The sequence below is a fragment of the Tenrec ecaudatus genome, chromosome 1 (genome assembly GCF_050624435.1).
Source record: "Tenrec ecaudatus isolate mTenEca1 chromosome 1, mTenEca1.hap1, whole genome shotgun sequence".
Taxonomy (NCBI): domain Eukaryota; kingdom Metazoa; phylum Chordata; class Mammalia; order Afrosoricida; family Tenrecidae; genus Tenrec; species Tenrec ecaudatus.
In genome coordinates this window covers 46,609,501-46,681,589 of record NC_134530.1, presented here as the reverse complement: position 1 = coordinate 46,681,589, position 72,089 = coordinate 46,609,501, and the positions used below count along the sequence as shown (strand labels likewise).

Below are 72,089 nucleotides of genomic sequence, written 5' to 3'. Positions count from 1 at the left end.
ATCATATATGCTCTCATTGTGGAAAGGCCTTCAGTCAGATCTCAGATCTTAATCGGCATCAAAAGACCCACACTGGAGACAGACCGTACAAGTGCTATGAATGTGGAAAGAGCTTCAGTCGGAGCTCACACCTTATTCAACATCAAAGAACACACACGGGGGAGAGGCCCTACGACTGTAATGAGTGTGGGAAAAGCTTTGGAAGAAGCTCTCACCTCATTCAGCATCAGACAATACACACTGGAGAGAAGCCCCACAAATGTCATGAATGTGGGAAAAGTTTCTGCCGGCTCTCTCACCTAATCCAGCATCAAAGGACCCACAGCGGGGAGAAACCCTACGAGTGTGAGGAGTGTGGGAAAAGCTTCAGCCGGAGCTCACACTTGGCTCAGCACCAGAGGACCCACACAGGTGAGAAACCTTATGAATGCAACGAATGCGGACGAGGCTTCAGTGAGCGATCTGACCTCATCAAGCACTATCGAGTGCATACAGGGGAGAGGCCCTACAAATGTGATGAGTGTGGGAAGAATTTCAGCCAAAACTCCGACCTTGTCCGTCATTGTCGAGCCCACACAGGAGAGAAACCCTACCACTGTAATGAGTGCGGGGAGAATTTCAGTCGCATCTCACACTTGGTTCAGCACCAGAGAACCCACACCGGGGAGAAGCCGTACGAGTGCAACGCTTGTGGGAAAAGCTTCAGCCGCAGCTCCCACCTCATCACCCACCAGAAAATTCACACTGGGGAGAAGCCCTACGAATGCACCGAGTGTTGGCGGAGCTTTGGGGAAAGGTCAGACCTGATAAAGCACCAGAGAACCCACACAGGAGAGAAGCCCTATGAGTGTGTGCAGTGTGGAAAAGGCTTCACCCAGAGCTCCAACCTCATCACGCACCAGAGAGTTCATACAGGAGAGAAACCTTACGAATGCACCGAATGCGAGAAGAGTTTCAGCCGTAGCTCCGCGCTTATTAAACATAAGAGAGTACACACTGACTAAGCCCTGAAATTATATGACTGAAAAATTACTCAATTGGAGGTACAATTTTTAAAAATACATTCGTGAGCTGTTTCAACCATATTGAATTTTCTAGTTGTGGGCCACAATTTAAAACTTTTGAGACAAGCCATTTGGAATTTTGACCCACTTCCGAAATGGTGATTTCTATTCGCTCAATGTTAACGAACTACTTCATCAACGTCAGCCTCGCAAAAAGCTGGAAATCTGGAGACCAGGGAATAAAGGCTGGTGAATGCTCAGGCCTGGAAATGGAGTAACTCTTTAAAAGTTGTGTCTCCATCCTTTGGCCCAAAGAGCTATGCTTAGGGAAACTTGGAATTGTAACAGAGTGGCCATGGCTGCTTTGGAAAAAGGCAACAGGGAGTCTACCTGAATCGCCACACCAGTTCACATACCACACTCGTTAGGCACATGCGTTCTTTCCCTGAAAAGGGCTCTTTTTTTGCAAAGGGTTTTTTAATTGAGTTGCTCATGCATTTGTATCTTTCTGTCTTCCTGTGACCAGGAGTCTACAGGATGAAGGCACTGATCATTACTTCTCACTGCTTCCATTTAAACTTCCAAAGACTGGCATCTCTATGAAAGCTCACTGAAGATACAGATTGAAAGGAAAAATAAGACACAGGTTTGGGGACCAAGGACGTGTCAATGGTGGTGACTTTAGCAAGCAGTGCCCACTGTTGTTAGCATTAATCAGCATGTATGACTTTGGGAATCAATGTAGGGGCCATTGTAGGAAATCTATCTACCAGAAAACATAAGCTCGTAGAGTGATGGTAGCGTGTGAGGAACGAGTGGAATTTGACCAAGGAAGGAAGCACAGATTCACTTCCCAAGGAATGCTGGCCATGTCTATAGTCTTTCCCCTCTCTCTATCTGTTGGAGATCAATTCTCCTACTTCTGACACTAGCACTTGATAAAGGCCGCACCCCAGTGTTTATCTTAGCTTGCATAAAGGCATGCGTATGCACAGTGCAGTTTGTATTCGTGTGGTTTTCCAATAGCTGAAACCAGTCACACAGATTTAGCATGTTCTTGGGTGGTACTGATGATGTGACAGAACCACAGACATAACTCCAATGTGACATGTTCTTTTTCCCCACTCTGGAAAAAAAAAAGGTCAATACTAGTGTTGTGTTTCGGTGTGCATATGATCTGTCTGTACGGAACTAAGCACTTGTTTATATGTATCAGTAATCATGGAAGATAATAACCATGCAAATAGACTGATTGTCCGAGTCTCAGATTGAGTTTCCTTCCTTTGCAGTGAGAACTCTGGCCTTTCAGAATGAATGAGTGTGTTTCCACCCTCTCAGCGGACAAGTGTAAGTGGTGAAAATAAGAAGTGCCCTGAAGTCAGCCCAGGCAGTGGCAGCTCTCCTCATCTCAGTCTGAATAGGAATTAAGAAACATCCCACATGGTGAAGTGTCCTCAAGCATTTGGGGTGGGAGTTGGTATCCACAAGCCGGGCCGGGAAGAACATCTTTCCTCTTGCGAGTGCCCCAGGCTCTCTCTGCTGTGCGTTATGGGGACTGTTGGAACTTTTAAAAAGACACTTCTGCCATAGCTCTCTGGGAGTTGGTGTTAAAGGAGCAGGTCCGCTCTCTTGGGTGTTGTGCTATAGTGATTTACTGTGGCCCATGGCTATGTAGGACAGCATGCGCCAATCACATGCCAGTGACAGAAATTTGAAAGTAACAAAAAAAACCCATCCATCGATGGGGTTTCTTTATCTTGCCACTACCAATTGAATACAAACTGGGGCAGGGATCGTGTCTGCTATAAACACTAGCAGACTCTGGATGTTTATGTTTTCATTGTTGGCTGACTTACATGTTCATGATTCTTAAACTTGATTATATCTCCCCCCCCCCCCCATCAGTGTCAGTGATTTGCAGGAATATCCAAGTTCTCTGTTGCTTCTGTGGGCCACTGTTGGCACCAGCTTGAGAGTGGCTAAAGAAGAAAGACCGCATCTCCATGCCCTAGCTGTGTTTTACTCGCCCTCTTTCTCTGCTCTCGTTGCCCCAGACTTGTTCCTGCTGCTGCTCTTGGCTTCTGAGAGATAAAAGGCTCAAGAAAAGGCCATTAAGTGTCCCAGCCATCTCTCCACACATGTACATGCCCTCTGGGAAGTTCAAATGGCAAGGGCAAGATTAACTCTGTCTCCTCTCTCTGCCAACTGCTGCCCCTCTGGCGTGTGGAATGCACTTTGTGTGTGTAGACGTTATGCATCCATCTCTTTGCTGATCCTTTTTGCATGCCCTTCTACTCCCCAGTCCCTGGCTGCTTCTGCACATACCCTGAACACCTTGTGCCTGTTCTATGGTTGTGTGTGGAGGGGGAGTGAACACGTATGTGGAGCAGTCTCCCTTATGGTATTGGTGACACTTACCCTAGTGTTTATCTACATCTGTATTCTAACAGTATCCTAGAATTAAAAGTATACTTTTTAAAATAAAAAAAAAACTTGGACAATCGCTTTAGTAATCTAGCACCGGTATTCCTGTAACAGCTTTCCGTCAGATTTGTTAAATCTGTAAAGATTTTTATGCATTTGTACAGCTGTTCTCAGAATTTGGGAGGACAGGGTCTTCACAAATTGGCAATCCCTCCTCATAGTGCCACTTCTTGGGAAGATGCAAAAACCTGGGTGGCTTCTGGTGAAGGCTCTGCCGGTAGTGAAAGCACATGGAAATGCTTGGTGTTGCAGGCTCATTCACTTTGGAAAGGGAAACACCAGATAGATGGAAAGGGGGGAGGAGGCCTTACTGCTGTAAGAAGGTGTTTTGGGGTAGCCATTAAGAATATTAAAACAATTCCTATTGAACTTGAACTGGGATTCCCTAGAACCAAGATGCTTCATCAAAAATTCTCCACTCAACAGAACTGCATGGCCTGTCTTGGGCAGTGACTGTGCTTTAACAGGTATGGCCACAATTTTCAAATTACAGGTTAACTTTCTTTCAAAACTTTTTTAATGGGGTGGTCAGCCTAAGCTGAGATGAAGAATAGATAGATTTGGAGAAAGACGCACGTATGAAAGATATATTCTACTTAAAGATGAAATTTATTTGAGTTCTGGAAAGGAAAGTGTTAAAAATGCCAGTTTATCTGGAGAACTGTCTAGCAGTGGTTCTCAACCTTCTAATGCCGAACTCTCTAATGCAGTTCATGTGGTGGGGACCCCCAACCATAACATTATTTTCGTTGCTACTTCATAGCTGTCATTTTGCTACTGTGATGAATCAGGTGAGCCCTATCAGCCAAAGGGGTCGTGACCCACAGGTTGAGAACCGCTGGTCTGTAGCCTCCCATCAAAGGGTATTTGATATGTTAATGATTTCACTTCACTGTTGGAGCAAATTTCCTCCTGTGTAAACTTTTCTGGGAGCTTAGAGGAGGAAGGGTAGAGCTGTGCTCCCAGACCATTAGGGCCCCACTGAAATGCTAATTTGCCAAATGACTCCCCAGTGTTTCAAAAGCTAGGCTACTGGCAAAGAAATTCCTATGGTCTGGGAGAAATGAACTTCATTTCCTCTCTGGGTAGCATTCTGTAGATGCCTCCCTCGTCAGTGAAGGGGCTGACTTGGGTCCTGCTTTTTCCACAGAAGACATCAAAGAGGTCAACAATGGTTTAAGGTACCAGGGAAAAACAATTGAGAAAAATGAATATAGGAAAATGAATGACCTAAAGTGGTTGTAACGGCTATTGTATTCTGCTTTCCTAAGTATTTCATTTTCAGTGTATTATTTTTGGCTTCCCAAAAGCTTTGTTTTTATTTTCCCTTTTCCTTCTGGAAGAGATTGGACTGATGAAACCAACAAACAAAAAATCTCACTTTGATTTTCAGAGCAGATCTTGCTCGGACAGCTCAACTTGGAACTTCCCAAGTAATTCAAACCCCAATCTGAATTGGCTGCTTTATTCTACCACTGCCCCTTCTGTGTTTCCTAGCTTAGTTATTAATCGGTTATCCAAGCTGGACAAATCTTGTTCTTTCAGCCACCATCCCAAAATCAGTAACAAATATTAATTAAATAATCTAGTCATCCACTCATTTCCACACCACCTCCAAAATATTTCTCAAATATGCTTACCTCTTTTTCTACTGCCACTTTCTGCAAGACTAGGAAGTTATTTGACTTTTCTTTTGCATGGATGCCGTATCTAAAACGAGAGTAATCATAACAGTCTTACATAATTGCAAAGATAAAGGGGATCAAAATATTAGGTGATTCAGCCCACATCTGGATTCGTGAGACAACCTTGTCAGGACTCTCCATTGATTCTCCTCACTGCAGCTGCACTGATCTTTCTGAAGGGCAGATTCCTCGTGCCGCCCTTCTGTGTAAATCCATCACTGCCAGCAGTGTGCTGGAGAACCAGTGGGCTAGGCAAGAGGTCATCCAGAAGCTGCCCTCTGCTGCCCTCCCCAGTGCCGTTTCTCTCCACTTGCCCTGCCCTGGGCAGCTCCCCCCCCCCCCCCCCGTGGTGCATCTCTTGCTGTTTCTTCATCTCTCTGGGTTCACACTTTTTCTTCTGCCTCTTTCCTCTACCTGCAATATCCCCCCCCCCCATAAGTTTTCTGACCAAAACCTACTCATCTTTCAGGTCTCAAACATGATTTATGAAACTTGACTCCACCAGGCTGGTTCACGTGTTAGTTTTTTATTTCTCAGTCTCCATCAGAGCATTTACCTTGGTCTTACTTGTCTGTTTTTTTTGTGTGTGTATTTTTTCAGTCTCCTCCACTAGACTTTACCATGCTTGAAGAAGTCACTGTGTCTTGCTCAGCATTTTTATCTTCAACCCTTAGTAGATGTTTTACCCACTACCATCAAGCTGATTCCAAACCATAGCGACCCTATAGGACAGAGTAGAACTACTACTTAGTGTTTCTAAGACTACGGGAGTAGACAGCCTCACTTTTCTGTGGAGCAGCTGGTGAGTTTGAACCATGGGGCTTGACGGTTAGCAGCCCAATACTTAACACAATATGCTAACAGGGCTCTCTAAAATAGGCAGGCAATAAGTATTGAATAAGCGAGAGGGAGATCTCAGTGAGCTTCATTGCCTTCAGGAGCATTGATGATTGCATTTCTGACTCATCGTTATAAGTCTCATGAAAGAATGCTAAGGATTCTCTCAGCACACCAGACTAGGACAAATACATGAGGAAAAAGCTTCCAGATGGCTATGTGACACATCTCAGGTCACTCCCAGGTAAAGCTGAGATAAATACACACCTATCCCTGGCTGCTCAAGGACTTAATGCTGAACCGTTGCCATTTTTGTAGGGTATTCTAGGATGAGGCTCTTTCCAGGGCCACTTTGGGGATGTGCTGCAAGACAGGCTCCAGTACAGAGTTTGGCTATTGTGTGAACATTTGGTTCATCTGAATTATTCAAGCCTAGCACAAGTCCAAGAAGCGCTGGTGGCACTGGCTTAAGTGGGGGACACTAACTGTAAGAGCTACAGAGAGTTAAGTCTACCAGTCACTGCTGGGGACAGACGAGGCTTTCTAGATTCTATAGGGTCACTCTGAGTCAGAATCGGCTATAGCAGTGAGGTTGGTTTTATTTTTATTTAATATTTTGGGAAGACCTGAATTCTTTTGAGAATCTCATAAAAGTTTGACTTCTTGTGAGCTTTTTTGCTTTTTGTTTTTAACAGTTCTGAGAGTTCTTGATATAGTGCCTAAACATTGGGCTGCTAACCTCAAGGTTAGTAGTTTGAAACCACTAACCTATCTGTGGGGAGTAGATGAGGCTTTCTATCCCACAAAGAATAGCAATCTCAGAACCCACAGGGACAGATTCTACCCTGTTCCATTGGGTCTTCATGAGCCAGAATTGACTCAGTGGCTGTAAAGTTTGGTTGTTTTTTTAATGTTTTAGATACATGTTTTTTTTATTTGGTATATAACTTACAAATATTTTTTAAGTCTTTGACCTATTTTGTTCTTGAACAGTGTCTCCCACAGAACCAAAGTTTTAAATTTTGATAGAATTTTTACCCAAGGTTTCTTATTTTTCCTATACAAATTTATTTATATGCAACACCACACAGTAAACATCAAATCTCTAAATGAGACAATATTTATAAGTTTTACAATTTTATGTTACATATCTGTGCATAGCACAAAGTTAAGTTGGTAAAGAATTGTGTCTGACTTATTTTTCTGATGTTCTTCACATAGGTTGAAAACATTTCATTCATTTGTGTATATATATGTATATAGTATATATGTAGTATGTATGTATGTATATATACTATTAGCAAAATTTAGGGCATATTAAGACAATTAAAAATCTAAAGTATTAATACATTAATAAACACATTTGAGAAACCCATATTAGTCTATTAAGTCTTGCTAAAAATGGAAAAAGACACCTTTTCTCTTGTTCTGGAGATCCTATATCTGATCTGGTCATGGATTGCCCAAAGAAAAAGAAAGATTTCAAATATGCCAGTCTTCCTAAAGGATCTTTCTTTTTTTCACCTGAATCATCGTTACTACAAAAAAAAACATAGTTTAAAAAAAAAAACATAGTTTTGCCAATGTTCACTTCTGAGAAGAGGATTTGTTGTGCTAGGAATGGAAAAGGCAATGGGATTCAGTCTTTGCAGCCGTATAAAAGCATCAGGAACACTTGTGATTACTCTCTTGCCGTGGTGTCTGGTTGCCTGGGCCATAGACAGCATGACCACCTGATCTGTGTAGTGACCTCTTCACTTCAGCCCACACCTGCCCATCCCTCAGAAGGACGAGAGGCACCAACATTCGTGCTTTTCCCTTCTTCTCAACCCTTGCAGGTGTTTAGTACTTTTTATCATGGTTTTTAGTACAATAAATCCTATCTTTAGAAGCATTACATTATTATTCACTGAGGTGTATATTTCAGAGAATCTTGATTACTCTAAATGTTATTACTTCTGTATGTCACATTTACCCTACTGGCACTTTCTGTAATTTTCTAGCATTTCTTGAATTAGCGGTTTTTCCTTTTTTGTTTTTGAAGCTCTCTCATTTAGAGTTGCATTACCTGTGAAATAATGCCACTGTAAGGTTGGTATCAAAATCCATGCGTTTTTGCAAAAACAGCTTATTACAAAGCTTCATTTTGCAAGGACCAAGTTTCCAAAGATAGGCTTTGAAATACACTTACCTTACCTTTGTTTCTGTTCCGTAGATTTCCTGAGCAATTTTATCACAACCTGACAGTAATTCCAATAGTTTAATGAAAATATCTTGGTCTTCGAGGAAAAAAAAAAGAAAATATCTCAACAGAAAATATCTGAATATACCAGGGGTACCTGGAGTCTAGCACTCCAATATTGGACTTGTTCTCTTTATTGCTAAAAAGCATCACATGCCTTCCATCTCTGTGAACAACATAGCCATTCAAGTTATCAAGCTTGAAACTCCTGGCCATAAATTCCATTTTCCCTTCCTTATCAATCAATTACCAAACCTTTTTAATTCTGTGTGATTCTTTCTAGGAAATGTCACCAGAGTTTCTCTCTCTTCCATTTTACCTCTCTGACTCAGGCCTTTGTCTCTTTTGGGGGAGAATATAATGCTCTACTAGTGTCCCTGTTCTTTGCCTATTACCCTATCCCTTTAATGTAAGACCCTACAAACTCTATATATTTTCCAAATACATTTTCTAAAGTATCTATTTGAAGTTAGGATAAACCATTTAAAACCCTTCACAAGAGCTGTATTGCTTAAAGGGGAAAGACGAACCTAGTCACAGTTTTTACCCACTTTCAGGGTTATCTCCCCCCACTGGGGTCATCTTCAGAGTTCGCCAGCACCACCTCAGTTCCCTTCATTGCACCAGGCAATGTCACTGCAGTGCTGTAACCAACTTTTTCTTCCTCCCTAACGCCTTTTCCATCGTTACAGTATTTTGCTTTATTTAAACAGAGAAATCGTAAGGAGCCACTTACCGATGAACTCTTCTGTAATATCCAGAGACATAATTAACCATTCTCATTTGATTCTAGCACTTTGCATGATCATATTTTGATATATTACACCCTTTATAAGCATTACTTCATTGAATTTTAAAGTTAAAAATGATAACTCTTAGCACAGATAGACTGGTCTTGGCAGTCTTTTAAAAACCTCATAGGTAATAATGCCTTATAATAATCATAGAGAAATAGGATAATTGCTGTTTCTATTGTACAGATGACAGGAGTCCTGGTGACAGGGTTCTGTGTTGCACTGCTAGCCACAAGGTTGACAATTTGAAACCACCAGCCACTCCATGAGAGAAAGATGAGGCTTTCCACTCCCATAAAGAGTTACAGCCCCGGAAACCCACAAGGGCAGTTCTAGCCTGTTCTATAAGGTCACTATGAGTCAGAATTGACTAGATGGCAGGTGAGTATTGTACCAATGAGATTATCTTGCTCCACTTACTAGTCGTCTGAAACTTGGTGTCTTCCTAGGCACGAGACATAAACCCCAAACCAAACCCACTGCCATCAAATTGATTTAGACTCCTAGAGACCCTATATGACAGGATAAAACTGCCCCATAGGATTTCCCAGGCTGTAATGTTTATGGAGAAATTTGCCACTTTTTTATCTGACGGAGTGGCTGGTGGGTTTGAACTGCTGACTCTGGTTAGTAGCCAAGTACTTAACCACCAGAGCTCATCTTGCCCTAGACATAGCCTCACACGGCACATAATGATGGGTTATTCATTATACATTTGCATGAGTTTTAAAGACCAGAGTGTTAAGCAAAAATTGCCACTATGTGAAAATAGGGGATGCCTCCATCATCACAAAGCTCCCAAACCATTGAGAGTCAGCCCAGCCAAGTTGATACATAACCTTAACCATCACAGTTAGAATTTTTACTTTCACCTCACGCTGGCATTTGCCACTGCCAAATGTATGCTGTTATACTAGTACTTTTTATCGTCATAAATGCAAAATAACAAGATAGTTGATCAATGTGGAGGTTAAGAAAAAAATCTTGTATGTATGAGGAGGCTTCCAAGTCATGGAAGTTTTTCTTTGTGTCTTAATTTTTTTAACCATGAACTTTTTGAAGCCCCCCCCTCATACATGCAATATTTCCTTTACTTAATCTCCACATTGATAGCTCTTGAAGTATAAAACTGAAAACTTAAGCTTTTTTGACAAGAGAAGGAAGAAGCATGTTTTCTGGACTTCACTCTTGTTTAGTTAAACCTACCCTTTATTGGAGTTTAGTTTTACCCATTAGACCAGGGCCGCAGGGCTACCTCCCTGGACTCTAATCTTTACAGGGCCTTGATCTGGTCCTCTTCAAGCCATGCCTTTCCATACAGGGTCCAGGAGATGTGTCCACCCAGAGTCCACTCTCTTCCTCTTAAATCACACACTCAGGTATCCAAGACCCTAAAATGATTTGCCCAAACAGCCCACTTCCAGGCCTCTTCCCCAGGTTCTCTTGAAGGAAGACCAAGCTACCTTAGGTCTTAGGTTAGCTGTGGGGGCAGGCTGTGCACAAACCAGGCTGCGGTGGCCATGCATGGGGGCCCATCCTTCTGGCATGACAGCCAGAAAGGGGGGAAAGGGTTGGAGGGGAAGGTTCAAGCCAGCAGTCTCCATTTTGCCCTGATGCTCTGCCCTGGTTCCAGGCATGCTATTGGGCATTCCCATGAATGATTTATGAGAAGTCAGAATATATGAAACCGAGACTTTTAAGGTGAGTGATTTAGCAGATGGATGTATGTACAACGAATTGAACCAGAACACACACAAAGATGATACTTTAGGTGAGTATAAGGATTACATGTTAATTAAACTACTTATCAAAATTTTACCTAGTACAAGAGTGAACAAGCCAAAGATTTAGCCCCATTGAACGTTTACTCTGGAACGAGAGAGGGACAGTAGAGACAAAATATCTGGTGGCAACAAGTTCAAAGAAGGGAAGTTAACCACAGCAAAGGGACTTGTTATTTCAGAGAGGATTGTCAGGGAGAGCTTCTCCAAAGAAGCGGCATTTAAGCATAGGCCTGAGTGAGCAGAGGAGCAAGACAAAGGGTATCTGGAGGGTAGCCCGAAGAGCAAACAAGGAGAAGGGGCAGCAATCTGTGTGCTGGAGCAATGACTACAAAGAGCTGGAGTTCTATGAAGAGGAATTGGCTAGTGGGGGCAGATAAGAATAATCACTAGAGACTATTAGTAGATTTGAGGAACCTGTTAGTTGTAAATGCATATTCCTCCACCCATTCCAGGAAACCAAACTCGCTGCTATCGAGTCAATGCCAACTTAGTGACTATAGCTTAGGGTAGAACTGCCCATACGAATTTCTGAGACTAGCTCTACAGGAATAGATAGCCTCATATGTCTCCCTTGGAGGGGCTGGTGGGTTTGAACTGCTGGTCTTGCAGTTAGCAGCCCAACATGTAACCACTACACTACCAGGGCGCCAACTCCCCAGCAGGCAGTGAGAAATATTAGTCTAAAGTTCAGTGCCAATGATGGGCTACAGAAAATAAATTGGAATTGCTAGAGGTGATGGTGGTGAAAAACTGCAACTGAATGAGCAGATGCTGATAAGAGTATGAGAACAGTGCCGAGGATAAAGTCCTGGGACATAAATAGTTAAAAGGGTGGGCATAGGAGAGATCTAGAGAACTAGAAACAAGTACGTAGGATCTTCAAAGGCTTATGGAAAATACAAAAATATGCCAAAAATTATGTATGGATTAAAAATTTGTAACCAGATAAACTCATACTAACTACTTAAAATATATATGAACAGGATCTAGTTTCAGACATTTAAGATGAGACAGTATAAAAAGAGCTATCAGAGCAACATGAATTCTGCCCAAATTGAAGCAAGAAAAAACATCAAATTTCTGGTATAGCTCTAGTTGAAGAAGGGCAAAATCATTGATGCTTTGCAAAAGCGTTATGGGGTTAATGCACGAAGAAATCAGTTTACAACTGGACACCTTGTTTTAAGAAGGGACATGGCAATGTCGAAGGTGAAATCAGTGGCAGTGGATTATCCATGAGAAAACAATCTTGTTTGTGCTTTAATTAAAGAGGATTAACCATTTACCGCAGCAACAAATGCCAACATCATAGACATCTCAATTAGTTCAGCTTACACAATTGAACATTAAAGTTGAGCAAACTTTCTGCTTGGTGGGTGCCAAAACCTGCTCCCAGATCAGCTGCAGACAAGAGCAGAGATTTCCATGGAAATTTTAAACAATAGATCCTAAAGCATTTTGTGGAAGAATTATAAGTAACAGGAGATAGACTAGACTTTACCAGTAGGTTCCTAAACGCAAAACTATGATTGCCAACAAATGTAGTCGAGTCAAAGCAAAAGCAGACCAGTCGAGCAACAGATTTTGGGGATCTACACAGTATTTTGCTTGTTGACTTTCTAGAGGGCCAAAGAACAATAACACCTGCTGGTTGTGAGAGTATTTTAAGAAAACAAAGCTTATCAGAGAAACACCTGGTAAAGTTCACCAGCGAGTCCTGCACTACAATGCTCCTGCTGGTTGGTCTCATCACACAATTTTGTGAGCATTTCTGTGGGAAGTCATTAGGCATTCATTTTACAGCGCTGATTTGGCTCCTTCTGACTTCTTTTTGTTTCCTAATCTTAAATTTAAAAGGGGCCCATTTTCTTTGTTGATAGTGCAAAAAGACTATAGAAATACTTCGGTAAAGGATTTCTGGCATATAGCCTTTCTACCTTAATTACAAAAGTCAGTGGAACAAATGTTACCTACAGCAGTCTCTCAGAACTGGTTCCTAAAATTTAGGTGGCAGCCCTTGCTCCTGCTGCACCTATCTCTTTAAAAAACAGCTATAGCGTTCAGTGCTGAGAAGCATCAAGTCCTGGCATGTAGTCACCTGGGAATTCTGTTGACAGTGTGTTAAATTCTTCCCCAGTACTAAGTATTCATTCTTAATTTGGATTTAGCAATTCTGATTTTAAAAGTTGATGTTTGTTTTCTCTCTCACTTTTTTCTTATTCTTGCAACAGAACTGAAGGAGAACAGATTCTTGGAAAGTAAATTATGGATAAAAATAATTTCAAAATCAGATTGCCAGCATTGGGTTTGGGATTATGAAAGTTTACCGAGAAAGAAGTTTAACTTGACTGGTTTTGATTCATTTTTTTCTGGCCAGATAGTATAGTAGTTAAGAGAATGGAATTTGTAGCTGGCCTACAAACTCCACAAAAGGTTGAGTCCCACTTTGCCATTTTATTACCTGTGAATTCGGCTGCGGTATTTGCAAAAGGGAGATGGTAACTTTTGGGACTTGCTCACGGATTTTGAGCGTTAAACAAAATCACATGCTAAGTGGCTAACAAATGTTGGCTAGCATTCTGAAATCCACACAGGATGTTTCTGAGACTCTTTTTAACAAACCTAACTAAAGGACTGTGCTATTCCAAACTGAGACCTTGGGTGGCCACCGTGTTGTTCTAGGATAGTCTTGTTTCTCAGAACAATTTGCAAACCATATAAGGAAAACATCCTCTTTAGCTAAATATCATCTGCTTGGCTGATACAGGACTGGGTAGTGTTTTGTGCTCTTGGACATTGGGTTGCTAGGAATCAGAACCAACTTGATGGCATCAAGTAACATGTTTGAATCTTAGTCCAGCTGTGTAGTTTTAGCTACATATATGAGCTTTGGTTTCTGTAAGAAAATGGAATAGGAAAGAGAAATAATAATAAAAAAAGAAAATGGAATAGTATTAACATTTTAGGCTTCATGTAAGCATCAGCAATACCATAAGTAAAACACTTGGTACAAAGTAGGTGTTCAATAAGTAGTAGCAATTACTGTTTAATAATTGAAATTCAAATACACTGTCAACTTTAAAGTGGGTTTGACAAATTTGAGAACCAGAAGAGAATTAACAAGACAGGTCAAGAATAATCATAAAAAGAAAAAAAAGATAAAGCAGGCATGTAATAATTTCTTGGGGTCAGTTGACAACTAAGTCAGCCACATGTTACTTTATTTTGTAAAAACAGCTTAAACCTAGAAGGTAAAAATTAAAGACACTGTCTTTAACTCAGGTGGGTTGCTGGTACAGGACTTGACTGGAATATCACCATCATGGGAAGTACTTTAAAATAATAAAATTATTAATGTTTGATGCAGAAAATAAGTACCGTAGTTACATTTCACAATAGCTCCGTTGAGGCAGAATTGTTACTTTGATGGTCTACGTTTTCAAGTAAAGCTGGGTAGGGATTTGATACCTCCATGTCTATGGGACAGAGAACCAAGTTTGATCTTTTGTATCTGTTTTACCAAAATAGCCAGAACAATTAAGGTACCTTTGTCTTCCTAAAACAGCCATACTTAAACAAAAACCCATTGTGGTCAAGTTGATTGCAGACCTTAAAGGACCTAGAGTTTTCAGGGGTCATCTTCATTGAAGGGACTGCCTGGTTTCTCCTGCAGAGCAGCTGGCAGGTTGGACAGCCAGTTTCAGTTCACAGCCTAGTGCTTACTGGTCCCACCAGGGCTTTTTCAAGTCCTTCATAAACGTGTTTAAATGAGTTGAGAAAGTCTGTCTGCATTGGGCTGCTAGCTACAAGGTTAGCAATTTGAAAGGATTGGCTACTCTGCGGGAGAAAGATGAGGCTTCCTACTTTTGTGAAGATCTACAGTCTCAGACATCCAAAGGGACAGTTCTACTCTATCCTAATAAGGTTGCTTTAAGGCAGAATTGACTTGATGGCAGTGAGGTGTTTTTTTTTGTTTGTTTGTTTTTTGAGGCACACGTCTCAGAAGGTGGCCAGGCAGGATGAGACCACTATCAGTCCTGTCATTCCCCTCCTCCCAGCAATGTCCTCTGAGCTCTAATGCTTGCCCATGTAGCATGGCACATGGGATTTGGGATGTATAAGTTACCAGCTAAGGAACCTGTGGTCTTAGCTGTGGGGAAAGTGGAGTAAGGAGTAGCATTACATTTACAGCCCACTGGGTCAGAGGGAGACCAGCAGAGGATAGGCTCTCATTTTGTCCTTCACCCATGATGCCAGGTGGAGGACTTGTGTGGACGAGTTCTTTCTATCCATTGGGAAACCTTCAAGAAGTCAATGGGGGATAAGTGTGACATCTAACTGCCATTTAAGTTCTTCACCCATCCCCAGAAGAATTTATTTCAGAGGACAACACTGAAGCTGCAGCTCAGGGAGAGGGACATGTCTGATCAGAGCACAAGGGAGCAAATGAAGGGGGAGGAAGAGAGAGTGGAGCACATTATGGCCCACCAAGCCTTGACGACAATATTCCCACTCAGAGCAGGCAATCCACAGAGAAGACCACATGGCCAGCCCCACTATGAGACATGACATCCCTCACTGACCCATAGCCCCACAGGGGACAACACTTGAGACACAGTGTGGGAATTGCACCTGATCTGATCCCACCACACTGAGGCAAAACACTAAGGACTTGCAACTGAACAGCAAGAGGAACTGAGCAATGAAGTCACCAGGGAATACCAAAAATAGATTTTGGGGCTAGGTATTGGCACCTCATCAGACTCGACTGGAAAACACTCTTAAAGGCCAACAAACAGTCTTTGAACTAACTACAAGCTTTTCTTTTTTGTTGTTTTTTGTCATTGGCTTTTTGTTGTTGACATTTTGTTTTTTGTTGCTTGGTTTTGCTCTGCCTTGTTTTTGTGCATGTTATTATCTCCACAGGTCTGTCTAAATAAGATAGGCTGGATCAACAATCTGGAGGAGAAAACAATGGGATCAACAGTTCTGGGAGGACATGGGAGAATGGGAGGTGGGGGGGAAAGGAAGTGGTGTTAAAAAACCCAGGGATAAGGGAACAACAAGTGATTGAAATCGGTGGTGAGGAGGATGTAGGAGGCCTGGTAGGGCGTCACCAAGGGTAATATAACCTAGAGGAATTACTGTAACTCAAATGAAGGTTAAGCATGATAGTGGGACAAGAGGAAAGTAAAAGGAAATAGAGGAAAGAGCTAGGAGGTAAAGAGCATTTATAGAGGTCTAAATAAAGGCATGTACATATGTAAATATATGATGATGGGGAAATAGATCTATGTACATATATTTATAGGTTTAGTATTAAGGTAGCAAATGGACTTTGGGCCTCCACTCAAGCACTCCCTCAAAGCAAGAATACTTTGCTCTGTTAAATTGTCATTCCATGATGCTCACCTTCCTGACATGATCACTGAAGATAGAGTGGGCACATAAGCAAATGTGGTGAATAAAGCTGATGGAGCCTGGCTATCAAAAGATATAGCATCTGGGGTTTTAAAGGCTTGAAGGTAAAGAAGGGGCCATCTAGCTGAGAAGCAACGAAGCACACCAGCCTGTGTGATCACAAGGTGTCGAAGGGATCCGGTATCAGGCATCATCAGAACGAAAAATCATATCATTGTGAATGAGGGGGAGTGCGGGGTGGGAATCCAAAGCCCATGCATAGGCAACTGGACATCCCCTTACAGAAGAGTCTCAGGGAGGAGACGAGCTAGTCAGGGTGCAGTGGAGCAACAATGAAACATACAACTTGCTTGTAGTTCCTAAATGCTTCCTGCCTCCCCACCCCACTATCATGATCCCAATTCTACCTTACAAATCTGGCTACACCAGAGGATGTACACTGGTACAGATAGGAACTGGAAACAGGGAATCCACGGCGGATGATCCCTTCAGCTCCAGAGGTGAGAGTGGCCATACTGGGAGGGTGGAGGGAAGGTGGGGTAGAGAGGGGGAACTTATTACAAGGATCTACATATAGCCTCCTCCCTGGGGGACGGACAACAGAAAAGTGGGTGAAGGGAGATGTCGGACAGTGTAAGATATGACAAAACAATGATTTATAAATTATCAAGGGTTTATTATCAAGGGAGAGGGAAACGGGGAGGGAGGGGGAAAATGAGGAGGTGATGCCAGGGGCTTATATGAGAGCAAATGTCTTGAGAATGATGAGGGTAACAAATGTACAAATGTGCTTTATACAATTTATGTATTATGGATTGTGATAAGAGTTGTATAAGCCCCCAATAAAATGATTTAAAAAAAAGTTCCTCACCCATAATACAGAGTCAGATATAGGGAAGGTTTCTCTCTGCTTCGACTTATTTTGGGCTTGTCTGTTTCCTTTTATAAGAAAGTAATAAATGTTACTTTCCATGTGCTAATGTGTTATGGTTCTGCTCCTACGACTGATGTTTATGGAATGATCCATATTATTAGTTCCCTTTTTCTAAAGGCCTCCAGACTGGTGATTAGGATCCTCTTTGAGTAACTCACCTGCAGCTTTGGCATGGTGTCTGCAACGTCACTAAGGGTTGTTGATTCCCTTCCCACTAACGTCACGGAGACCCATTTCTTCCTATTCCATTACATTTCTCCTTTTCAGTTTTCCTTTTTTTTGAAATATGGCTCAGACGGCTTATCTGTGTTAGTGACATCTTAAAGAGTCCGAATTTATGTAGTCATCTTTGGAATCTGAGACATGGACTTCGTAGTGGTAGCATTATAGAAAGGACAAGCCAGGCAAAATTAATCTAAAGATCCAATAAGGCTTGATCATTGTTATCTAAGGTTTTTGTTTTTTTTTTTTGGCGTCCCTGGGTGGGCGCGTGTTATCTAAGGTTTAAGTAGTAAAAGTCAGTGTTGCAACTTGAATATTCTGCTACCCTGTCATGGTTGTAAGAATAAAACAAAACAAAACAAAAAAAGAATAAAACAAAATAAAAAATATAGTCATTGGCATACCAGTTAAACCCACAGATTTGGTTTGTGACAGTAAAAGTGTTATGGTAGCGCCTAACTGCTATGGAGCCTAATCTCCAAAGATTGGGGAAATATCTGGAGCTTCCCCTAGCAACTTATTTTTATATCCTATCCTGTCAACTAGAATGTAAACTCTTACAGTACCTACTCAATACAAACGTGGCTCAGATGGTTTGTGCTAGATGGCTAACGCAAAAGTTGGCAGTTTGAGCCCATCCAACAGTACTGTGGAAGAACAGGTGTGGCAGTTTGCTTAAGATTTTTACCAATTGCCTTCCAGGTGGTTCTGATTTACAGTGACAGTAACTGCCTTGGAGAAAGATGAGGCTTTCTATTCCCACAAAGATTTACACCCTTGGAAACTCACAAGGGCAGTTCTCTGTTTAGGACTGTTCTCAGTTGGAATCAACTCCACGTCAGTTGAGTGAGTATGCCAAGAAAACTCTTATGGGGCAGGTTTTTATATAACACATGGGAGCACCAAGAGTTGGAATCAGCTGGTGAACAACTAACCATCCTCAACACAATGTTATGAAACATTAAGAAGCACAAACATTAAGAACCCTTGAGCCAGATTTATGTGAAGCTAATAACGTTTAAAAGTGCCCTGGTGGCACAGTGGTTAATCATGAAGCTAACCAAAAGGTCTATTTTGTGCACCAGCTACGCCCTGGGAGAAAAATATAGCAGTCTGCTCCCGTAATGATTATAGCTTTGGAAAGCCTATAGACATCTGCTCTATAGGATTTATGAGATTCAAGGGCAACTGGTAATGAAGCTTAAGCTTTGGAATCTTCACTTTTGCAAACATGTACTTCCAAGACTCCTACAGCTGTCATTTTGGGTTAATTTTCTTCACGGTCCTAACATTGTATAAATTGTATCCCCCATACCAAGAAACCCTCAGCATTTTGCTTGGTACTGAGCACCCAATTAGGTTTTTTGTTAATGTTTGCTTTATGAATTCTGAGACATTTAAATCATCAGGCGATCGTACAGACCACTGCTTAACCTCCTCCACTCCTTAAGGGTGGACATTAGAATTTGGAAGTTGGGATAGGCAAGGTAGAGCTGAGTCTACAGAAGTGAACTTGGAGGGTTTCTGTGGAAGGAGACCTGCTCTCTAGGTGGAGAGAGAGAAGGCAAGGCTCTTTCGGCTTTATAGATGCATAATCTGCCCTATCTCCTTTGAGATTATTAACTAGGCCCAGACTCCGTGGGATTACATGGCTCTATCATTTGTTCTTGACATTGAATTAGTGATTTCCCTCAAATTCTGAGCTCCTACAGATGATGTCGGGAAGGGAGCCAAAGAGGCAAGCATACTGCTTTAGAAGCGCTAATGGGATGATTTTTTTCTATGCGAAAATTTCTAGCAAAAAAATGTGCCAATCACCCTTAAATCGTGTTCTACTTAGGGCTGAAAAAACCTAGCCAGAGGCCCGAACGCGTGGCGATGGGCGTGTCTAGGTCCAGGGCAAACGCAGGCAGCCAAGCGACCGGCACCGGCGAAAGGGCGGGAGCGCCATGGCGGATGGAGGCCCGCGCGGACGGCAGGGGGCGGGGTTTCAGAGATGGCCAAACGGCGCAAGGTCTTAAGTTTTTGGCCTCTCTGAGGCGGCAGACGAAGAAGGAGGAGCCTCCGCCATCCATGGCCAGGTGTCCCGCAGCCTCGGCGACACCGAGGCTTCCACCATAGACCCCTTTGTGTGCCTGCCCCCGCCCCGGAGGCGCCTCAGCCAGCGGCGCTGAGGGCCTTCATTGGTTCGGCCGACGGCTTCACTGATTGGCTCTCGGGTCGCCGGGCTTGGTCAGCTTCTTCTCACTGTGATTGGTCGTCTGAGCTGCTCCTCAGGTCGCCACGCAATGTGATTGCCCAGCACCTCGGAGTCCCTGGAAGCAGTTCCGGGAAACCCCGCGTGCTGCCGGGATCGCATCTCTGTCCATGAGGGGGGGGGTGGGGGTGGCGCGCGCGCCATTTCTAGTCGTTTTCAAAGCGCCTCGCGCTGATTCTCACGGGCCCAGGCTGCCGGCCCCTGCTCTGCCCTGGTGAGTCTCGCGCTGGCCCGCGGGGGAGAGGCCGGGAGCCCCGGTCCGATCCGACTTGGCCCAGCCGGGGCTCGGCGCCGGGTCTTCAGTTTCGTCTTGGCTCCGAGGCCCCGGGGTGGGGGTGGGGGTGGGGATGGGCTGGGGGCGGTCTCGGCCGCGTCCGGCCGCCTTGCTGCGGGCCTAGGCCCGCTGAGGCGCCTACTTGGCTTCTCTCATCCTTCTCCGACCCGCGGCCCGCAGTCCTGCCTGCCGGGCGCCGTCTGGACGGCCTGCCGAGTCGGCCGCGCTTTTCCCGCCTCTGCCCGCCGCCCCACGCGGCCATCTCCCGCGCAGGGCCCGAGGCGTCCGCGGCCTCCCGGCCTGTCCACCCCGGAGCCGTGTGGCTCCGGCCTCGGCGCGTGCGGGCCGAGTGGACAGCCGGGCCGGTGGTGTGGGGTGAGGTGGGTAGCGGGCGGGAGGCAAACCCCGAGGTTACCTGAGGCAGGAGAAAACTTTGGCGAGAGCCCCAGCCGGAAAGGCCGATTTGTGCGGAGCCCCTCTCCCCTCCCCCACCCGCATGCCGGGAGCCGAGATTTGAAGGAAAAAATGACTACTAGGGGCCGTAAAACTTAGGCTGCCAGCGGCGCCCGCGATCCGTAATTCTAGGAATGTCAGAGGCGCGCTCAATTGGAAAGGCCATTTTTTTTTTACCTTGTACGTGTTGCTGAAACTTAACAAATGGAAGCCAAGGGGTTCTTGAAAGGTTCAGCCCTCTCACACTTCTGCTGTCCCTCAGCGGCAGGGTAATGATGTTCTCGCGAGTCAGTCGTAGGACTAGGACTTGACACTTGTCGGCCAGGAGGTAAACCGTTAGTTTCCATTCCGCTGGCTCTTGGGAAGCTGGTCTCTTAACGTGGAGAAGGTGCACAGGGATGTTGAGGCAAAGCGTCGGGATTGGCTAGGGCCGACTGACCCAATCTCCCTGCAGCCCTTTAAAATCTTTGCAGTTCCTCCTTTTTGCAACAATATTTAGATCCACTGACGACGACAGGCACTTTAGTGTATTTGCTGCATCCAGAAATATGGTTTGGCTGTGTGGCATTGTTTTAAATTGAGACAAGCGTTTAAAAGGTTTCATGGTACAAAATCTTTTTTAAATGAGCACGTGTATTTGGCTCGGAGAGGTGTTTCCTTGATCTGAAAGGTTTGATTTTTCTGGAACCTAACTTACACTATTTTTTGGTGTTGTTGTCAAGTTCACAGGCTTTTGGAAAACGCCACCAATTTCAGTATCGACTTGTAGAGCCTTTGTAATTAGTCATAAATATTTCTATCCTGTGCTTAATACACAGCTTTTTTTGCTTTACACATACTTTTAAAACAATACCACCTTAACAAGTGTCCATTGAACTTTTTCTGTTAAAAATTGCTTCCTTTCTGTGACTAAGAGTGTGCCAGAGTGCGATGTGCTAAAGGCCTTGTGATGTTGAGAACTTTTAGTTTTGATGATCTGATGTTATATTTGGGAGTGGGGGGGAAGCATTGGAAAACAATTATATTTTCACTTAAAGATTTTGGACTTAGGATGCATCTGTTTTAATCAGTAATTATTTTCGTCTTCCTCAGTAAGTAGTGAGCAAGTTTCTTCATCAGAAAGTGTGCAGTTTTTAATGTTTTCACTTTTACTCATCAAAATTTAAGGCTTGACTTAAATATTCCGTTTAACTACAAAGTCTGTCAGTATAGGCATTAATGGGCTAACAAGTCTTACACTTTGAAATCATGAGAAGTCATCTCATATTAGAATGGTTATTCCTATGTTTTCCTTTCTGCCTACTCTTACTACCCTCTGCACTCTTCGTCTTTCTTTCATTTAATCAACTAAATGTCAGTGGACTTTGAAAATGAAATTATTTTAAGTCAAAATGGCACTGGTGCTTTTGCACGCACAGTGTTAAGCAGTCTAAGTGGTGGTTATTTTGTGTCTTAGTGCTTTGTATTTCTTTTTAGTTGACTAGCTATCTTGTGTTTCATCAAGAAAAGGAGGCTTTTTCCTGAGATCCACCTTCATGTTCATTTTGTGTTGAAATGTCTTTATTCTGCCTATTTTCATCAAATTATAATTCCCTCAGAGGCAAATGCCCTTTATTTTCCTGTCTTCTGAGGCAGTGTAGAGAGACTGGCCTTGGGTGGTTTTATTATTTTCTCTCTTTAAAGAGTTGGTTCATTTAATGTAGCATTGCTTTAATGGCTGAACACAATATTTTTGATAGGGCTAACCAGAGAAATACAACCTAAGTTTATCCTAATTAGGTGATGTTTGTTGAAACCATTTGTAAGAAGTTAGCTGTCAGTTCATTATATTTTGGAGCTTTATTGTACTGAAATGAAAATTTGATTATGTACTTAAAAACAAAAAGTTACTCTAAACTAGCTTACTTTTTATTTTATGTGGACTTAAAACAATTGTTTAGTTTTTAATCTTGGTCATTTTTTCTTTTAAATCTGTGAATGGGATTAGTAAATTAATTTTAGAAGAAAAATTAATGACAAGTTGTGTTTTGTTTAAGTGAGGTGGAGAAAATCCAAACCACTGCCATGTTGGACTAGAGACAACAGGGCATTTATTAAATTTGAAGCAGAGCTAGGAAATTTTGAAAGCTTTAAAACATTAAGTGGTCCGTGGGTGTTCATTTTGCCTGAAAACCAAACTTTTAAAAATTGTTTACGAATTGAGGGCTTAAGGTACTTTTAGGTTTTTGTGGTGACTTGTTGATATGTTCACCAGGACACAACAGCTGCTTGATCCAATTAGTAAATTCAAGTGTACATGAAGTTTCTTAAGAGATATAATGCTTCCATGTACATTTTCTAAGGGTTCACATGATTATTTTGGCAATTTCAGGCTAGCTACATCACAAAAGGCATAAAGTATTATCTTGATAGAGGTTATTACCAGCATGTATACAAATTAGTTTAGATAAATCGTGCATTGTCCTACAAACTAGTTATTTCTGGCTTAATGTAATTTAGCTCCTGAATTTTTTCCAGCAGCATAATAAAATGGCTAATCAGGTGAATGGTAATGCGGTACAGTTAAAAGAAGAGGAAGAACCAATGGATACTTCCAGTGTAACTCACACAGAACACTACAAGACACTGATAGAGGCAGGCCTCCCACCGAAGGTGGCAGAAAGACTTGATGAAATATTTCAGACAGGTATAATATGCATTTCTTGTTTCTGACTGGTTATGAAAGTGAGGGCAAACCACTTTGAATTTTATAGATTTTTAAGGTTAAATAATACTGTTTTCTGATATGCAGAGCTGAATGTTACCTTCCCTTCATTGAGGGCATAGTGGGTTTGACTTTGTTCCTATTTCACTATTTTGAAACCTTAGTGTTGAAAATGCAGTCTCAGTTGTTTTCAGAACAGAACATCAATTTATTTTAGATTTATCTCCTATTAAAATGTATGTTTCAGCATACCAAATTTTGCATTTTTTTCTAAATCAGTCATCATTTTACTTTTACTTTTCTACTTTTAGCTTCTTAAAAGTGATTGTTAAATCAGTTTAGGTCTGATTAGGTGGCATAGTAGGAATAGTTATGCTGTACTGCCTGTAATGATTAAAAAATGTCAGACTCCTTCAAAGTTTGTGGCCTGTCTAGTTTCTAATAGACAGTAGTCCACATCTTAGTAATTGGGAGGTGTTGTGTAACAGCTGCGTGTTTGTTTGGCTTTTGTTTTTTTAAAAAAAATCCAGAAGTCCTATGGTTAACGGCTTAAGCTTTTTGAACATCTTAATGCGGTTGGTTGTAAGTGGTTTGTAGTTTTTAAGAGGGAGAAAATACTTATATTTAGGAAGTGTTGTTCATAAATAAAGTGTCCTTCACTTTTGGGGCCCTCGATGGTGGAAACTTTCTTCCTTGTGCTTTGTGTGCTTATCCAGATTCTGGGAGAGAGAATTGAATTGTCTCACAAATGTGTCTTTAAGTACAGTAGTAACAAATAGTGTGTATAGCTCCTCCCCCCCCTTAATTTTTTTCCACTTTATCTGAGAAGCTCAGGATAATTGTAGACACTAAAATGACTTCTACAAGTGACTCCTGGGTGATGGTCTTATTTGAAAATCAGTCCTTTGGAACTTTGCTGTGACATTCAGCCATTGAGAATTGGCAGTGATCTGCTTAGAGATGCTCTCTTGTAGAGTGTTTTGTTATTGATACAAGGCTGATTTGAGTGTAGGCCGTGGACTGACACTGGATTGGTGGGTGTCCTGAGTTGTGGCTTTGGGTGATGATATATGGAATATCGGAATAAGGAAACTTCCGACTCTCTAGGCATGCTCATTTTGAACTCTAAACACTTTGAGCTCTAAACAAAGCATGGGCAACATTTTGTAAGTAACTTAGCAAGTGGCATTATATTTATTTGAAATTAATATATGAAATAAAAGTTTTGTTTTTACTTTATCAAAATAGTCACTTTTGATTTTCATACTGACTTAGGGAATTTAATATATGAAATATTTGTGTAGTGTATTAATTCTGAGATATATTCTTATTTCTATATGTAGATATAACAGATTTAGAATGTTACTTATGTTTTAAACTTAAGTACAAGTTCTATGCCATTAAATATACTACATATATAGAATGTAGTGCATGCATTTTCTATATAGTTGACTTGTAAGTCCATAGTCTAGTTCTTAATGCCTTTTGAAAAAGATTTATCATTTTGACACTTCTAAATGCCACATTTTAAAATCTCAGCTTGTTACTTCAAAGGAACAAATAATATCTTAAAATATGACTTTCAGAATTTACTAATCAAGCTGCACTTGCATTTGTAAAAACTTGGTTTTGCCTTTCCACATTCTGATTGCAGCAAAGTAGATGCTTAGATAAACAAAGTACATTTCCATTTATCTTTGGTGCGGAGGAGGGAAAACCTATGATTTTATGTAGAGTGGAAAGATTTATTTAGTAAAAGTGCTTTTTTTTCCCCTCCCCCTACATTTTGTCTGAATAACTAGTTATTCTTCAGATACAGTAAATAGTTCATAATGTAAAGGAATATCTTTGGGAACTATAGTGTATTTGAAGGTAAACCTGAATTTATTATAGTAATGCTCAGTCTAATGCAGCGTGGACTTCACATTTAACTTCTAAGACTTAAAACTTTGGGGAAATGGAAAATGAGGCTAGTTTGCTTTTTTTTTTAGATAAGTTTTTGTTTGGGATATAAGAATTGATATTCTAAAAAAAGAATTGATATTCTTGTGTATAGGTATTTTACCTTTCATTTTCACATTTATATTCTGTCCTGTATATTACTGGTTTAAAGCTGTATTTATGCATAGAGATGGAAGAAAATGCAGTTTATTAGTGATAGTATTGAATTTAATTCTTGATTAAACATTGATAGTACAATTTAGATCACTTTGTTGAAATAATGTTATTTTCAATTTCATTTTTAGGATTGGTAGCTTATGTTGATCTTGATGAAAGAGCAATTGATGCTCTCAGGGAATTTAATGAAGAAGGAGCTCTGTCTGTACTACAACAGTTCAAGGAGAGTGACTTATCACATGTTCAGGTAAGATCATTGCTCAGAAATGTCTTTGAACAGTTAATGATTAGATAATGCTTTATTATTAGTGTTTGCCTGTGGAGAAGTGTTTGCTTGCTACTACCTCTGCTTCTTAAAAAAAAAAATTAAAAAGATATGCTGCTAGCAGAATTGTAAAAGCATAAATGTGAAGCCAACATTCCGTCATCATCTTTAGAGTAAATTACTCTTTTTTAAAAAGGGTTGTTAACCAGTTTTTTACGTGTTTACATTTCTGTCATATATATAGTTATATATATATTTGCATCATCTGATTCTGTTTTATTTTGGCGGGAAATACTATAGATAGGAGGAATAGTTTCAGAGTGTTTGGCAAAAAATAGTCTACATACAGTTAAATATCAATTAATTTGAAGACTGCAATGTAGAAGGTAAGCTATCTGAGGCCTTGATAGTTTACTACTGTGTCTGGTATATAGTAACTACTCAGCAATTGTTGAATGAGTTACATTAAAAAAATTTTTCCTTATGAAATTTAAAGATGTTTTATGTTTTTGACCCTTCTAAATTTCTGGTGATTTTTTTTTTCATTGAATTACTTACCTGTTTTAGAACAAAAGTGCATTTTTATGTGGAGTTATGAAGACCTACAGACAAAGAGAGAAACAGGGGAGCAAGGTGCAAGAGTCCACAAAGGGTCCTGATGAAGCAAAGATCAAGGTGAAACTTTTGGTTAATTGTAATGAAATTAAACTTAGCATCTATACTCGAATATAAGCTGACCTGAATATCAGCTGAGATACCTAATTTTATCACAAAAACTGCATTAAAAATGTGTTTAAAAACTCAGCTTATACACAATTTTATGTGGTAATAATTAATAGCTTTCTAATTATAATTTATAGCTGTGCAAGGTTTTTTGTTGCTGCTATTGTTTAAATATTTAGAAATTTAGGTATTTACCTTGGGGAAAATGCTTTTTAGTTAAAACTCACTGCCATCGAGTTGATTCTGACTCATAGTGACTTTTTATAAGACAGAGTACAGCTATTGAGTTAGTTCCCAAGGTTGTAAATCTTCACAGGAGCAGAAAACCTCATCTTTCTCCCTTGGGCACCTGGTGGGTTGGAACTGCAGGCTTTGTGCTTTGTAGCCTAACAACACTATTTTTATGTCTAGCTCATAGTGTGTAGCAATTCAAATCTTAGGCAAATAATCAAATTGATATCACAAAAACCTAACTTTATTTATTGATTGATAATTATTTTTATTGATGCTTTGAATAAAATTTCTTAGGCTGATCCAGTAATGTCTCTTTTTCAAAAGGCTTTGGGAAAAAAATAATATCTGCAAATAGTGGAAGTTCCACTCCTTTATCAATCTTTTTCAAGAAACTTTCAGTTTTTGTTTCTTTTTTGGGTGGGGGAAAGAAATATAGTTATAACTTCTTTTGAATTTTTGTTCATCTTTGTAATCCTCAGTTTCTTTCGGTTATAAAATGGATATAGTCCATCAAGCCTTAGAAAATACAGATCATAATTTCTGTCTGAAACATAATCCACTTTAATGGAGACATTAAGTAACTATTTCAAATTAAAAAGTATCACTAAGTAAGTCTAATTATAATTACTACCTAGCTATTAATTACTTTTTGTTTATGTGTATATGCAACATATGGAAAGTATTAAGTATTCTATAGTAGACCTTCAGTGTGAGAATTCATTTGAAAGTCTTCATTGCTAAAACTAAAAAAAAAATCTAAACCATGTTTCTGATGGCTTATATATAATATTTCTGTATGCATATATATAATATGATATGTATTGTGCTATAAAAATAGAAGTTTTGTTTGTGTCAAAGGTAATAATGAAGAGGATCCTAAGGTATACCTGTGGAATCCCAGGGTTCTTCCAAGTGCATTTTTGAAAACTGTTGAAATTGATAATCTAAAATTTCTTGAGGCTCTGATATGCAATTTAAAAAGACTTCAACTGTAAATTACCTCCCTTTCTAGGTATATTACACATTTTTGTAATTTAAAAAATTATCTTTTGTCTTTTTAGACCTTTCAGAAATTAAAATATTACTTCAATTATAATAAAAACTCGCTGAGTGCAGGACATGGATTTTTTTTTACAATTTTGTATTTATAATGTAATGTTATGAGGAGAGTTGGTAATCAGAAAAGTTTTTGTTCTTTTGATTACACACACACACACACACACACACACACTCATTTGGTGATTGCCAATGATTTTGAGTCTGTACTATGTGAGAAATAGTTCTGTTCTTCCAGAACTTAGGGCGTAGCATGAAACAAGGCTTGATCAAAGATTAAATTAAACTTCAAGTACAATAGCACTAGTAGGAAGAGGTGTATTTATAGGTGACAGTACATGGTGAAAGCTGTGCAAAGGAGTTTCGCTTTTGCAATGGTTTTTGAAGGGTAGCGAATATCTGAAAAGAATCACTGGTAGAAATAAGTATGGCTTGTTAAAGAGAGTAAGCAAGGAGAGCTCTAATTGAAGTTGTGGGCACTGTCCAGTTGATTCCAACCCAAACATAAGCCATATAGCCCTATAGCAACCGGAGGATTGTTAGGCTGGATATTTTTCAGGAGCAGGATTTCAGGTCTTCTGTGGAGCTGCTGGTAGCTCTGTTCACCGTTAGGTTAGCAAATGAGTGTTTTTAAACTATTGTGCCATCAGGACTCGGAATTGAAATAGAACCAGAACCAAACCCATTGTCTTTGAGTTACTTCCAACTCATGGTGATCATACAGGACAGAGTAGAACTGCCCGTAGAGCTGAACTGCAAAGGCTGCAAAATGAAGTAAGGCAGCACATGAGTATAAACAGGAAATGTGTAGAACTTTTAATAATTCTTGCCGAGTTTTCTGTTTTTAACGCATAACAAAAAAGTGTTATATGTTGGGAGAATGGTTTATGTATAACTTAAAATATGGAAAGGAGCAGTGCAAATAAAGTGAGAGGGACATATGTGAGTGTTCATCTTAACATTTTTCACTATTAAATACTTAGCCTAAGATGTTGGGAGACCTTTCGGGAAAGATTATATGCCCTTGTGATTTAATATTTTAGTATAATCAGATGTAATTATCTCTAGGCCTTGCTTGAGAGGACTGGTTATACTCTGGATGTAACCACAGGACAGAGGAAGTATGGTGGTCCTCCACCAGATAGTGTGTACTCTGGTGTGCAACCTGGAATTGGAACAGAGGTAAGTGTTTTTCAGCTGTTTGGCAAATTCTTATAGTTTATGAAGGGAAGATACTTGGTTTCTGACATAGTTTAGCTGTTAATATTATTTTGGATCCCCATCTGTATTTTGCTGCTGTCATGAGCAAGGATAAGCATATCATGTCTGACAGATGCCCAAACATCTTATAAAGGAGTGAAGGGTTCTTGGAACTGATAGCTAAATTCCCATATTAATAACACCATTTTAGATGCTTGATAAAAGCTAGAGAGAAGTAATTGCTTTATTCTGTCTTTAAATTTAAAGATTGGTTATCTGCTCTCCATTTCCTATCCCCTTCTCCCCAGAAAAATACATAGAAGGTACTCATTATTTACTGGAAGACATTATTGATGGGGTTGGGTTGTACAGAAGACAGAAGTGGAATCTGATAAAGATTGAGTATATTGCTCTATAAATAAAGAAGCAACTCTTCCATCCCTGCTTTCATAAGGATTTCTCCATATGCCTTTATGTTAACTTATAATCCTTTACATTGAGGAAATTGAGTGCCAAAATCTTGGCTGCTAATGACTATTAGTGAAAGATGGCAATTCACCTAGCCGCTAGGTGTGAGAAAGATCTAGGGGAACTATTTGTAAACATAGTGTAGATAACCCAATGCAATAGTTTTTTTTCTCTGTCTTATGGGTTTGTTGTAAGTCAAAACATTGAAATCTATCTCACCTAACAGAAATGTGTGCCACAATATAAGTTAACTACAGAAATTTTCTTGGTGTCTCCATTATGTATCTTAATTTCCTAGCAAATGCCAGAAACATAGGCAGATAAATTTAATGAACACTTATTTGTGATCTTTAAATGCTGAAACCATAACCTGTGTCTTACTATGTAAACTGTTGAATGCAGTCTTACAGAATTTTGTTTTAAACAAAGTGATATGGGGTAGTTTTCCTTAGATGATGGTACCATTTAAATATTTAGATAGTACTATTATGTAGTTTTAATTTTGATCAGCACCCTAAGGAATTGTAAACATAAATTTAAAAGTAATCAAGACTTTTCAAATAACCATAAGCAAAGATTAGTTTGTGAGTAGACAAAGTCTCCATTTAGCATACCTTTAGATCTGTGACAGGACAAAACATTCTAATTTCATGTTCTTGTTGTTTGGGTATAATTTCTATTCATTGGTTTTTGTTTTCTGAATTTTCATTCTAATTATTACATTCAATATTCTATATCTGTTTCTTAATACCCGACATTATTTTTCATGATACCCAAATCAGATAAGCATAATTATTTTGAGTTTGTTAAAACTCAGTCCAAATGATTTTTTTTTAAATCATTTCATTGGGGGCTCGTACAATGCTTATCCATAAACACATCCGTTGTGTCTAGCACATTTGCACATTTGTTGCTGTCATCATTCTCAAAACATTTGCTTTCCACTTGAGTCCCTGGTATCGGCTAGTTTTTCCCCCTCCCTTCCTGTTCCCCTCTCCCTCACGAACCCTTGATAATTTACAAATCATTATTTTGTCATATATTACACTGTCAAATGGCTCCCTTCACCCACGTTTCTATTGACCGACCTCCAGAGAGGAGGTTATATGTAGATCCTTGTAATCAGTTCCCGCTTTCTACTTCACCTTCCCTCCACCCTACCAGTGTCACCACTCTCATCACTGGTCCTGAATGGACCATCTGCCCTGGATTCTCTGTGTTTCCAGTTCCCATCTATACCAGTGTACATCAACCGTTCCAGCTGAATTTGTAAGGTAGAATTGGGATTATTATAGTTGGGAGGAAGCATTTAAGAACTAGAGGAAAGTTGTACGTTTCATCATTGCTACACTGCCCCCTGACTGGCTTGTCTCCTGCCCTTGACTCTTCCGTAAGGGGATGTCCAGTTGCCCACAGATGGTCTTTGGGTCCCCCCTCTGCAGTCCCCCTCATTCACAGTGATGTGATTTTTGTTCCTTGATGCTTGATACCTGATCCCTTCAACACCTTGTGATCACGCAGGCTGGTGTGCTTCCATGTGGGCTTTGATGCTTCTGTGCTAGATGGCCGCTTGTTTGCCTTCAAACCTTTAAGACCCCAGGTGCTTTATCTTTTGATGGCTGGACACCATCAACTTGCTTCACCACACTTGCTTATGCCGAGCACGGTATAATTATTGATAGAATTGGAAATAGGATGGTGAACCAGCTAAGGTAAAGAAACTTCATCTACAAGTGATTAATATAGCTCTCTTGTTTTACTTTTGTCTTCTCATTAACTTCTCCCCACAACCCTCATCTTTGATGTTCTATATGTTTAGTATTATCCTTTTTTATTATACTTATATTTCATTTAGTTTTTAATACAGATAGTTCAGTGTTCTGGGTTGTTTTTTTTTTTTGGTTATAGCATGTGAATTTCTTTCCTAGAGGTGTAAGATTTTTACCTTTGGCATTAGGATTAATTTTTAACCCCACATATAAAATGAATAAAGAAAACTGGAACTGCACCTTTGACTCTTATTATGAGGTAGTATCTGAAACATCTTCATGACAGAAACATAGTGTGAAAACCATTAACAACATACCATTTATTTTAGTTTTGTTTTTCCAATCATTACAAAATCCTAGGAATAAGAATTAAGCCTGTATAACTTTTTTTTCACAAAGCTAGTGCAAAAGTGTAGTTGGCTTTATCGATTTTGTTGGACTCCCCGAGTGGTACATATAACATGTTGATTAACTAGCCAAAAGGTTGGCAGTTTGAACTCAACAGTGGTAAGTTGGAAGACAGACCTACTAATCTGTTGCTGCAAGGTTATAGCCTTGTGAATCCTGTGTGGAGCAGTTGAGCTCATTAATGGGAGACTTGTTTCATCTTTATATAGATAAGAAATGAGCTTGCTAGTCCTATAAATATTTCACTAGAAATATTTGAACGGAATCCAGGAGTATGATCCCTTCAGGACCAGTGGTGTGAGTGGCCATACTGGGAGAGTAGAGGGAGGGTAGATTGGAAAGGGGGAACTGATTACAAGGATTTACATATAACCTCCTCCCTGGGGGACGGACAACAGAAAGTGGGTAAAGGGAGACATCGGCCAGTGCAAGATATGACAAAATAATAATTTATACATTATCAAGGGCTCATGAGGGAGGGTAGAGAGGGGAGGGATGGGGGAAAATGAGCTGATGCCAAGGGCTTAGGTGGAGAGCAAATGTTTTGAGAATGATGAGGGCAATGAATGTACAAATGTGCTTTACACAATTGATGTATGTATGAAGTGTGATAACAGTTGTATGAGCCTCTAATAAAATGATTAAAAATATTAGAACGGTATGACTTATAAATATCCAATTAAAAACAAATGGTATGCTAAGTCCAATGTGGACCCTGGTGGAATAGTGGGTAACAATTGGGCTGTTAGCCCCAAGGTTGGTGATTCAAGTCCACTAGGTGTTCCATAGGAGAATGCGGCTTTCTCATCCCATAAACATTTTTACAGCCTTTAAGAATCCAAAGTAGCTACTATAATCCGTTTTCATTGGCATCAACTCAGTGACAGTGGGTTAATCATAAAGTTTAGGTACGTTTTCTTAGACTGCTTTGCCTTTTTGGGAGAAAGTCACATTTTCCTGAATTATGTAGTAAATGTTATTACATATAGTAGATAAGGGTGCAGTACAATTCCTATAACGTAATCACCAACTTAAGCCATTCCTATCACGTCACTCGTTATAGCAAAAACTTTGGATTCCTCCTACACTTGAAATTAAAATTTTGAAATGGCAAAAATAATAGGTTTTTTAATGTACTATAATACTGAATGATTTACTAAATTTGTTTTCATTGGTATCTTTTTATGTGAGTTTGTTTTGTATTTTTAGTCATAAGAGGCTATTTGTTTTTAAAAATCATTTTATTAGGGGCTCATACAACTCTTTTCACAATCCGTACGTACATCATTTGTGTCCAGCACATTTTTACATATGTTGCCCATCATCATTCTGAAAACACCCACTCTCCACCTGAGCCCCTGGCATCAGCTCCTCATTTTCTCCTCCCTCCCTGCTTCCCTCTCCCCGCTCTCCCTTTATAATTTATAATTATTATTTTATCATATCTTACACCGTCCGACGTCTTCCTCACCCAGTTCTCTGCTGTCTGTCCTCCAGGGAGGAGGTTACATGTAGACCTTGTCATTTGTTTTCCGTTTCTCCCTCACCCTCCCTCCACCTTCCCGATACTGCCACTCTCACCACTGATCCTGAGGGGTTCATCTGTCCTGGATTCCATGTATTTCCAGTTCCTATCCATGCCAGTGTACATCTCCCGGCCGATCCAGTTATGTAAGGTAGAATTGGGATCATGATAGTGGGGGGGCGGAGGAAGCATTCAAGAACTAGAGGATAATTGTATGTTTCATTGTTGCTACACTACACTGACTGGCTCGTCACCTCTGCACAACCCTTCTGCAAGGTGATGTCCAATTTCCCCAGATGGGCTCAGGATCCCTACTCTGCACTCCCCCTCATTCACAATGCTATGATTTTTTTTAAATAAAAGGCTATTGTTTGAGGACATGGAAATCAAGATCCTTGCCTATGACTGACTGAGGTTTTTTCTTTGGAAAAAAACCTGTAAATTAATCTTGTAAATGAACACTTAATAATATGCATTGCTCCTAAAATTCCTAAATTGAGAAGTATATACAAATTTATAAAGAATATAAAAACCCATTGTCATTGAGTCAATTCTGATTCTAATGACCACATAGAATCGAACTACTCTAGAGTTTCCAAGGTTGTAATCCTAACTGAAGCTGATTACCACATTTTTCTTTTGCAAATACCATGTATGGTATATACCCGAGTATACTTGAGTATAAGCTGACCCGGATATCAGCCGAGACACCTAATTTTACCACAGAAACTACATTAAAAATATGCTGCAAAACTTGGCTTATACCCAAGTATATATCGTACTTAACCACTGTGCTACCTGGGTGCCATATACATTATATCCTACCGTTACTTCAATTATTTTTATAGGTAGTATTTAGTGACTGATTATATTATATATTTAGCCTACTTTTTTACCCTCCTTTTCCTGATGTTTCTTAACTGTTTCCATAAATTCGGGAGCCCTTAGTAGTCCTGTAGGTTTGGATTGCAAGATGGTGGTGGTTCCAATCTAGCTGGCAATCCCTGGGAAAGATGACATCATCTGCACCTGTGAAGAGTTTGCCATCTTGAGAAGTTCTGTAGAGTAGTGCTACCCCATTCTATAGGGTCACTATGCATTGGAATCAACTAAATTCCAGTGGATTTGGTTTGGATTAATCTTAAGTTCAGTGCCTTGTAAGTGTTTTATCTAAACTTTGGGTTGCAATTACTAATTTGATCCCCTGTAGCAATGCATCCTCATGCCAGACCCTTTCATACAGTTCCTCATGTTGTGGTGACCCCCCCCAACCAATCCCCCAACCATAAAATTACTTTCGTTGTTACTTCATAATTGTCATTTTGCTACTGTTAAGAATTGGGTGACCCCTGTGAAAGGGTCGTTTGACCCCAGGTTGAGAACCACTGCCCCATAGATATTTCTTAAAAGTATACAATGCTCAAGACACACTTTCTTTACTAATTCAGCTGAACTATTGTTTGTTTATAGGAAAACTTAAAGGGGGATACTTTTGATTTAAGGTGAAAGTTATTTTATTTCCATTAACAGCTGTAATATTTATAGTAGTCATAACTGCAAATTTGTTTGCAGAACAACACTGATGTTTTTTTGTTAAATTATGTGCCCTAGGCATGAAACAGCTCTGGCCACGATCTAGGCATCAAGCTAGGATGAACAAAGGGCTGCCAGTCTGCTCTGCCCCTGACTGATATAAGAGCACCACCACCAATCAGGTGTCTCTTTGCCCACAGCCGGGGGTTAACACTGATGTTTTGTGGAGAAATTAAAAGGAAATGATTGTGATCTAATTTTTTGGTTTATTACTGGGTAGAACCAGTATATTTTAGAGACAATTATTATGATTTTGTAGCATTTTTAAATTGAATTATTAGAGGGAGAAGCTGATGTTTTCAAAATAGTGAATTTGAGAAGCACTTGGATAATTGAAGACCTTTCGATAGCTTGAGAGACTATTGTGCAGCCAGGTTACATTTGTTGATCCAATGTTCTCTCCTTTGCAACTATGAGCAGTTACTTGAAGCTATTATGAAGTGATTGGCTGATAGATAGCCAAGCCTTTTAAAACCAAACCTTGATGGTTAGTGAGAAAAGAAAAATAATGTTGTTAGGGTGGCCACTAGATTCTGTTGATTCTGTAGGGAGATGCTAACTAGCTCATAGGCAGCCAGAATGACGCAGGGTTCAAAAAGTTAATAAAAGGAATTTTTAAAATTTTGTTTTTGTTATTTTAAAAGTAGCTTAAAAACTTAGTAAAAGGAGTGATGCTCATTAATTTGTGTTTGACTATTGTATCTTTTTAGCCTTATTAAATTTTAAAAATTAAATTATGTTTCTAAGTCATAATTGAAATTGATCTTGAAATGAAATTGCCATCCATTCCTCATATAAAATAGGTATTTTTCTCCATGGATATCTTCCATAGATTTGTTAGTGTTTCTTTTGACGTTTTCTATAATGTGATTAATTAATCTTTAACTTACCTGAAAAGCCTGAGGGAGAAAGATGAGGTTTCTAAAGCCCATACAGAGTTGCAGTCTTAGAAATCCACAGGGGAAATTTCTGCCCTGTTCTATTGCATTGCCGTGAGGCAGAACTGACTTGATGGCTGTAAGGTGGTTTATTTTTTTGTTCCTGAAAATACAGATTTTTCATTTGAACGTGCTTTATAGTGAGGCAATCGTGTGCCCAAGTGTTGTGTAAATAGTGGTTCAATATGTTTCCATTATGTTCACTTTCTTTGTTTTACATTGCTGTAATGGGTAGGGAGAAAATATAGATGATGAAAACGGTAGTTATTAAGTAGCACTGAAACATGTTAATTGAAACAATATAAGCAGAACTTATTTCCCCAAAAGTTTTAAAATACTGAAATGCACTTATACTCAAATAAAAAAAGTCACCAGATTTAACCAGTGTTTATTTTCTACTCCTAAAAATACATTTTAAAATTAGTGCCAGTTAATGTTGTATCTTTCTTGTTGTACATTTTGTATGACTAGCTTTCTCTTAGCTTTCCTTTGTGAATGAATGCTGACAAGGCTGATAATATAGAGTGCTGTAATTAAAGCTGATGAGGGGTGGTCATATTCTTGATAATTTGAAAGCAGATCTAATAGGATTTGTTGACAGATTTGAATAGGTTAAGAGAGGTCAAGGCTGACTTAAATGGTTGGGATGATGAAGTTTTCATTTATTGAAATGGAGATGGGGGAACAAGTTAGCATGGTTGAAAAAACAGTTGATGCGCTGTTCGTAACCTGTTACCAGATTTACTGCTGATGGGTTCCATTCCAGTGCTACAGAAATTCCCAGAATAATATAAGACTGACAACGTGTCTGTCTGATTTTATATTTGGGAGACAAGGGGGGAAAATAACAATTCAGTTCTGGACATGTTTTGAATTAGACTTTCCAGTTGAGCTATTGAGTAAGCAGATGCTTATAGTGAGCCTGGAATTAGGGGGAGAGTTCTTGTTGGAAATTATATATGTGGAGGCATTAGTTCCTAGATGCTATTTTAAAACAGGATTTATATGTTCACCAAGGGAACTTGTGCAGATAGAGTAAAAGTCTAGGCTCTGAGCCTCATATTCCTCATTTAGCGATTGGAGAGCTGATGAGAAAATAATAAAGGAAACTTCTAAAAAAAGGAGCCAGTAAAGTGGGAGAAAAACCAAGAGTGGTATCCTAGAAGTCGATTGAAGAAAATTTTTACAGAAAGATGAGAGTTGGTTAATTGTGTCAAACTTTAAAAGAGGAGAGTTAAATCTTAGATGTGACAACATGGTAGTATTTACTACTGATAAGACAAATAATGAAGGTCAGATTTGGAAGATTAATAGGGCAGGGAAAAAGGGACTTCAAACGGTAAGTTTATTTAGCTTTTTTGAGGTATTTTGCTACAAAGGGTAGAGAAATGGAACAAGAGCTGTAGGAGGTTGTACAAAAAGGTATACCCTTTTAATTGAAATGAGAGAAATTAGAATGTATATAGCTTACATGGTAATGGCCTAGTTCAAAGGGGAAGTAGAGTTGTTACTAGAGCAAATATCCTTGAGTAAGTGAGGAAGGATAGGCTCTAGTGTACAAATGAACAGTAAGTTGTTAATCCATTCTTTCATACACGTATTTTAGAGAAACAGCTATTTTGTCTTAGGTTCTGCTCATTGCTGTGGGGGGTGGGTGATGAGGAATATGGAATTGTACCCTCTTGCTGTTGATATTCCCAAGAAAAAAACAAATTCACTGCCATCCAGTTGATGCCACACATGGTGACCATAGGACAGGGTAGAACTGCCCCTTGGTGTGTTCAAGACTAACTGTTAGGGGAATAGAAAGCTCCCCCTTTCTCCCAAGGAATAGCTGATCATTTTGTGCATCACAGCCCAACTGCCCACCTTGTGCATCGCAGCCCACCACATCTTTGGGCACCTTTGATATTCCCAGGTGAAATTGAGTTGCACAGATTAAGAAATTTGTTCAAGGTAACTAAAAAGAGGTGAATCCAGCATAACCTGAAATGCATTTTGTCTTACCTTCTCCCCACTTCTATAGCTATCATCCTATACCAAGCCATCATATCCTGCCTAGATTATTCTGTTAACCTGACTGATCAATTTGTTCGTTATACAATCCCTTTTTCTATCTTTTGTTTTAAATCATTTATTTTATTAGGGACTCATACAACTCTTATCACAATCCATGCATACATCAATTGTATAAAGCACATTTGTACATTCACTGCCCTCATCATTCTCAAAACGTTTGCTCTCCACGTAAGCCCCTGGCATCAGCTCCTCATATTTTCCCCTCCACCCACTTTTGTGTTGTCTATGCCCCAGGAAGTAGGTTATATGTAGATCCTTTTAATCGGTTACCCCATTCCACCCCACCCTCCCTCACCCTTCAGTATCGCCACTCTCACCACTGGTCCGGAAGGGATCATCCGCCCTGGATTCCCTGTGTTTCCAGTTCCTGTCTGTCCCAGTGTACATGCTCTGGTCTAGCCAGATTTGTAAGGTAGAATTGGGATCATGATAGTGGGTTGGGGAGGAAGCATTTAGGAACCAGAGAAAAGTTGTATGTTTCATTTTTGTTATACTGCACCATGACTGGCTCGTCTCCTCCCCATGGCCCTTTTGTAAGGGGATGTCCAATTGCCCACAGATGGGCTTTGAGTCTCAACTCTGCCCTTCCCCTCATTCACAATGATAGGATCTTGACTGTCTGGTCTCCTCCCCGTGACCCTTCTGTAAGGGGATGTCCAGTTGCCTACAGATGGGATTTGGGTCTCTTCTCCCTCCCCCTCATTCACAATGATACGATTTTTTTGTTCTGATGATGCCTGATCCCTGATCAAAAAAGGGAACTTTTATCATGTGAATTATCTTTAAAAAAGAACAAAACCTCCCACCAATCTTGCTTTATTCTGTACACTTGTCCTACCTACACCTGTACTAGCAATGTCTACCTAATTACCAACAACTTCACCAAACTCCAAATTCACTGCCATCAAGTCAACTCTTATTCATAGGAACCCTAGAGGACAGAGTAGAACTGCCTTGAAAGAGGTTTTTAAGGCAAAGAAGAAAGATTATGAGTAAATCAGTAAATGAGGATTGGGAATTTCCAGAGGTAGGAAAGAATGGAAATAACTTGGGTGAAAATCATGCTAGGGGTTTGAAAACTGGCAAAAGTTTTGCCAGGAAGTAGTGTGGAGAATCAGATTCTTTTCAGAATATTGTTTCTATTTATTCTGCTCTGAGGACATTAAATTTTAAGCTATTAAACATTTCCTCATTTGAAGAATTTTTTGGCTTTAATTATAAAATTACATAAATAGAATTTAAAGTCTACTCCAAAATAATAAGCTTGCTGATTTAAGTAGTAAAGATTTTAGAGTTGAAAAAAACTTGAGAAGATAAACAAGTGGCCATCTAGCTCAGAAGCAACAAAGTCCACATGGAAGAACACACCAGAATGTGTGATCGAGTGGTCCCGAAGGGATTAGTTATCAGGCATCAAAGAACAAAAAATCATATCATTGACCGCACACCTCCATGATAGGATCGCTGAAGAAATATGGGTGCATAAGCAAATGTGGTGAAGAAAGCTGATAGTGCCTGGCTATCAAAAGAGATAGTGTCTGGGGTCTTAAAGGCTTGAAGGTGAACAAGTGGCCATCTAGCTCAGAAGCAAAAAAGCCTGCATGGAAGAAGCACACCAGTCAGTGCGATCACGAGGTGCCAAAGGGACCAGGTATAAGGCATCATGCAAAAAAAAAAAAAAAGGATATATGTGTGTGTATGTATATGTGTATGTATGTGTGTGTTTGTGTGTGTGTGTTTATATATATATATATATATACACACACACACACCATATTGAATGAAGGGGGAAGTGCAGAGTGGAGACCCAAGGCCCAAGTGTCGGCCAGTGGAGATCCCCTCATAGAGGGGTTTAGGAGAGGAGATGGGTCAGTCAGGGTGCAAGGTAGTACCGATGAAGAGCACAGCTTTCCCCCAGATCCTGGATGCTTCCTCCCCCCAACTACCATGATCTGAATTCTACCTTGCAGGGCTGGATAGGACAGAGGCTGTACACTGGTACATATGAGGGCTGGAGGCACAGGAAATCCAGGGTGGATGATACCTTCAGGACCAAGGGTATGAGGGACGATGCTAGGAGAGTGGAGGGTGAGTGGGTTGGAAAGGGGGAACTGATTACAAGGATCCACATGTGACCTCCTCCCTGGGAGATGGACGGCAGAGAAGGGGGGGAAGGGAGACTCGGATAGGGCAAGATATGACAAAATAACAATCTATAAATTACCAAGGGCACATGAGGGAGGGGGGAGCGGGGAGGGAGGGGGAAAAAAAGAGGACCCTGATGCAAAGGGCTTAAGTGGAGAGCAAATGCTTTGAGAATGATTGGGGCAGGGAATGTATGGATGTGCTTTATACAATTGATGTATGTATATGTATGGATTGTGATGAGTTGCATGAGTCCCTAATAAAATGTAAAAAAAGAAAATGATTAGGGCAAAGAATGTACGGATGTGCTTTATACAATTGATGTATGTATAATGTATGGGCTGTGATAAGAGTTGTATGAGCCCCTAATTGTTTAAAAAAAGAAAGAAAAAAAACTTGAGAAGGCCACGTCAATCATACATTCAGTTGTGTTTGTAAAAAGGCAGATGTCCTATTTCTGAAAAGCTATGTCCTTTTCTATTTTTATCAAAAGACACTTATGTGTAACAATTTAACATTTAGAGTTGCTATCCTGAGGGAACTTCAAAAGTTAATGGAAAAATCCTGTAATCCTTTCATTTTTTTCTCGCACAAACTTTTCGAAACTCTTATTTAATAGTTTCACACTTTAATTAGTTTAGGGATATAGAGTACTATTTATATTGATTGCCCTGGGATTGTTTTAATAAAAACTTAGTGTCCTGAGTCCTTTGTAAGATTTAACTAACTAACCAAATTGCCCCTATTATCCAGGTATATGTAAACATTTCTTCCATACTTACCCTCACCCCCAGCAAAAAAGGCAGCTAGAATTTACAGTTTTAAAATCAAATGCTTATGTTGGAATTCTGATACAGAGCTATTATTTCAGGTATTTGTAGGTAAGATACCAAGAGATTTATACGAGGATGAGTTGGTGCCCCTGTTTGAGAAGGCTGGTCCCATTTGGGATCTTCGTCTTATGATGGATCCACTCTCTGGTCAGAACAGAGGGTATGCCTTTATCACCTTCTGCGGAAAGGAAGCTGCACAGGAAGCTGTTAAACTGGTATGCGATAAATATCCATTATTTCAGGAAATACGTACCTCAGTATAAGAATATTTGATGCTAATGATACTTTATTTTCTGCTTTTAATGTTTTTATATAGAATGCTTTGGTTTGAGCTTTCTGATTTTCTGTATATATAATGAAAGTAAAGCTATCCGAGAACGTATTACATAGAAAGTGTCTCATAATTTGTAAGGCCTTATCCACTAGTAGTTATTAATTTCTTTCTATGGGGCCATTCGTCCTTTGTCCTCACGTTAGAGTGGTAGTAACAATAAAGGTCTGCAAGTTAAGTATATCTTTTACGGTTACAGGATACAACTACCTCCGTAACCAAAAAAATAGCACTATCATGGCTTTGGGGGCATATGTCTTAGGGCCTTACTTAGTTGAGTACTAGACCTTCTACAATGGGTAATCTTTTCCACTAAGGTAATCTAGTATGATTAGTTTTCTCTGAATTAGTTCCATTCCCAGCTTGATCAAGATTTTAGTTTTTATTAAGAATTTTTTCTGGTACATCTCCTCAATATTGAGATTTTCAAAGTTTTAGTGTATGGATTTTTTGCTTTATAATCATATATCTTTTAGGAAACTAATAAGGAATCACAGTTATTTAAGTCAAGCTTTTTAATTTGCATCATGTCACATAACTTTAAAACTACTGTTTGGTATGTAATTTAAAATTATTTAGACTTTTGTTTTTATATGGAATATAAAATTCTAAATATCTTTTGCAATGATAAAATGTAGCTGCTGTTCTTTATTATTTTGCTTATCTATACATACTTAATAGCTAGCTTTATCCCCAAGAACTCTGAATGATTCTTAAATATTTTATTTGAGATTATTTTGGGGGAGAAATCAAGATAGATAAAATTGAAATATCAAATTTTTGAGAAAAAAAACAAAGCAAATAACTTTTAGTCATCTGTATGGGGAAGCCTTGAATATTGCCAAAGCCAAATTAAAATGAGATCATAACAATGACATTAAAAAGAAAAGCATTTACTTTGTGATAAGCAGGAGAGAATTCTGCAAGTTCTTGAAACAGTCCTTAAATTGTTGCCTTTTTAAGATAAGATCAATCACTTGTCCTGAGTTTGGGGTGGTTGTGGGGTGTTTTTGTTTTCTTCTTGTTACAGTGTGACAGCTATGAAATTCGCCCTGGGAAACACCTTGGAGTGTGTATATCTGTAGCAAATAATAGGCTTTTTGTTGGATCAATTCCAAAGAATAAGACTAAAGAAAACATTCTGGAAGAATTCAGTAAAGTCACAGGTAAAACAAAATTGTATTTATATACTAGTTTGGGGGCTCTGTTGTACTAATTCCTAAGTGCATAAAAGGGGAGGGTGCTAGTAACCTAATTCAAATCTTCTTTGTCTGAATTACCTGCCTTTTGCTTTTTAGTGGTTTGAACTTTCATGTCCTCAATTTCTTGGAGTGTCTTTGGAATTTACCTCTTTTCTTTTGTGGAACCCCAGCTTTTGCCAGAATCTTTGCTCTGTCGCCCTTAAGTTAATGTCTCTGCCCTTCCTAACCACCTACTTTTCAGTGTCCTTTAGAACCAAAGGGAATGAAGATTTTTATCCTCTTTATAATACAAAAGACCGTATTTTTTAAACCCCTGGAATTGAAAAATACATGGTATATCTCAACTATCTTGATTGTAACTCATCTTTGCTTTTTGTTTTTTCTCTGACTCACCTTCTTTCTCATGGGCTGATGATTGCTTCTGGCTCACTTTTTTTTCAGCCTTTGATAGACTTTAGTTAGTGCCTCTAGCATCAATATGAAACATCTGCTACTATCATAATTGGCACAGTTCTTTGACCTCATCACTTTATTACTCATCAGCTCTCTTTTGTATGAGATCCATTCATTTCTTCAGGAAATATTTCTTCACATGCCTATTAAACCCTAGACATTGTGCTATGTGCTAGGGTATAGTGGTGACTAAGAATATGTGTTCTTAATATACAATTACTCTTTGATATAAAGCTCTCTTACACACAAATATATTTTCTTTAACCTTAAAGAGCCTTTATTTTTAGAAAATTATAGAAATACTTAAAACATTAGTAAAGACTATGAGGGAGAAGGATTTAGCTAGAGAATAGCTATTATCTCTGTTTTATTATGATTACGAAAAGGCTTTACTGAGAGATGACATTTAATCCAAAACTCGAAGATTGAAGATGTAGCCATTCAAAATGCAAGAAGTACTTTCCAAGAGAGCAGCACATGCTAAGGCTCTGACACAGTGAAACTCTGTATGAAAGTGAAAGAAGAGCAGTGCTGTTAAGTTCGAATTTGGCATGTAGTTCTATGAAATGAGGACCTAAGGGTTGGCAGACGTTCTTTGCAGGTCTTCCAAGGAATTTTATATTTTATTCTAGGTATGAAATATTCTTAAAGAATAACATCTGATTCATGCTTACAGGACATTATTCCTATGTAGATAATGGCGTAGAGAGGGGAACCAGAGGGTAAGCTCATGTGTTAGTTGAGGCTGTCATAATAAATGACATAGAAGAAGATTGGACTCTACTGGTAGCAGTAGAGATTGAAAGAAGTAGATAGGTTTGGAATTTGATAGGGGATACGCAAAGGAAGAAATCAGGAATACGCCTCAATTTCTGGGTGAGTGATACTATTTATTAGGGAGGGAATTCTGGGGGAAGATAGGTTTGGGGACAGAATGGTGATGCAGTTTCGCACATGTTAAAATTGGAAAGTGTAAGAGACAGGTTGAGGTGAGCAGTTAAACATCTAGAGCTCAGGTGTCTGAGCTAGAAATAAAATCTGTGCATCCATAAGACTACAGATGGTAGTTAAAAGTAGACACCAGAAAAAAAAAAAAAGTAGACACCAGGTCATCTTACCCAAGAAGGCATAGGACCAAGATCAGAGAGGCACCAGTATTTAGTAATCAACTTCACTCTTGGTAAAGAGTTATTTTTTAAAAAGTTATAATTTACACGCAACATTTTATCAATTTCTTTCAGCTATGCACTCATTTTCATTCTATTTTCAACTTTTCCACCATACTTGAAAGCAAGAATTCTTAAGTTGGATCTAAAGCCCAAGATACTGTTTGTTACTTGTTCTCCCAGAGTCATAATAATACAGGATTATAGTATAATTTCATCAATCACATTATAAATATATTAATCTTGTAGAATGTTGCATGCCAGAATATAGTAAGACTTTCTCTTGGTTGTCCCTTCAGAACTCCTAAACTTTTAAAGAGCCATAAAACACTGTTCTACACCCATATCTAATAATGCCAATCTACTTATCTACTAGGTAATAATGAGTCATTTCGAGACCTCTTCAGTTTTTATTCTTCGGGAACTGGCTTTATGTCTGCCTAATCTCTGTATGTGTGGTGGATGCTTTTGGCTTATATATCTGGCTGTTGGTTTAACAGAGGGTTTGGTGGACGTTATTCTCTATCATCAACCCGATGACAAAAAGAAGAATCGGGGGTTCTGCTTCCTTGAATATGAGGATCATAAGTCAGCAGCACAAGCCAGACGCCGGCTGATGAGTGGAAAAGTAAAAGTTTGGGGCAATGTAGTTACAGTTGAATGGGCTGACCCTGTGGAAGAACCAGATCCGGAAGTCATGGCTAAGGTAAAAACAATTGCTTGCGGGGGTGGGTGGGGGTAGGGTTATTTAAATTCTGTGCTAAAAATAAAACTCACTTTCTCCACGTTATAAGTAAAAATTACAGTTCTTCGCCTGTTTAGGTGAAGAGTTGCTTTAATACTAAAGTTTATAGCCTGCTTTGGTATCCAGGAATTTTTATGAACCATCACTTTTTTTTACACTTTAAATATATAAAAGAACTGAAATGAAATCCCTTCAATTACCTATTCTTCCACTGTTTAATTTTAGGCACTATGAAAGGTACAAAGGTAAAAAAGATAGAGGTCTTGCTGTGTGAAGCGAGAAGTAATGTTTACTTCCCTATTGACTGAAAGAAATGATCTTCTTAGAACTTGAATCAGAATGTAGACTTAACCTTCTCCCCCCACCCATGTCTACCTATATGATAACTTATTATATGGCTGTGAATGATTTTATTTTTATAACATATTTCTCTAGTGACCTTTTTTCTTCAGTCAAATTTCTTAGAATATTATTGGGAATATTTACCATGTTGGTTATTTGTGGCAAAATATTCAAGGTTATTCGTGTAGGGGACCCTTAATTTCTTTCTGAACCCTGTTCTGGAATTGATGGAATGTTTGCCTGGCAAATGGTGGTACCTTTAGCTCTAGTTTTTGCCTTTTCCTTGAGTGACTCCCCCATAAGTTAGAATTGACTTGACACCAATGCTTTTGGCTTTTTTTCAGTGACTCAGAGTTGAAGAGACAGGCTAGAATTGTATTTCTGCTACCTTTATTGAGTTTATTGAACGTTTTATTGTATGTCTCTGCTATTGCCAGGAAGGTAGTCCCTAACTCTGTGGATGACTTTGAACTGATGGTTAGATTCTTCTTGACAGAACTCTTTTCCTCAAGCTTTCTCTTCCAGGTGGCTGTCTTCACCCTAACTATTTTGGATGAGAGCTTCAATTTATACTAGTGTGGTAAAGGTTTTATAGGCCAAGACATCTTTGGGTTAAGCAGAGAAGATCCAGTACACACAAACCCAGAGAAGCCCTCAGAAGTGATGCTCAGTATCTTTTTTCCTCTTCCTCGAGTAAATGGGAAGGGTCTGCGACTCTTAATATGCCAATTTAAAAATTCTTGTAAGCCCTATTTAATTCTAGCTCTTCTAATATAATTATGATTTTAGACAAACTACTAAACTTGGAAAGTCATTGATTTTATTGAGGTTGGTGAGTTCTCTTATGATCCTTTACAACTTGATTCTGCATGCAGAAACTGAGCATAACCTGTTGTTTTTCTATAAAAACATTGTAAAATAGAATTACAAGAGCATAGCTTAAATATAAAAATTTTAGGAAACTGTAAATGTAAGTGTAGCTAGCAATATACTTATCAATCACTTTCATATACATCTCTTAAACTGTCAGACTGAAGTCATAAAGTTCATTAAATCTTTTTTTAGGGTTAGAAAACCTTCAGATTTTCTTCCAGTAACCATTCTTCTACTGGACCAAAACCAAGTTTCAGAATGAAAAGGAGGCTTCTACAAACTTGGGATCTAATAATATTTACTCTTTTGTTAAACATAAATATTTAGTAGTGTAAAGCTTTGTCTCACTCTAGCAGTGTTTTAATTCATTGAAGATTATTTGTCAAGTTGGGTCAGTTTTATAATTGACTAAAAGCTCAGAACCTAAGTGTCTTTTTTTTTAATTAAATAATTTTATTGGGCCTTGTACAACTCTGATCATAATCCACACATACATCCATTGTGTCATTCACATATGTGCATTTGTTTCCCTCATTATGCTCAAAACATTTGTTTTCTACTTGAGCCCCTGGTTTCTGCTCCTCATTTTATCCCATCCCTCCCTGCTCCCGCTCTCCTGTGAACCCTCGATAATTTATAAATAATTACTATTTTGTCATAATGTGTATCTTTCTTAAAGGGACGTTTTTCCTATTGGATTTTATACACAATTTCAACATTTTAATTTTTATTTATTTATTTTGTCACAAGAAATTTTTCAGCATTTAAAAAATAAAGAATGCTATCACAAAATGCTATCATATAGAGAAACTCACAAAAAGAAAATATATGTATAAAATTATTCACACAAATGATCATATAGATGAACTAGTAGATGGTTTTCTAATGTAGATACTAAAGTTTAGAAAACATAGAAGAAAATAAGGGAATAGGAATTAGAGGTGAAAATAATAAGTTTTCTTTCCTTTGAATTAATATCTTTTCCTGAATTCCTTTTTACTCACATAACCTTATCAGAGATATAAGTGTGCTCAGTTGGGTGAAAAATTTATTGAATAGGTAATGCATTTCCTTAGTTTCAAAAGACACAGAAAGGTACAAAGCCCTATTTCTCGCCCTATCCCCATCTGTTATTCTCCCTTGTTTCTGCTAGGCATCTTTTTAGTGTATTTTTAGGCAAATACAAATGTAGATTCTATTTTCTACTCACACAAATGATTTTCAGTAGCATGATGTATTTACTGATCTGTATTTGCTTTATTCACCATCTTATCAGCTGTAAGGAAATGCATCGTTATTATATGTATCACTAAGAAAGAAATGCTGCTTATTAAGCTATGGTACAGTGCTTGCTTATCCAATGGACTGTAAGTTGTACCCCTATTTTCGAGATGTAAAGTGGGGGAGGGGATTGTGTCTTACTAACAATGTATGCTGGTAGTTTAGTCTGTCAGTTCAGGTATCTTACTTTTCAATGGCTGTGTATAACATTCCATTTTGTGGATCCACCATAATGTACCTCTACCACCTGGCCATTGCATTGTCTTTAATCTTTTTATTGCAATGCTGTAATGAATAAGCTTGTTTCTGTGTTGGTTGGTACAAGAGCAGATAGGTCTTCAGTATAAATTTTCATGGGTAGAATTGTGGACCAAAAAGTATAAATAACAGCAAAAGCTGTTTTAAGAGTTTGCCATTTTTATTTCCTACTTGGAAAATATATGAAGCCTATTTTCCCCATCATTGACAAAATAGTGAATGGTCAAGTTTTTGTATTGTATCAATCTGATAACAAATGACACATCAATACCAATATAATTTGGTGATTTTATGTATGAATTTGAGCGTGTAATAAGTTGAAGGACCATATCTGTTTTTTTTTGTATGAACCATTTCATGAATTTTGCCTTCTTTCTAATCTGTTACTGCCTTTAGGATAATTCTGGCATCTATGTTTCTTTGTTTGATTTAAATTACTTTTTTGTCTTTGCTTATGACATTTTTTGCCATGTAGAAGTTATTTTAGTAGATGAATTTATCACTCTTAGATAACTTCTGGATTTTAAGTTACAAAGCCGTCCATATTTCTAAGGTTGAAAGAAATCACCCTTACTGTGTTCTAATTTTTTTCATGGTTTTCCCCTTGCTTTTAAAAATTAATTTAAAAAATAATTTGGAGTGTAGTATGTAGCATGAGATAGGAATTCAACTCTCTTCCCTTCCCCCGAGAATTCAGCTTTATCTTTTTCTTAACGGTTATGTAGTTCTCCCAACATCATTTATTAAAATGTTGGCCTTATGGCACTGACTTAAGAATCACTTTTATCACAACTAAATTATTGATTATGAGTTTTATTTCTGGGAACATTGCACTGACTCACTTATTTAAGGATTATAGTTCACTTATATTTGGTAGGACTAATTTCTAATTCTTTTAGCTTAGTTTTCCTTGGTCATTTTTGCTTGTTTTTTATATGACCTTTAGAGTTGTGTTATCTATGGGGTTGGGAGTGGGAGGAAGTCTTGTCTTTAGAAGGGGTCATGTTAAGTTTGTAAATTAACTGCATGAAAATGAATGTGCTAATTCCTTGAAGGTCTTATTACGTGTTAGGTTACTTAACTGACAGGGCAGAAGAAGGCAAGAACCAAGAATTTATATGAATGGGTGACTAACATTAGGACCATTTCCTTGGCAGCTTCTCGTAGTATCTATAACAGCACTTGTAAAAGCACTTGATGCTGTAGAGCAGGAAAAAACTTAATGTGTTGAAGATTAAAAATAATCTTAAGACTTAATTAAGTTAATTTAAGTAGCCAATACCAATTTTGTATATTTCTTGTTATTAGGTAAAAGTTTTATTTGTGAGAAACTTGGCTACTACTGTTACAGAAGAAATACTGGAGAAGTCATTTTCTGAATTTGGAAAGCTTGAAAGAGTGAAGAAATTGAAAGATTATGCATTTGTTCATTTTGAAGACAGAGGAGCAGCTGTCAAGGTAGATATTTTGGAAGTTTACTTTCTTGACATGAATTTTAAGTCCCTAGTGAGGACTTGCTTCTTGGCAGAGCTAAGCTTTATAGAGTTACTTACTTGGATTTAGGAGCAGTAATAGGCAGCATAAAAGCAGAGCATCAGCTTTGTTTTTAATGGAAGTTCTTGAGAAATGGGTACTTTTTAGTTTCCTTTGTGGCTAAATGCATCTTTTGCAAATTAAAATAACTGAAATAGTTTACTAAATATGTAAGTTGTGTTTTTGTAGTTATGTTTTAAAATAATCACTTTTTATAAGATAAAATAATTATTTATAAACTATTAAGGGGGAAGGGGGGAGCTGGGAGGGAAGGGGAGGGAGAAAAGGAATACGAGCTGATTCCAGGAACCCAAGTGGAAGGCGAATTTTGAGAATGACGAGGGCAACGAATGTATAAGGGTGCTTTACTCAATTGATGTATGTATGGATTGTGATAAGAGTTGTAAGAGCCCCAATAAAATATTTATTAAATTAAAAAGTATAACACTTTTTAAAAATAAAACCTTTCCAATTTTCTATAGGCTATGGATGAAATGAATGGCAAAGAAATAGAAGGGGAAGAAATTGAAATAGTCTTAGCCAAGCCACCAGACAAGAAAAGGAAAGAGCGTCAAGCTGCTAGACAGGCCTCCAGAAGCACTGCGTGAGTCTGCATTTCAGTAGATAACTCTTTGGATATGAAGTTACTTGATAATGGAGATCTGGCTAATAAACCCAAATTAGGAAGAACCTTGAAGTAAACTAATCCCATTTTCCTTTTCTCCCTTCCCTCTATTGCTTAGGTATGAAGATTATTACTATCACCCTCCTCCTCGCATGCCACCTCCAATTAGAGGTCGGGGTCGTGGTGGGGGGAGAGGTGGATATGGCTACCCTCCAGATTACTATGGCTATGAAGATTACTATGATGATTATTATGGTTATGATTATCACGACTATCGTGGAGGCTATGAAGATCCCTACTACGGCTATGATGATGGCTATGCAGTAAGAGGAAGAGGAGGAGGAAGGGGAGGGCGAGGTGCTCCACCACCGCCAAGAGGGCGGGGAGCACCACCTCCAAGAGGTAGAGCTGGCTATTCACAGAGGGGGGCACCTTTGGGACCACCAAGAGGCTCTAGGGGTGGCAGAGGGGGTCCTGCACAACAGCAGAGAGGCCGTGGTTCCCGTGGAGCTCGGGGCAATCGTGGGGGCAATGTAGGAGGCAAGAGAAAGGCAGATGGGTACAACCAACCTGATTCCAAGCGACGTCAGACCAACAACCAACAGAACTGGGGTTCCCAACCCATTGCTCAGCAGCCGCTTCAGCAAGGTGGTGACTATTCTGGTAACTATGGTTACAATAATGACAACCAAGAATTTTATCAGGATACTTATGGGCAACAGTGGAAATAGACAAGTGAGGGCTTGGAAATGATACTGGCAAGATACGATTGGCTCTAGATCTACATTCTTCAAAAAAATTGGCTTAACTGTTTCATCTTTAAGTAGCAATTTGCTGCCATTTGTATTGGGCTGAAGATTCACTATTGTGTATATATTCAAGTCTTTTTATTTTTCCTCTTTTCATAAATGCTCTCGGACATTATTGGGCTTGCAGAGTTCCCTTATCCTGGGGGTTACAGTGCTTTTATCGTTTCAGGCTTCATTTCAGCTTCAAAACAAGCTGGGCACACTGTTAAATCATGATTTTGCAGAGCTGTTGGCTTTTAACAGTTTGATTTTTTTTTTTTAATTTGGGATAGATTACATAGGCGTATGGAGTATGCTGTAAATAAAAATACAAGCTAGTGCTTTGTCTTAGTAGTTTTAAGAAATGAAAGCAAACAAATTTAAGTTTTCTTGTATTGAAAATAACCTATGATTGTATGTTTTGCATTCCTAGAAGTAGGTTAACTGTGTTTTTAAATTGTTATAACTTCACACCTTTTTGAAATCTGCCCTTCAAAATTTGTTTGGCTTAAACGTCAAAGCCGTGACAATTTGTTCTTTGATGTGATTGTATTTCCAATTTCTTGTTCATGTAAGATTTCAATAAAACTCAAAAATCTATTCAAAACATTACCTATTTCAAATTCAATTGTGTCCTAAAATAATTACTTTATTCGTAATCCTTGCAAGGAATATTGTTTTCAAAGTATAACTGCCTATGTGAGTGATCAAATTCATGCAAAAATTTCTTGTCTATTCTAACATGTATTGTGGGCATCAGGATGAGAATTAGTCTAAATTGAAGTATTCTAAATGTCACATTGATTGGTGTTCTATCATAGTTGCTTTTAATTTTAAAATTCTATCCTTTATTTTTAAAAACCAATTCAAAGCTTTTGCACATTCTTGCAGACATTGCATAATTTGCAGTTAAAATGGGTTTGGGGAAGCCGACTGCAGTTTATTTTGACCCATATTCTTTCTATAAAACATAATTTGTGATTGAAGTCCCTTATGCTGGATAAGTGAATGTATATAACAGGGAAAACTTAATATTGGGCTAAGCTTCAATTTTAGGATATATGATCATGACTACCTTTTCAGTTACTGGCTTATGAATATAATTTCCTGTTATGCAAATTTTCTCGAGAAACACTCATGCTTTGTAAGAGAGGCTTAAGAATATCTAGTGATCATGTCTATGATTATTAATATTAATAATTATTAATACCCCATTTAATTTTTTGTTGACCCAGTCATAACATCATTCATGTTTAGCTTTTAGAAATCTGATTTAATTCCAAAGTCTTTTTATGTGACTGAGAGTAAGAAAGGATCTAAGCTTAAAGAAAAATCCGGATCACTTTAAGATTCCTCAAATTTTCTTTCCATTTTAGATTTTAGGGTTTTGAAAAGTTTTTATAATGGTAAAAATATGCCTTTGGGAAATAGTTAAAATAGACATTTTATATTGTGCTTTGTTCCTTTTGTGACAGCAATATTAAATTTTGAAATCCTAAACCACCAAATTACACGTGAGCTTCATTAGGAACTATTTTGGATTTCTCTTGATTTTGAATAAGTAATAGCTGGTGAGAGTCCCTGTTTCTCAATTCTCTTCGAAAATGCACTCATTTCATAGGATCGTATTTTAACAGACCTTATTAGTATAAGGTCCTTTAGGTTTTTGAAAACTGATAAAGGAAGTATGTAATCTGTTTTATAGTTTCATCAACATGGGTAACTGTTTAGTACGGCTTAGAACCAGAATTTTTTTTATTGTTCATGTATGTGAGCAGATAACAAACATTCACTAAATTATGATTTAAACTTTGAAAGTACAAATTGACGGTATAACTATTAATCAAAATTATATCATACTTTGATATTTTCTTGAAAAGAACAAAACCTATATGTGAAATTTGAGTTACTTTTTTTAAGAGATAGACCTTTATACCTAGAGTCGTCATGAATTAGCACTGGAAATAGAAGAAATATTTTTTTACTCTGTTGCCAATGTTAAAATATAAACCCTGATTCCCCAAAAAGTAGAAATACAATTGGATTCCATGTCAAAATCTTATTTAATTGAAAATTATATTTTAGTCACTTGAATTTTAGAATAGCCGCCTTCTCCTTTGTCCATCTCATCAAATGGAAATATATCTGGAGAGGTGTCTCACTAATATTGCTGTATAGTTTTGTCGCTATTTTACTTACAAAACACAAATTTACAAACATTAAGTCTTTAGAGCTCCTCGATGTGTTAAATGATCATTGTAGAAATATTAGAGTAGATTCATGGCTCAATTTTTCACAGAAAATCTAACAATGTGATACGTAAGCCTGGAAAAGGTCCATTGAAGAAGGTGTCAGTTTTAGGGTTTGTTTTTTTTTAATAAGGTGTATGAATACTGAGAAATTTGGCTTTCTGATCTCCAGCCTTTCTTTCTTTTTGTTCCCCAACCTAGTTGAGTGGGTTTTATTATGGGCTTGCTGCCCCTGTCCCCCATAAAGTGTTGGTTAGGAAATTATATTTGTTTTATATTGAGCTAGACTTCTTTGTAGGTACTTTTCTGAGATTGACATAAATATATCCCTTCCCATAATGGAATGCTAATTTTATTTGATCACTCATTTATAGCAGTTGCTTAAGTGTATATAATTATGAAGGTGTTTTAATTTTTTAAAAGCAAAGTTCTAATAAGTTGCCAGATTTCTAATAAATCCAAGTTTGCTGAGATGAGTTTATGTTTGTGATTAGTTCTTTCTTTTTTTTAAAAAAACAAGAGAGTTAACATTAGCATAATTGTTCATTTTCTTCCTTCCTGGGGTTATTCTGCATAAGAAAGCCCAATGCTTTCTTGTAGTCTTAGATAACTCTTCTCTTTGAAGGTGAACCCTTTTTCTTTTTAAAGGTCAGCATTTGTCAACATAAATTGCATACTTTAAATTCCAAAAGAGAAAGAACATACAATTCCACATTTAGCCTAAGGCCATGTAGTAGTCTTTTTGAAACTCATTACATCATTTGCCTTCTGCCCATTTGAATAATCATACCTATGTTTTATTGTGTATTATTTGTGAAACCAAACCCAGTAAACACTTGCTACAAGGCTTTATAGTTAAAATATTCCCTTTTGATGTTTCAAAGAAAAATTTCATTCTAAGCTATCAATATATTCTTAAAGCCAATTTAAAATACTTGAAACAAATGTTTACACTAGTATTGTCATTTGGAACCTCTTGTAAGTGAGCAACTTTTTTCTTTTTTAAGCCTTATAGAAAGAGTGCACTGGATTTATAAGTGTGGTTTTCTAAGGATGGGAGCTTCTGTTAACTTAGAGGTAGAGTTTTGAAAAAGCCAGTGAATTGGATGACTGACTATTGGAGAATCCAGAATGACAAATCCATTAACCAGACATGCTTACTTTTACATTAGAAGTTTGTTAATTAGGCTTTGCATCTGAAATGCAAACACAGTTTGAATATGTTGCATATTTAATATATTGGTCCATAATTTAAAATAAATAGATAAGCGTTGATTTAAAGTTGTTAACTGCCAATCTTTTTAGTGAGGCTTTTTTTCTTATTAAAGACATATATGTGTGTATCTTTTATTTAGAGGTTACCAGAAGCTCTGGTTTGTTTTTCTCCAAGGGGGAGGTTCTTTAGTTTTGGGGTTTTCTTTCTTTTATTTTGGTTGTGGGTTTTAATTCATTTTCAGATGTTAATCCAGAAATCTGCAAATATACTTTGCCTGTTTTAACTCCTTCCTTTTATCACCTGACTATCAGGGAAGCGTGTTTGAGGCTGCCCTGACCTGACATGTCATGATGTCGACTTGCTAGGTGGGGTTCGCTGGGGACGATAACCAGTGGAATTATTGGTAAGAACTTTTTTTTTCCTATTTTGTTTTTTAAAAAAAAGAAATCAGTAGTGAGACATTAAGTGTGGAGACTACCCATAATCCTCTAAGACTTGTGGAAAAATAAGGCTTTAGTGTTAAATAATATTAAAATAATGTTCTTAGTAGGAACATATAATAAGTACTTAATACTCGTTTTCAAATTGGTAGCAGTTTATTAGAGAAGGCGTTCAAGTATGAAATCATGAAACATTCAGGTTATGTTTGTAATTTTAAAAAGGATTACCGTAATATACTCTAGTATAAGCCCACCCGAATATTAGCCAAGGCACCTAATTTTACCCAAAAAAAAAACTGCATTGAAAAATTCAGCTTATACACGAGTATATACGGTAGTTTGGAGGAGCAGATTTTAATTACTGTTTAATATTCATCACATTTTATGGATTGATTGGAATATAATGAATTCTAAGATTATTAAGGCATTTTGGTGGCACAGTTACTGGTTTGGACTCAACAGCCACACTACAAGAGGAGAGTTGTCGTAGAGTGCTTACATTGATATTACAATCCTGTGAGGCAGTTCTGTTACTATAGGGTCAATGTGAGTTAAAATTGAATCAACATAATAGTTTGGGGCTTAGAAGAGACCTTTATTGGACACTAATTTTAGTGAAGCTTGAAGGTGTTGATAGAATGGAGGGTTTAAACTCTAGAATAATTAATTAAAACATCTTCCTAAAGAAATAAAAACAATGTGAGAGAAAACAAAATTTTAACAATTTGACAAATACTAATGGGCTCAACTTAGAGTCTATTTGATTGCTTTGAGTTATAAAGAAATTACATGCTTTAATTATTAGGACTGTGAACATGACAGAATCACAATTATAACAACTTTTGACTGAAACTTAAATTACAGGATTAATAGTAGATATTGGTAGAATTAAGAGTCAGTTAATATTTAGGTGACTGTTAAAACATTCAAATCTTTTATACTCATTTTATTAGGGAATTCCATAACAATAAAGTATCAGTTGAGGAAATTTAATGACTAGATATTTGCTGACCACTTCATATAACAATAATTTCCATATGAAATAAACACTGATTAAAAGTGATTATAGACTTTCATATCTGAAGAACGGAAAGAATCAGTGTCATGAATGTAAATCTGTACATTTACGTTTGCTGTGGATTAGGTGTATATCACTGCAGTGACATACTGGTAGAATTGCAATAATTACAGAGCTGTTTCAGAGTACTTCTCTTCTGACATATTCTCTTTATCTCAGTTATAGAAAAGATGCAGTAGGAGCATGTAAGTGATTTTGAGAAATTTACATAACTTAAGGAAAATAACAGTGTAAGTTTGTTTTTATAAACTGACAACAAAATACATTTTATGGAACTAGAAAAACAATCTGGGAAAATTTAAATTGCTCAAATATTAAGACATTTCATTTTATGTAGTAATATGAGGATACTATGAACATCGCTTATGGATTTCTCATATATCATGGGTAGGCAAAAGAGTTTTTCTCTATCCTGTTCAATAATATAGGCAGATGTTACTTACGTGAATCCTATTATGATGTTTAGTAGTATGCTCTAAGGCTGGTTCTATACTTGGACTAAAAGTTCTGTGCAAATATCACATTGCTAAAATCTATACTGTATATGAGAACTACTGGGGCATTTGTCTGACTTTTTACATTTAATCATCAGTTTAATAAAAATGCTTCTGGTACAGTGTTCATTGCCATAACTGTATTGGAATGATTGTACAATGTTAAATATTTTAAATAAAAATTAATATGTTCAAAATGTTGTGTTGCTGATTTTGGGTGGGGTGTGATGGGTACAATTATGTAATGCAGACCAGTAATGTTATGTCAAATTATTTTCTTGTCTCTATTCATTAATAGATAACTAGTGTTTATTCAGGGGAAGGTAGTAAAGAAGTGCAATGGAAAAGATTCCTGAACTCTTGAGGACTTTAAAGTGTCAGGAAATAAATTTGCTGAGGTCAGAATTGGTTCTATAGGTGTCAAAATATGGATATTACTGATTTTAGCATTTAAAAGTTGCCAATAAAGTTAAACTGAGGAAATTGTAGCATAACCACATTAGAAATAGTTCTAGTGGAGTAAGAAAAACACTTGATACAATGTTTTCAGCAGATTTTTAATCACTTGGTGTTCCTGACACCTTAATTAGGTAAGCCAATTCCGGAGAAGTGGTGAGGAAATATTCGAGGAAAGTTGTTTTAGAAGGTAGATGCTTCATTGAGAACTGTCTCCAGTATTTGAGAAGTATACCATATAAGGAATTCTTCCTTATTCCTTCAAGTAAATTTCACATTATTTTTTCACACTGCTTCCATTCTTTTATAGGTAACCAAGTGTAATGCCTTTTCTCATGACTTGTGTTTCTTTTTCAAACTTTTTAAAATTGTGTATTGTGTGAAGATGTACAGCGTAAATCAGTTTTCCATTTGACGAATCATACACGTTTTGTTCCATGTCATTGGTTCCTGTTTCCGTGTTTTCTTTCCTTACCCTTTTAAACTTTGCTCATGGACAGTGATTTCTTTTTCTTGAAATTTTAATTAGTTCCTGTACCAACCTTAAAAAAGTACATGTTCCACCCATTATACAATGAATTTTACTTGAAGCAATGTGTTCATCCCATGTTTTTCCTTTAAATTCACTTAGTGCCATTAGTAGCATGAAAAGATTAAAGAGGAAGATGATAAAGGCACCTAATGATACTTCAACAAGTTGTGTAAGAGACTACTGTTTTAAGATAAAAGAGTAGACAAAATCCTTCCCGTATTTTCCAGAAAACGATGCTTTGTTTCCCTCCACATTTTGTCCCAAACCTAAAAATCTTTTATGGGAATACAAAGGAATATTTGTTCTGCCAGCAAATCCTACCTAAATTCTTGTACCTTTAGATGTTAACAGAGCTAGGAGTTGGGAGAGGGGCGCCTTATTGATGTATATTAAACAATTAGGGAGACAACTCTTGACTAAAGGCACTGGTGGCACAGTGGTTAAGCTCTTGGCTGCCAATGAAAAAATACTGGCAATATGTTCCCAAAATGACTATAGTCTAAGAAAGAAACCTTGTGCGACAGATCTACTCTTACCATACAAAGTTATATAATTCAGAATTAACTCAAGGGAATTTGGATTATGTTAGCCCTGATTTAGTTAATTTTAGAATCAACAGCTATTGTTATCTTTCCCCCTCTTCGACTTGAAATTTGTTACTAAAATAACCACCACATGTAAGCGTTTCTCCCCAAAACAATTAGAAACTTGCTTTATTCCATTACCATACGGTGTCTCTAATGCTGAGGTGCCCGTTTATTAAGAGGGCAGGAGATTTAATTAGTCATAGTACTGTGCAATAGAGTCGTGCCTTTTAAAATAATGTGGAATGCAAATTTTTACATTTAAATTTTCTACAGAGGTGAAGATGAGACTCAAGTGTAGTAGCATTGGCAAATCAGATCAGCTATCAGACATATTTGTAAATAATTACTTCAATATGAAAATATATTATTGAAGACCTAATTAAGACTGCAGAGAGTTTTCAATCGAATTTGGAGACACTTTTTAACTGCTCGTGGGATATTAATTTTATGCTGTAATCAAGAGTCTTAAATCTTCGAATTTTGGTGCCTAGGTTTTTAGAAGGAGCCTTGATTGTGCAGTGGTTAAGTTAAGCATTAACCATTCCACTGGGGAAATTGAGACCACTTGCCACCTCTAAGACTGAAGTCATAGAAAATGCTATGGGGTAGTTCTACCATGTGCTATAGGCTTTTATGAGTCAGATTTGACTCCACAGTTCAGGATTATAAAGTAGATTAAAGCAAAGGTCCATAGATGAGGACCAGTCTAAGGTATTGCTACCAAGGTTCCAGTTCATACTTGCAGGAGTTTCTTCCAAGCAAACATGTTCAGACATGTCTGTGATCAGTGGATAACTGCAGACAAGTTCAGTAATACACCTGTTCTCAGTAATATACCTGTCTTAGTCGCATTAGGATGCCTTCACAAAAGCATGGATCAAAACAATGGCTTCCCAGGAGATTTGCTGTGCTGGTTAAATTCCATCATAAGAAAAGATCACTTACTGAGGGTAGCATATACTTTCCTATGAACTTTGTTGAAAAACCATACCTCATCTACCCTACAACTGTGATCTTACGCCTGCAGACTTCTTTTTGTACCTGAAACCCATAGAATAGTTTTTTAAAATAATCATTTGGGTACCTTAAGGATGCCGAAACACCTTGCTGTGTAAATTGAAGACCATAGAATTCTTTGTGGGAAAATTTGAAAATGATGGAAACCACTGCTTTCAGAAATGTATAGCTTCATTTTCACATTTTAGACTGGTTTAATAAAGGTTCCTATGATTTTAATCATTTAACCTTGTGTTTTTAAAGGCCACTATTTATTAGCTAAGTAACTTTTTCTTACATTCATTGGGATATTATCAAAGCAGATTCTTTTTTTAATTTGAACCAGTAATTAAAATTGCCACCATATGTAGGCATTGCTTTATTTTGCAATGTTCAAATTTCAAAATTTGTGTGGTTAGTATGATGTGTTACTGACAACTGCTATACCCCAACCTTTTCAGGTAGATGATACATGTTTGGCATTGGCTTGTCGTATTGGAACGTTACGTGTTTCTGGAACATTGCCAGTTTAACCATATAGAAATATAATCAATTGATAAAGTCCGGGTGGAAAAAAAAACATATACCTGAAATACAACAGTGTTGTTATTGAAACTTTTAAAATCATGAGCAATGATTTTTTTATGTGTACATGGTAAGTATATAAGTAGTGAGTGTCATTTCTACAGTCTTGTACAGTTCAGTGACATTTATCTCTTCATTTTGTTCAGCCATCACCATTAGCCATTCCTGAAAGTTTTCATCACCTTTAACAGAAATGTGCTGTTTCCAAACTCTGTTAAATGCAATTTTTAGCAGGCTTTCTTAAAAATAAAAAACACAGTTCAAACAATTGGCTTCATTTACCAAAATTATGTTGATAGATGAATATTTTACTTTGCTTGTTAAGCAGTTTAGGCCACAATTTACCATTCAATATGCTTTTTTAAACTTTAGTGGGTGAGAATCTCTTGTACTCTTGTTTAAAATGAAAGTTTTGACTTAGTAGATCTAGGATGGATCACAAAAGAGTCTGCATTTCCAGACTGAGTACACTGAGTAGCAAGGTCATAAATTATCCAGACGAGTAAATCTAATTGCAAATAAAAGGTATCATCAGGTGTTTGCCATTATTTGCCTTTCAATATTTTGGTTTGAAATTAAAAGTGACACCACAAATATTAGTGTTGAGGGTATTTAGAAAGGTTATGTGCTTTTTTAAAAAGGTTATGTATTTATTCTGTAAGAAAATGAAATGAGGTTTTCACAGGAATTAGAAAGTAATGAAAAACAGGAAAGCTGGCTATATTTAAGTGGGATATTAAGAGGGGAAAAAAGGTATTAAGGCCATACATTAGCTGCCACTCAGTTGGTCTTTCACTCGGCAACCACATGTGTTACAGAGTAAGACTGCCCCTTTAAGAGAGTCCTTGGCTGTAATCGTTATATAAGCTATTTACCAGTACTGGGAAACCCTCAGTATGTCTGACCCAACCTTTAGGGAACACACTGCTTGGGTCACCTACTTGCCTGGCCACGAATTGCAACCGTTACTGTTGCAGTGTCAACTTCTAGCATCTGTGTAGGGCAAAGTAGAACGAACCCCCTAAGGTCATGATGGAAACAATACCACATGTTTTCCTGTGATGTGACTACAGACTCAAAGGAGGCTGACAATAGGCATTCTAAAATAAGTGTGGCTTTATATTTCTTGAAATCTCTAGCTTACCAAGAAAATACAAACCTAAGTCAGATGTAAATCTTTTGATAGAAAGCTAAAGCAGATTAACTTTTAAAACTGACGAATAATGGTGCTTAAATTTGGAAATGATAAGTGTATCTGACTAAAAGAGTGGCTGTTTTGAAAAACTTGAATGTAGCCTTAGATTACTGGTAAAATAATGGATCTTCAACTTTAAAATTTTGATTTTGAAAAGAAAGTACAGATTGTATGGAGAACAATTTGACAAAAAATACAGCAGATGAAGTGTGGGAAACCAAGTACTTTTTGGTTTCCTTTTTTTTGGTGAGATTTTAATAGTAACAAGTGGGAATACCACCTCTATTATCTTTCACGTTGTCAACAATCCTATATGGTAGGTGGTATTGTTATTTTATAAATGAGTTAACCCCAAGATTAAGGCTAATTTGTTAGTGTCCACCCAGCTGTCAGTTGGCAAGATCAGTATTCAAGCCCTCTTTTGAGAGAAGTACACCCTTCTCAATTATATTCACAATTATATTTGAAATAGGCTTAATGATGTGTGGTTAGAATTAAGTGAAGTTTTAAGTCTAAAGCTCCAATTTGAATTTAGAATTCTTTTTGCTGTAATTAAGATGGGTTGCAAAAGTTGCTTTTTTTCCTCCTTGAGTTTCAATAATTGTTATTTGTTTTGCCTGTCCTTTATGAGCCAAATGCCATGCTAGATCTGTGGCTTTAAAAAAAACCCTTTGTGCCCAGTTTGTAATTGATGAAATATCTTTTCTTTAGCATATTTACCCATAAAGTTCAGATGTATCTTTGTTCCTCAGTTGTATCACTAGTTTGTATTTAAATGTTTTTATAGTGATAGTTTATTAAGCTTTTCAGTTTTATTAGTACTTTCTCCATGTGCCACATAATTCAATAGTTTAATTAAACAAAGTACAGTTGGCTTCACATTCAATTCTAGAACACTTCTACTTCCTTGTAGTCGTTATTTGTGTAATATTTTTCTATTTGTGGCAAAAATTGTATACTACAGAACATTCAATTCCACAACTTCTACGTGTATAATTCAGTGTCATCGATTATACTCTTTATGTTGTACAACCATTATTGATATCCTTTTCAAAATTATTCTGCCTTATTGAGCTTTTCTAATCACCTCTTTAAAAATTGTGAAATGATTTTCAAGGATCAGTTGTGTTGTTGCATGTATCAGGACTTCATTTCTCTGAGTAGTATTCAACTAGATGTTTGTGTCCATCATTGGGTGGATCTGGTAATGGGCATTTCAGTAGTTTCTACTTTTTTGGCTACTGTGAACAGTACTGGAATACAGATTTCTGTTTTCCTTTTTCATTTTTTGGGATATGCCAATGATTGTGATAGTTGGGGTAGGAGAAACCACTAAACTTACCCACCATAGTGGCTTTACCATTTTACCTTTCCACCAGCAATGGATTAGAGGCTGATTTCCCTACAATCTGCTAACCCATATTCTTTGCTTTTTCAAATATGCCATTCTAGTAGTGAAGTGGTATCTCATTATGTTTTTGATTGATATCTCCCTAGTATTCATTAAGCATTGGGCTACCAGCATGCCCTTGGAGAAAGATGGGGGTGTCAGTTCGTGTCAACATTTAGTCTAGAAAACCAACAGGGACAGTTCTACTTTGTCCTGTACTGTTACTGTGAGTCAAGATGACAGTGAATGTGGATTTTCGGTTTTTTTCTGTTAGTAAGTACCTTTTGTTAGGTTATTTAAATCTTAATAACTGTAGAGTAAGTATAAATGTGGAAACACATTTTAGTTCAGTGCCTCAACTACAGATATATTGAACGTACTTGCATCAGATACCAGACCTCACACTTAAGCACCCTGTGCACTGTAGCCTCTATTTTAGATGTACAATACATTAAAAGTCATTAAGTATCTTTGAAATATTGGGTAATTGAAATGTTACCAACTGGTTGGTTTGATTTGTGGTTTTCCCAGCTCAGAATTCTAGTTGATGCCAGCTGGTTTCATAAAAGAGCATAAGCAGTATTTTGTGTTGCCATTTTAAGACTAGTGGTAATCTGCTTAGCTCAGAATTTCTCTTTTTTGAGAATGTACTATTAGTGTAACCTCTTAACTGAACCTCTGGTTAAACCTGTTAACAATGTGTGAAACTACTTTTAAATTTATTTTTACCATTTTATTGGGGGACTTCTTTTAATACTTTTATTGGGGGCTCTTAATCTCTTACCAAAATCCATACAATCATCCATTGTGTCAGGCACATTTGCACATATGCTCCCATCATTTTCTTTTTTGTTAAGGACAATATTTTTCTTAGAAAATATTTTTAATAGTTTTATTAGGTGCTCATACAACTCATCACAATCCATACATACATCAGTTATGTAAAGCACATTTGTACATTCATTGCCCTCATCATTCTCAAAACATTTGCTCTCCACTTAAGCCCCTGGCATCAGCTCCTCATATTTTCCCCTTCCTCATGAATCCTTGATAATTTATAAATTATTTTGTCATATCTGGGACTGTCCGACGTCTCCCTTCACCCACTTTTCTGTTGTCTGTCCCCCAGGGAGGAGGTCACATGTAGGTCCTTGTAATCAGTTCCCCCTTTCCAACCCACCCTCCCAGTATCGCCACTCTCACCACTGGTCCTGAAGGGATCATCCGCCCTGGTTGCCCTGTGTTTCCAGTTCCTATCTGTACCAGTGTACATCCTCTGGTGTAGCCAGATTTGTAAGAGAATTGGGATCATGATAGTGGGGGTGGGGGAGGAAGCATTTAGGAACTAGAGGAAGGTTGTATTTTTCATCATTGCTACATCCCACCCTGACTGGCCCGTCCCTCCGCAAGACCATTCTGTAAGGGGATGTCCAATGGGACTTTGAGTCTCCACTCCACCCCCTGTAATTCACAATAAGATTTTTTGTACTGATGATACCTGATCCCTGCAACACCTCATGATTGCACAAGCTGGTGCGCTTCTTCCATGTGGGCTTTGTTCTGAGCTACATGGCCACTTGTTTACCTTCAAGCCTTTAAGACCTCAGACGCTATATCTTTTGCTAGCCAGGCACTATCAGCTTTCTTCACCACAAATGAACCCATTTATCCTCAGCACTTGTGTCATGGAGGTGAGCACCCAATGATAAGATTTTTGGTTCTTTGATGGTTGCCATAATTTTGAAAGCATTTTCTTTCTACTTGAGCCCATGATATCAGCTCATTTCCCCCCCCCCTACCCATTCCCTCTCCTGAACCCTTAATAAGTTATAGATTATTATTTTCATATCTTAAATTGCCCTGTTGCCCTTCACCCACTTTTCTGTTGTTCATCCTCCTGGGAAGGTATGTTTTTCTCTGGAGGACTGCTTTTTAAAATATATATGGTACTTTTAACTTGAAAAATGTCTTATGGTTTGAAACTTTACCAACCTTAAATTTTCTCTGTTGGGAAAACGTGTGATGGAGCAAAGTTTTATTGATATACCATGAAAGAAGTACATGTTTGGGGGACTCTTGGTCCCACAATATCTTCTTTTGTTTGCTTTTCTATTAGTCAAGTCATGCTGGTTCTACAGAGTGTTCACCACCCCCACACCCAACCCCATTCTTTTATTAGTCATTAATCCAGTAGCTTAGTGTTAGGCTGGGTCTTTTTTTTTTTAAGTATTAGGCTTAATCTTCAACCTTCTCTTAGATCAATGGTTCTCACCTTTCTAGTGCTGCGACCCTTTAATACAGTTCCTCATGATGTAACCCCCAACGATAAGGTTATTTTTGTTGATACTTCATAACTGTAACTTTGCTACTATAATGAATCAGGTGACCCCCTCCCCCCAAAAGGAGTCGTGACCCATGGATTGAGAACTGCTGTCTTAGATTATTACCACTTTTCCATTTATCACTCCTGATCTCTTATCTGTTCTATACAACTGCCATAATTATCACACAAATACCAATACTTCTGGTAACATGCTCTGAAATCTCAATTCTTGAACTTTGAGGCCTTTTATAAATTTATTTGGCATCTCATCTCCCCTTGTAAACCTTTTATTTCCCGTTCTGGCTGTCATACTATTTAGGCCTTCATTGTCTACCTTTTAATTCATTTCTAGGATGCAATTACTTTGGAGGTTGTTCTATTTTTCCTGTTTGGAATGTGGCTTTATTAATGAAATGAGTATTTGAACTATCATAACTACTTTTTAAAAAAGTATTTAAGACAAAATAACAATCTACAAATTATCAAGGGCTCATGAGGGAGAGGGGAGCGGGGAGGGAGGGGGGAAAAAAGGACCTGATGCAAAGGCCTTAATTGGAGAGCGAATGCTTTGAAAATGATTAGGGCAAAGAATGTGCGGATGTGCTTTATACAATTGATGTATGTATATGTATGGATTGTGGTAAGAGTTGTATGAGCCCCTAATAAAATGTAAAAAAATAAAAATAAATAAAAGTATTTAACTGCACCAATCAGTGATCCAACTTGAACACTTGGAGTTGCTTAAGTGGCTCTTTGGTCACAAATTTGGGGCAAACCCCTACCTAGATGCTGTGGATAATAACATTTGTAAGTAGCAAATACAGATAAATGAGAATTAGCAAATTGGATATGAGAATATCTAGGCAGCTTTTGAGGCTGAACCTCGTGCCCAAGGAAACTATAGAAGACACTGCTTTTTTAACTACTATAGAGCAATCTTTTGTTTCTCAGTGGTCAGAATTACACTAAATGAAAGTTCACACATGAAATGTTAGTAAAACAGTTGGCTAGTTCTGGCCTACTTTAAAATTCCTGAGCAGAAATCGATTTCCACATACTGTTGTACTTTCTGAAAGCAAAGGGACTGATACTGCAATCGCCCACATCCTTATAAGGCATTCATACAACTGGTTACGTACTTTTTTATAGTAACAGTTTTATTGGCACATAATTTACATATCATGCAATTCAGTAGTTCATATCACGGAGAATTGTGCACTCATTACCATATACATTTTAGAACATCCTCTTTCCTCGTATCATTAACTCCCTATCATTGGACAGGAGGGTTTCTGAGAGTATGAATAAAAGCCCCATCTTTCTCCTGTTAAGCAGCTGAAAGTTTCAAACTGCTGGCTCTGTGGGTGAGTAACCCAACTTGTAACCAATATGCTGCCAGGATTCCTTTAAATCGTTTTTAAGAGTCAGATTCACCATAGTCATAGCCTTATTTAGGCAATGTCTATTAGATGCAGCTACAGTTAGATCCCATATCCTGAGGAAATCAAAGGACAAAAAGAGGAAAGCTTATTTTCATTTTGACTTTATATCTAGGCAGCTGCTCCCACACATATTCATTGAGACAACTCTTGTATGCATGAAACTAGCAGTTTAATCTTCGCAACAGCTATTGAGCTAAGTAGTAGTATCCTTAACTGGGGGAAACGGTCCAGAAAGGTTAAGTGGCTTAACCAGACTTCTGTAATTTGTGACAAAGCAACTAGAACTAAAAGATTTTTTCTCCCCCATAGAAATCGATTCTTAGCTCTAGGGCAAAGCATTTTTTAAGATTAGACTTATTGTGAGATTTTTTTTAATTAACAAGCGAAAAATCGTTTGGGTCTAAATTTGAGACATTTTTTAAAAGGTCTAAAAAAAACAAGTTTGCTTTTAAATGTTTTTGTCCCTCCTTTTAACATTGTGCAATTATTTTCTCCCATATTTTGTGGTTGACACCTGTGTGGTTCTTTGATAAAAGCTTGAGCGTTTTTGAGGAAAAGAATAAAAGATAAGTTGGCAAATGGTAAATACAACTTGGTGGCTTTCATTATTCCTTAACAGATTTGAACATCCTATACACCTAACATTTTAGTGCAGACACATTATGAACGTAGTATTAGTGATGTTAGGCTACTTTATATTGGGGGCAGTTAAAAAAAAACATTTTATTGGGTGCTCGTACAACTCTTAGCACAACCGGGTCAGTTCTATATAAAAAGATAATTATAAAAAAAATAAGATCATTATAAAGAATGCCCCAAAGCTATTTGGGAAGTTTAACATCACTAGATAACATTGTCAAAACCTGAATTCACATGTTAGTCATTCATATGGAACCTCTTGGGGAGATACCTGCTTTTATCATTGTAAAAATGAAAATAGGTCACATCATACCTAGATAAATATGCCTGTTTAATGCTAATAGCTAACCATGGTTTAGATGCTTATTTTGTGCTGGGTACTGCTCAGGGCTCTCTAGGTACAGAAGAGGACACTGATAAAAGGCTATCTGGTTAGTGGTTAAGCCTTGATTAAATTGTAAAATAATTTGAAAAATGGAACCCTACATTATGGTAGATTAAAATTTTTTTCTTTGTTTTTACCTTTGATACTTATTGCCCCTCTTGCACCTGCACGCACATCTCTACCTCATGTCTGTGTTGGACTTTTCTCCCTTGGATTAAACTTCTGCAGGAAATGTTTTCAAAGTGTTTCAGTATCAAGAACAGAAAACTTGGGGAATTTATTCATAGGTTTAGTAATTGCGTAAGACAATCTTCAGAGTAATTGCTCTTCATTGCTTTATGTGTGTTCTTAGACATTCTCATTTTGGAATATGTTTCATAGGGGAAAGACTATCTGCCCATTTATAGATACATTTCAAATTTTTAAATTTTGCCCTTTGAGTTTTGGTAATACAGATTAATGTGCCTGATAGGCTTCTCATTCAGTCACATTTTGAGTTTATATTGTTCTAGCATTTTTCCCCTGATGATTCTATATGCAATTTTAGTCGAAGTCATGTATCAATGCTAATTTCAATTTTTTTACTAGCATGTATTGAATCACTCAGATTTGAAGAAGGACATAGGTAAAATGTAATGTTGGACATTTTCTAACATTAGGTTTATGAAATACTTTACCTGTTTAGTTGCATACATTCTATATTCAACTTAAAATTTCTTTACAAAAAAATCTTTAAGATGTACTGTTAAAGCCAAACCAGTGATGGATTATCTTATTTCTATAAAATCATAGCATTAGTTCACAAATTCCTTAGTGTGGAAAAAGGGGATCTCATGTTACGTTAGGTAATACAGGACCTTAAGTATTCTACATAGGTGCCCACTCATATAACAGGTGCTTGAACATAGCACATGAGGTGTGTGCATTTTGCAAAACCTGTTTACTGTGTTTGCTATTTGTGTTAAATAGGATATTTCCCTTCTGGAATTTAAAAAAATCATTTTATTGAGGCTCATACAACTCATCGCAATCCACACATACATCAGTTGTGTAAGACACACTTTTACATTCGTTGCCCTCATCCTCAAAACTCGCTTTCCGCTTGGATTCCTGGAATCAGCTCCTCATTTTCCTTTTTCCCCTACCCCCTTTCTGCAATTTTATGCACAAGACTTGATTACTTAATTGTAAAGTGAGCAGTAAGCTCATTTTAGATGTCACAATTAAGCCTTACTACTGCTTATTTCCTAAATTCCTTATTACTCTAGGACCTGAGATAGGTGTATACAGGTAAACCCTGCATGTACTTGTAAATTTTTCTTCGTGCTTTGAAGCTGTAAAAGTTCAAAAAACCTTTCTAAATTGAATCATTCTATCAATTTCCAACAATTGTCTGTAATATACACATATACCCACACAATATAAATTTTTAAGGTTAGTGTAATAACACCAAAAATAGCACTTTTGTTTTTTGTCAGACCAGTGCTTTTTGAAAATTAGTTATTTGCAACATTTTTATTTTGATTTACCTAAAAAGTTTGCTTAAGGTGCATTCATTTCTAAAACATGTATTAGTTTATGATTGGAAGTTCTAGATTCTTCCTCAGAGTTAATGAGAACACAAGCTTCTACATGTACCTAATATGTATTCTTTCTTGTTTTACTTTCTCTTGATCAGATCCTTAACAAAACTATGTTCCATTCTAGGAAAGATTGAAATTAAGAATATATAAAACAAGATTATATATTGTGTATCCCATTTATAATAAATCAAGTTAGCAAGATAGCTGGATAACCAAGATAACAGCTAGAACCCATTAGCTCATTAATGAATTTAGATTTAGAAAGGAAACTGGCCTAGAGAAGATGGCTAGTTGAACTAACAGAAATGAGTCGACACTTTTGAAGCTTCATTTTGGCAGTAAGAAATTCATCTCCAGAAAAATAAACTTCAGTGCCTGCCATCAAGTAAATTCCAACTCCTAACCATACAGGCAGGACAAGGTAGGGTTGCCCTTTGGGTTTCCAAAACTAACTGAGAGTACAAGCTTTATCCTGTGGAGTGGCTTGTGGTTTTAAATTGCTGACTTTGCCATTAGCAGCCCAACACTTGACCCACCATTTACTGGTACATAGAAATGTTTTATGTACTCAATTGAATGTCAGAAATTCACCTGTTTTTTCTTTTAAAAAAAATCATTTAGGGGCTCATACAACTCATCACAATTCATACATCCATCCATTGTGTAAAGCACATTTGTACATTTATTGCGCTAATCATTCTCAAAACATTTGCTCCCCACTTAAGCCCTTGGCATCAGCTCCTCATATTTCCCCCTCCTCGCTCCCCCCTCATGAACCCTTGGTAATTTATAAATTATTATTTTGTCATATCTTGCCCTGTCCGGCGTCTCCCTTCACCCACTTTTCTGTTGTCCGTCTCCCAGGGAGGTGGTCACATGTAGATCCTTGTAATCGGGTCCCCCTTTCCAATCCCCACCCTCCCTCTGCATTCCCAGTATCGCCACTCACACCACTGGTACCTGAAGGGATCATCCGCCCTGCATTCCCTGTGTTTCTGGTTCCTATCTCTACCAGTGTCCATCCTCTGGTCTAGCCAGACTTACAAAGTAGAATTGGGATTATGATAGTGGGGGTGGGGTGGGGGAGGAAGCATTTAGGAGCTAGAGGAAAGTTGTATGTTTAATCGTTACTACATCGCACCCTGCCTGGCTCGTCTCCTCCCCGAGACTCCTTTGCAAGGGGATCTCCAGTGACCTACAAATGGAATTTGGGTCTCCACTCCGCATTCCCCCCATCATTCACTATGGTAGAAATTCACCCATTTCATAGAGCAAAGAGAAACTGTAGATAATATAAATGTGGCTATAATAATCTTAGCAGTATTTGGAAATATGCCAATTTACATCTAAAAGTGGCACCCGAATATGTAACAGACATTGGCAAAGTCTGTTAGAATCTGAATTTTAAAACTTAACTTGCTTTAGCATTTTTTTAAAGTACTAAAAATACTAGAAAATTCCATTCAGACTGGAAAATTAGGTCTGCTGTAGTGGACCTGTTTATGATTGATGTTAGAGTACATATGTTAGTATTTTTTTCGAGAAGGGAAAAAGCCATAACTGATCTACCAATGATTAGAAAGTAGTGATAATGCTTAGAACTTTTTCTCCCTTTGAAATTTGAGTTGAAAATATATAATCTTTGGCCCATACCAACTTACCGTCCTAGTCACTACTCATTTCTATCTAAATGGGAGGTGCAGTCACTCTTTTCATTGACTTTGCCCTAACAATTTGCTGATGAACATGCTTTCTAAGAATCACTCTTGGTAGGATGGATGGAAGGAGGAGTGGTAGACAGATGGACTGTAGCACCTTTAATTTGACCATGTAGGACAGGGGTGGGGAATTGCCTGGTCTGTGGGCCATATAAGACCCGAGAAATCAGTAGCAGCTAAAATTATATGCATGCTTTACCCAAGAGAAGCAATTCCAGACACATTAAGGTTGAGTTAATTAAATGTTTGACCAAATATAACAGGCTAGTTTTGGGGTTGATAATCTTTTATGACCCATGAATGATGGCCCTTGGCAGAAAAAAAGTTTCACCAGCCCTGGTCTAGGAGATAATTATATGAAACGCACTGTACTTTCATTATGGGTTTGTGTCTAGTTTCAACACTGATTTTCCCCCACCCTTTAATTTCCAGGTAACTAGAGCAATGCTTTTGTTTGCCTTCCTAAGAAAATGGGGGCATAGCATAAATGTTGGGAAAAGATAATGGGAAATGTTGGGAGAATATTCTCAGGAAAAGAAAACAGATAAGAGGTGGAAAGAAGTCAAGTGAGGATTAGGAGGTGTAGTGTGTGACATGAATATTAAGTGATTTGTAGTCTGAGATGCTTTCTATATGCTTTTCTGAAAACTGACATGAAATGAGTAATTTCTTAAGTATGCAATTGAGGATGAATGAGAAGCCGGTTTAGAGGCACAAACTTGCTAAATCTGTATAAATTATGAACATGTCATTTTCACTATCAGCTGATAAATGGGATAAGGCTTCAGATTTTTTATGCTCCAAATTTAAAGAACATTTTTTTTATTGAGGACATTTAAAAGTAATATGATTTGAGTTCCTCAAAGGCCCAAACTGCCATTTTGCCTTGGTGTAAATCAAAGAATGCAGAATCCTTTGCGGAAGGTTTCTCTCAATCTCCTCAAGTTGATTCTGACTCACAGCAACACTACAGAATGGAGTAGAATTGCCCTTGTGGGGTTCCAAGGTTGTGAATCTTTATGGGAGCAGAAAGCCTCATTTTTCCTCTCTGGAAGCATTGGTGGGTTCAAGCTGCTAAAGTTGGGGTTAGCAGCCAACAAGTAACTTACTATGCCACTGGGGCTTTGAGGTCGTTTTAGAGCGGTATAAACACTATCTTTAGAAATAGATATAGATGGAGGATTTGTTGAGAAACTGCTGCCTCGTATTTTGGTACTTTTGTTAAAGATTTTATAGTTTAGGCTTACAGCCCAACACGTTACCACTACAGCATCAGGCTCCTTGATTTTTTTTTTTTTTGCTTCTTGATTTTGTAGTTTTGCTTTTTTACCCCCTCATAATGTAGGGAAAATGGAGTTATGCCAGAATTTCTGTTACTCATTTATTAGGCTGTCATTGACTTTTCACAACTAAATTTTAATAAATAGTAATTTGTAATCTGAAATCCATTTTCATGATCTGAGAAAATAGGAATCTCCATAATGTGGTTACAATTTACATTTGAGCCTTTGTTTAATGAGTGTTGAATGTAGAACATACCAGTGCTGGGGAGAGTGTTTCTTTAAATATCAGTGTCAACTTTGTATTTTTGAAATAAATATTTTAAAGAATCGTGCAAGCAGTCACTGGATTTATTTTAAGAGAAATATGGCTGTTAACATGAGGACATAACTGACCCCCTTGGTTATTTATACCGTAACAGAAACGTGAATATCTAAAATAACTTTTGACTTTGAAGTAAGAGTTTATATGAACCTTTATATATAGGATAGCTGATAGCTTTGGGATTTACTTCAAATGATTGGTGAAATCAGTGGCAGAAACAATTTTTCTCATATTGAGTGGTCAAGTTCTTATAAACCAGTGGTTCTCAACTTGTGGGTCATGACCCCTTCGGGGTCGAACAAGCCTTTCACAGGTGTCACCTGATTCATAACAGTAGCAAAATTACATTTATGAAGTAGTAACAAAAGTAACATGGTTGGGGGGTCACCACAACATGAGGAACTGTATTAAAGGTTTGTGGCATTAGGAAAGTTGAGAACCCCTTATAAACCATAGGAGGAAAATTGATTCTTTCTCATGAAGTTTACTCTTGCTATTCCAGGAGCAAATGTAATTATTACATTTCTCAGACTCTATACCCCTCCTATTACTTGCCCCCACATACTACTTTGAGCCTATAGAGACAGCAAAGGTGTGATTAAGTATATTAGAGATTCATCCTAGAGAATTTCAAATACCAGCAGAGTTATTTAGGTTTATTAGTGTTAACCACTAACCTTGGAAGTAAGATTTGCCATGAAATTTTACAATGTAACTGAAGAATATTTCGTTTCAAAGTAAGAATCTTGAAATTCAGGATTAATGTTTGCTTTACAATAACCAAATACTATAAGCCATGATACTCAAGCAAAGGAATCTGTTGTTGCTAACTCCCTTGGTTTAGAGAAGTCTCCTGATTTAGAGAATATAATCCAGGATACATTCTAAATTCTGACAAACAGTATTTTGGTTTTGCCTCTTTTCTACTGTATTAACACAGGTATGCTGCTCTACCAATTAGCTGGGAGCAGTGTCTTGTCTTTGAAAGGAAACTACCCATACATCTTGTCTTTCTTTGGGATGTTTAATTGAATTTTGCTTTGTTTTCTCTATAAAGGGATAACTAGGTAGCATCAACCCCTCTTGCCTTCAGCAGCAATTGTTGCTTTGTCTAATTTTTTTCCATAGAT

General features: G+C 37.8%; 2 protein-coding genes and 2 non-coding genes across 9 annotated transcripts in view; 3 read left to right on the top strand and 1 right to left on the bottom strand.

Moving 5' to 3' along the window:
• ZNF436 (zinc finger protein 436) overlaps positions 1 to 3,511 on the top strand; it is a 7,906-nt gene extending 4,395 nt beyond the window's left edge. Inside the window, 2 exon segments of the mRNA XM_075552195.1 lie at positions 1 to 899; positions 902 to 3,511. The exon segment at positions 1 to 899 is cut by the window's left edge and continues 249 nt beyond it. Coding sequence (XP_075408310.1) covers positions 1 to 899; positions 902 to 964 — 962 coding nt within the window. The 3' untranslated portion in view covers positions 965 to 3,511.
• Positions 3,512 to 19,721: 16,210 nt separating this feature from the next.
• On the top strand, positions 19,722 to 55,597 carry HNRNPR (heterogeneous nuclear ribonucleoprotein R). Of its 6 annotated transcripts, none has more exons than XM_075552135.1 (11): positions 19,741 to 19,878; positions 22,909 to 23,077; positions 25,342 to 25,460; positions 26,046 to 26,153; positions 28,560 to 28,673; positions 40,488 to 40,664; positions 41,811 to 41,948; positions 44,095 to 44,307; positions 48,409 to 48,558; positions 49,116 to 49,237; positions 49,377 to 55,596. In XM_075552135.1, exons 2-11 carry the CDS (start codon positions 22,921 to 22,923, stop codon positions 49,987 to 49,989), a joined length of 1,911 nt encoding a protein of 636 aa, XP_075408250.1. In that variant the 5' UTR covers positions 19,741 to 19,878; positions 22,909 to 22,920; the 3' UTR covers positions 49,990 to 55,596. The 6 variants fall into 6 exon arrangements, with proteins under 6 accessions (XP_075408298.1, XP_075408250.1, XP_075408280.1 ...); XM_075552165.1 differs by having other exon boundaries at positions 41,811 to 41,946; positions 44,102 to 44,307; positions 49,377 to 50,673; XM_075552145.1 differs by having other exon boundaries at positions 19,751 to 19,878; positions 22,912 to 23,077; positions 49,377 to 55,597.
• Positions 34,460 to 34,603, bottom strand: LOC142437860 (small nucleolar RNA SNORA48). Its single transcript, XR_012782367.1, has one exon. It is a non-coding gene; the product is annotated as a small nucleolar RNA SNORA48 (small nucleolar RNA).
• On the top strand, positions 36,106 to 36,229 carry LOC142437828 (small nucleolar RNA SNORA54). The gene has a single exon (XR_012782340.1). It is a non-coding gene; the product is annotated as a small nucleolar RNA SNORA54 (small nucleolar RNA).
• Positions 55,598 to 72,089: the final 16,492 nt, after the last annotated feature.

Excerpts from the sequence above, each read along its gene's own strand:
- HNRNPR (XM_075552145.1), top strand. The coding sequence starts at position 22,921 with ATGGCTAATCAGGTGAATGGTAATGCGGTACAGTTAAAAGAAGAGGAA. Across the intron at positions 23,078-25,341 it reads TGATGAAATATTTCAGACAG|GATTGGTAGCTTATGTTGAT; the intron begins GTATAATATGCA and ends TTTCATTTTTAG. Across the intron at positions 41,949-44,094 it reads AATTCAGTAAAGTCACAGGT|TTAACAGAGGGTTTGGTGGA; the intron begins AAAACAAAATTG and ends CTGGCTGTTGGT.